This window comes from Pseudophryne corroboree, chromosome 5 (genome assembly GCF_028390025.1).
Source record: "Pseudophryne corroboree isolate aPseCor3 chromosome 5, aPseCor3.hap2, whole genome shotgun sequence".
Classification (NCBI taxonomy): domain Eukaryota; kingdom Metazoa; phylum Chordata; class Amphibia; order Anura; family Myobatrachidae; genus Pseudophryne; species Pseudophryne corroboree.
In genome coordinates, this window is record NC_086448.1 from 138,460,609 (window position 1) to 138,532,697 (window position 72,089).

Below are 72,089 nucleotides of genomic sequence, written 5' to 3' on the forward strand. Positions count from 1 at the left end.
TATCCATCACCTGCCATACACTTATCTAGCCACACCCCGGGTGAGATGTAAGAAGTGGCGTTACCTGTATTTTCGGTAACTGTGTATGGCATATGCGAAGTGGCGTGGCGAGTTATGTTGCCGCACTCGCACAACGTCCCTTGCTGTATGCTCCGATCTTCAAACATGCCCACACCTCAAATCTCTTAATACTATCTCTCTCTAGCTACTGGCCTATTTTTCTCCTTTGCATCCAAACTACTTTAGCAGCTCCTGTACAACAACATAACTCTCTCTCTTGCAATCATGCTTCCACACTTTACACTCAGAGATTAAACTAACTAAAGTGAACAGTGACCAACTAATTGTAGTGTAAATAGGGATTACTTCTCCGTACTCATCCTGATTTCAATAGTTTATAGTCTACTCAACAAATTTCATTCCTGCGTAATACCGAAAGCCATCCCTGTCCAATCCTGTGAGGTATGGTATAGCTATGGAGGATGTTGGTGGTAGTGCAGTAATTGCACATGCTGAGTGTGATAATGTCACATGAGAGAAATGCGATTTCTGGGCGCTGTGCGGTTACTCTGTTCTTAAAGTTTAGAGATTACGGGGCTAATTTATGAATGGGCGAAATGCTCCATTCCTCACTGGGGCTTTAGTATTGGGATTTCTAATTCACAAGTCTATACTTGTTTTGTGATCTCCACCTCATGATAGTGATTAGATTCAAAAGAAAACAAAATAAATGAGTTTGGAATTAAACTGCAAATGTAATTCACAACACGAGTTCACCATGATTTCGGCTCACAGGACCAAACTTGTACCTAATTGAATTCCCTCCAGAGCAGCACAGAAGTCTGTTTGGCAAATGGATCTTCCTATTTTCTCGCCATGCAGGGTCAAACCTTAACGTAGGCAATTTTGAGCAACTACAGGAACTCCAGTCGTAGGCATCGAGTGGGTGTAATGGTGATACCCCATGTACGCTAATATGGGGTACACACTTAAATAATGTAAGTGCAGACCGACCTGACAATTTTCTTAACAATCAAGAACACATAACCATGTACCTCGTACACACACACACACACACACACAATCATTTCTATCCGAACTGTGTGTGCTCAGAGGACTGAGAGCTCCAAACAGTGTGTGTCTACAGTCAGAACATCCATACACGCTACAAATTATTAATGGCCTGTCAGATATATCCCATCAGGTATGTAGCATGGCTGATGCAATATATCACTTCTTAGATGAGTTGGGTGTATATACTTAAAGATGGTCGGTGCAATAGACCATTGATCATCTCTAGATACAATAGAACACTAATGCTGGCTACACACTAGACGATATGAGGGCGTGTAGACAGAAGTGAGAACGATTCAGGATTGAGCATACGCAGAGATCGATCTGATTTCAGAAGGTACTCTTGCAAGAAGCACAGGCCTACTACAAACGCAGACTAATGGCAAGGATGGTTTCTTCCACAAGACCCACATCTGTTTCCGAGCATGTTATGCTACCATGGCTGACTTGTGTGAAACTGAACCAGGGCCAGTGTGGTATCTTTCCTATCTGTGCTGCCAGTGGGAAAACATGCTGCCAAAATAGAATGACTGTACTGCTAAGTTTGTTGGGCAAAAATGAACTTTGGAACAGAGGCAAATGAGGCGGCAAGTGATTGGAAGGAAACATTCATTTGAAACATTTTATAAACCCTTATGTTAGGGTCACATTTTTAATTCCCACAAAGTAAAATTCATTTGTTCACATGTATTACAGTCCCACAGTAAAGGTGCACACACACAGTGCCACGGGGTGTCCCGGGCGACATGGACTATATTGTGCCCGGAGGCATGTAGTCAGTATCGGCCCTGCCTGCACCCACTATATTTTCTTGTGGTGCCGATCCCACGGGACTGCACATCGGCATCGCAGGCTTATACACACAGCGCGATATGCACTATGTTTCCGTGCGATATGGACTTTATAGTCCATATCACACGGAAAATCGCACTGGGTGTATGCACCTTAAGAGACATGAATGGCTATAATGAGTAATAAAGCATAGCAATGTTGTGTTACGTACCAAACATCATTATTACACCATTCGTTCTGCTAACATTGCACAGGTATTTCCAGATAAATAAAGTTTATATGGCATTAACAGTTAAATTGCTGAAATTAAAAAACAAAACCATACAGGTATTTTACCAATTGTAATAGCACAATTCATTTAACAATAATGCAATAGTTGGGCCATCCACGTTGTGCAGATCAGCGCACATCAATGACTGGCAAACCATCGGGGAAATTAATAGTATTAAAACTCCAAATAGACACAAAAAAAAGAAAAGAAAAAATAAATGGCTTTTTATACCAGGGGTTCCAAGCCCCTATCCATGAGACCCCCTAACGGAGCAAGTTTTAAATATATTCACATTCAGATGGCTGTGACAGAGGCCCTAATTAATTCACTTGTATTCCAAGCTAATGCATACTATTAAAACCTGTGCTTTCAAGGGTCTTTACAACTGCAGTTGGAACATACAGACATACATACATGGATGTTCCCAATTTTGCATAAAATATTTTCAGCTCTCCATCATCTCCATTTAAAAAAAGACGTATTTTCTTCTTGGGCAAAAAAAATTATATTTATTTGGCTTGATAACTCAATACTTCTCTCATAAGCTCTTGCCAATAGGTCTACTTATTTCATATAAAATAAAATAAATTGCTTAAAATAGAGAAGTCAACCAAAATGTAATAAAACAATTTTTAAAGTGTTAAGGTGGATACACACTTTAAAATTATCTGCACAATCTTTTGATTGGAATTAAAATCTGGTAATGTATGGGAGCACAGTGACCATCAACCATTTGCTCCCAAAAGCCAGAAAATGGGCAAAAATGGTTGTTCTGATAAATAAATCAAATGGATTTAACCAATTTGTCTGAACTTCCATTTGTGTCTATTTTTCAGTGTTTGGGAGCAAATGGTCAATTGTCATTTGCTCCCACATATAGGGGTATATTCAATTGGTGTCAAAAACTGCCGTCTGTCGAAAAGACGGCAGTTTTCCACTTTAAGGTCGAAACGTGATTCGACCTATTCAATGCTATTTGACTTGTCGAAAAGCACGTGGATCAGCGGAATAGCTGCCGATCCACGTGCTTGTGTCGAAAACGGGGCCAAAACCGACAGGTTTGGCCCCCTTTTTGACCATCTCAGTCTGACATCAAAAGATGTTGCACTGAGATGCGGACCCAGAGGAGGAGAGGGAGGGGGGGCGGAGACGCAGGGAGACAGGCAGCGGGCATACAGGGGAGATCAGCGCTACAGCTAAATGTCACTTAGCACCCCGACCTCACGGCAGCTTCTACCCGGCTCCAGCACGCTTGCTGGAGCCGGGCGGCTGAGTGACATCCTGCTGCAGTGCTACTGTAGCGCTGATCTCCCCTGTATGCGCGCCGGCTGTCCCCCGCTGGTCTCCCCACGGCTCGACCCCCTCCTCCTCTGCGTTCCTCATCTCAATTCGACTTGACATTATGAGATGAGATTGAATAGGGGTTGTCGGATCCATTCCGACAAATACATGTCGGAATGGATCCTACTTTAATTGAATATACCCCATAATCAGATTTTAGCTCCAACCAGAAAGACTGGACATATAGGGGTATATTCAATTTGTGTCGAAAGCTGCCGTCTGTCGAAAAGACGGCAGTTTGACTTTTTAAGGTCGAACCGTGATTCGACCTATTCAATCCCAGCTGTTTTTATTCAACAAGTCGGGGAATTCGACTTGTCGAATAGTACGTGAATCGGCGGTATAGTATAGCTAGCCGCTGCAGTAGTACTGCTCTCCCCCCGTCTGCCCGCGGCTCTCCCCCATCTAACTCCCGCATTTCAATTCATTCGACGTTTTTAAAAGTTGAATTGAGATGAACTTGAAAAGCCCAAGTCAGATCCACTCCGACAAATGAATGTCGGAATGGATCCGACTTCAATTAAGTATACCCCATAATCTTATAGTGTGTATTCAGCTTTAGAACTGATAGCTAGATCATACAAGAGTTAACAATCATGGCTAGTATTAAGAAACAAGAATATATTTTCCCTGATTTGCAGCCATTATGAGAGGATGTTTCATAGACTGGTTAGACCAGAGATTCCCAAACACGGTCCTTAAGGCACCCTTAGGGCTGTAACACACTACCCGGTTTTCCCCGGATGGCAAAAAGCCGGACAAACTTTGTCCTGCTTTTTGCCATCTGGGAGGGTCTTTCACACACAACGGCTTTGAGCCGTGTGTAATGCTGTGCGCATGCGCAGCGGCTAAAAAAACGTTGTGTTAAAGCTCCCCTTCACACACAAAAGTTCACTGCCTCCAAAGACTGTCGGCCCGGCAGCCGGACCTTCCAGTGGATAGTTCCGGCTGCAACCCGGCAGCCGTGCCGGGGCCGTGTGAAAGGACACATTGCTCTGAATGTGTCTCTACAGCACGGCAGCATTAAAAAGCCGAGCGGGATTTTGACAGGCGGCGGAAGCCGGCGCGTGTGAAACAGCACTAACGCTCCAGGTGTTAAATATATCCATGCTTGGCCACAAGTGACCTAATAAGTAGCTCAGTCAATTTGATTAACCATCTGTGCTGAGCATCAGGGTTCCTAGAGGACAGCATTTGGGAACCTCTGGGTTAGACTTCGATAATGCAGTCATAAATTCATAGTTTCTCTAAAATGAACAGTCAGTCCACATACCTCAGACACCAAGAAAACGCATTGTGAACATTACATCACAAAGCCATAATTTATCTTCTCAAATGCCTGTATGCAGTTACCATCTATCCAACACAAGCATTAATAAACACAAGGTTCAAACACTGCCTGTCCCCTGCCCACTGTACAATTAACACATCCAACAGGTGTATCAAAGGCAGAGCAGACAAGGCCAACTGATCTGTAGAGAAGACTTTTTTTCCCCTTTTATAAAAAGTAAGCTGTGGTTATGTTTGATGTTTAACATTTACTTGATAAAATAGATTTTGAAATATGCCATCAATATAATAGATTACTTTTAAAACTTTCTGATAGAAAGCATAAGTCTGAAAAGCTAAAAAAAGAAAAAAAAAAGTTACAATAGAAAAATAAGAAATGTACAAAACTCTGAATAAAGATTTGGACGTTCACTGTTTTCGTTTCTTTTTTACTTTTGGCTCTAAAAACTCTTGGCCATCTCCAGCCAACATATTATTGTCCTTGCTGCAGTCTTCAACCTGGTAACCGCTGTTGTCACTTTCTAGTAATGTGCTATCAATTCGCTTCTTTTTGTGCTTCTTTAACTTTGGAGTCTCCTGTTGTACTACAAAGCTCTCAGACAGAGATTGTTCATTCACAGCATCATCATCATTGGCAGGTTCTAAATCAGGATCTGGAACTGTAGAAGAGCGCCTCTGTTTTTTCTTGTGTTTCTTCTGGGTGGTTTCAAGAAAAGTTTCGGATTCTACTCCTATTTCCTCTAACGTACTATTATCTGCAACACTTGAATCTGTTATTCCATTCTGAAAGTTAATGTCAGGGTCAGAGAGGTGGCTACGCTTCTTTTTCTTGGATTCTTTTGTTTTATTATATTGATTTAAAGGGACCAATGATTCCCCATCAAGTCCAAGCATGCTACGGTCTGATCTTTCAGAAGTATGGTCAGTATTTTGCAGTGAATCCTGATATTTCTTCTTTTTTCCTGCCTTTTTAAAAGATTCATCCACTGACTGGCATGAGCTCTCCAGAATTGTGTCCTCCATGGCAGAATGACCTCCATCGACCTCGGCATAAACATTTTCAGCAGCCACTTCGTTGTGTTTTTGTTTCTTTCGCTTTTTCTTGGGGATTTCCTCCAAACTTACGCTAGCCTTTCCTTGGCTCTCCACTACTTCCGATACATTTTCGGGGGAGAGATCCTTATATTTACGTTTTTTGCTTTTTCTCTTGCCATCCTTGGAAATCTCGGCTGTCTCAAAAGCTGGCTCTTCCTCAGTGTTTTCTTGGGGAGTCTCTGGTCTATTAGCATTTTGCTCCTCAGTCATTTCATTTAGTCTTTCAAGTGCTTCAGCTTCCATTCTGCATTTACAAGAGAACAAAAAACAGAAATCAGTTTCAGCATCAAAAGGGACTTGATAATATTTACAAGACGGTCCATGTTTTCTGCATATGCTTTCTAAACTCTTAAGGACGGATTCAGTTATGCATGATACTGGCAGTACACATCCATACTGTACCTAGGGTAGACACTACATTGGCCATTTTAATACACAACCCCATGGGACTGCAAAGGATAATGCATATGGTGATCTAGGGATGAATGTTTCCACTGCCAGCAACCAACCCCATTTAAATTGCACTGCGCTAGTATCACCCCTAACTGAATTGTCAATCTGTAATTCCAAAATGTAACTGTTTTTGTTACAATACCGGATTGCTTCACATGAACGAGCCATGTCTGTGTATTGTGGTTTAAAAGTACCATGCACAATACAAAACAGATTACGGACATAAATCCAATTATAATCTTTGGTATTTTTAAAGAATGAATGTGTGTGGGTGATACTGTATGTAGAAAGCCAAAGAGCAGTCTGAAAATGTTCTTCCAGAAAGAAACAGATTTGGGGCAGACTGAATACTGTGTAATGTAATCTATTCTATTAAAGCACAACATTATGCATAAACTGAAAAGGTCTGGCTAATCTAATAGGTTAAAATTGTAGTGTGTTATACAGTTTCCATATTTGTTGAACACACTTGACGACGCACAGAATATTGTTAACGATTTTTTCTGGCAAATGATATCATGCATACAACTGAACGATATCGCACAATGTCACCCAGCCACATCCAGGAGAATGCGTTCTTTCACGATATCTTGAGATTTTAAGGAAAGTACAAAAGATATCGGACACAGTCAATGACACGCGGGAGTGCGCATCTTTAACGATATAGGGGTCTATGCAATTATTGTAGGATCCTCTCCGACGGAGAGGATCAGACACTTCCGTATTCAATTTGCGGGCATTTCAGACAGGTTTTTGCCCATTTCGGCAATGCCGATCTGCCTTTTTTTTTTTTTTTAAGTCGGGTCAGCATTGTTGGAAACGCCCGCAAATCCGATAAAAAAACGTGGATCCATGGCTAATCTGCCTTATACACACAGCCTGAAGGTCATTTAATACAATATTTTTAATACATTTGTTTAGTAAACAAAGTTTGTGAACAAACAAAGGTTTCACTATCTCAGTCTCACTCAAAAAATTCTGTATTTCAAAATATTTGGATATGGGATACTTAACCTGTAATAATAAAAATAAACTTAAAAGTTCAGCAGCCTCACAGAATATACAACACAGGAACAATATGGGGAATGAATGAAACACCGAACATACTGTAAAACACAAAGCACAAGTTTATAGTTTTTAGAACACACAACGGACGGAAATGGATAAACGTTCAGCAGCGGAGTAAGGTGGGCACTGTAAGGCTGCTCTGCATGGGACTTAGTAACTACTGAAATACAGTCTGTTTCTCTTTCCTATCCATGGTACTTTGAAGTCCTAATAGAAGCACACTGCTTTGTGAAACAAAGAGGTTATTGATAAAGTGACAGTGAGGTCTCTTTTTAAGAATTAACATGGAACAGACAAAATCCAGACACTTAGGGGAATTACAGTAGAACTACCGACTATTTTAATTGCAGCATAAAAGTTATTAAATTTACTTTTTCTTCAATAACAAAAACCAATTAGTGTTTATCAAGACCGATTGTTGGGAATTTTACATTTATATAGCAACAATTACATCTGTGGGCTACTGGAAATAGCAGCATAGTTATATTAAACACATAATTTGTATTTGAATATCAGGTTTACCAATGTATGAACATAGTTTCCAAGTAACATTTGCAACAAGTTATACCCAGTATTGAAAGATTTTAAATAATTATTCTAAACTATTTGAACTATTTGCCATGGACACTTGTCACAGTGGGAGCAGGCATCACCATGACCACAGTGGTACCACTGGTCCCTAGTGAACTGATAGCCTGCAACCTGTATTTCCTATAATGCAGACACTTTATGCACTCAAACCAATAGGGCAAGTGAGAATTCGTTCAGAGTTTTTTTTTTTTTTCCGTACAGGATAAAACTAAATAAAGTACAGGTGTGGGTTGTAGGTCTTTGCAAACTTTAGGACATTCAGGTCAAACTTGGAGTTCTCTCTTTTTTTACGCTGCTATATACTATCTGTAACTGACAAGGAAAGCGGTAGCGATACCCACTGTCCCTGCAAATTACATACCCAGCGTATCGGAGGAGTCTTACATTCCTGAGAGACTCCTCCTGAGAAGCTGACACTAAAGGGCCCATACACTACGACATGGCGAGGGCGATCACCCCCGGCAGCCTCACGGGGGGCAGGATCGCCCAAGATACCTCGTATGCTGTCATTTTGCATACGATGTATCTTGGGCGATCCTGGCCGATCCCAGCCATGCCTGCGGGGTCGGACCAGATTGAATGTGCAGCACATTCAATCTGGAGGATCCGATCCAATGCTCAGGGGAACGCGCATTGGATCGGAAACGCCTCCAAAATGTCCGATTTCATCCGATATATCGTGCTGAATATCCAAAATCGGGCATTATCGTCCTAGTGTATGGAATCGTAGCCAGTAATTATTAATCTGTACAGCACATCTCGCATTTCATGGTTACAATATATCCCTGTGACCATCATAATTTAGTTCATACTCTGCTTCAAAAACTGCCTAATTACTGGCTACGATTCGTAAATACCTTATTTTATTTATAATTTGTTGTTATCACTTTAGATAAGTTTGCAATTTACTTTATCACTTCAAATAAGTTTGTAATATAGTCACCACATATATTTAATTTTTTCAATTTAGGATATTATCATCAGTGATAGGGGGTGCGATAAAGTGAATGCACAGAATTGGCATGTACATATAGGTACTGCCTCTTGAATTACCCCATTTATTTTATGGAAGTATAATAAAGGTTATGTTTTAACTTATTAAAATCATGTCAAATTCATCTATTTAAAAAAAAAAAATTCTTAAAAGAGTGCTCCATAAAAGCAATCTACTTCGTGTGTTGTTTCTCTGCAACAGATATTTAGTTACTAAGTTGTAAAAGATCCCCAGATAGATTTTAGCCTTTTGTCGGTATGCACCGATTCAAGTATATCTAATAGGACCGTTGTCTCCATTACATTTCAGACTTACATCATTCACTACATACCAATACCTTGCGCAATCGTTACCAGAATAGTGAAACGCTATTTAACTGGATTAGTAATTTTTGAAATATACATTTATACGGATAACTACTTTACGTGGTTTTAATTCTATTTATGTTGTCTATTATTAGATTTTTCATTTTCGGTAATTTCTTTAAAATTCGTAAAAAGTTTTTGCTGTGCCGCATGTTTCATGTTGTGTGTTATCTTTGTAACATATACTTCATAAAAATTACTTTTTAAGGGGGGATCCCTTATAAATGGTGAAGAACCCTACAACAAACATGCGAGTAGTGTCTAACGAAACATTTGCAAAGTAGATGCAGCTGGACTGTAACAGAATAGCTACTTACTTCTTATCCAATCTGCCACGTATGCAAAATACACCCACAGCGTCTGTATCTAATCGCAAAACTTCAAACTCTATTTGGTCACCGATCTTCACTCCTATATGCTGCCACGCCTCAACTTCCATCCTCATGGGCTTCGGTACGGAAGCATTGAAACAGCCATGAACCAAACATCCGATATGACTGGGGGCAACTTTGTTGACTACTCCCTAGAAAGAAAAGGATGAATCTAGATTTCAGTTGACATATGCAGAGTAGATAATATAGAACACGAAAAAGGTGAACAAGAAATAGTTCCCACTAGCATATCATCTGTGAACCCCCAAACCACAGGGGCAGAATAACAGTTTGAGGGGGCAATTATAATAATAATAAAAAAAAAAAAAAAAAACAATGCCCCACCCTGTAGGTAGGTGCACAAAGGGAGGCTGGATCTGCAGAACCCCTTTCAAGAAAGTCAACCTCAGGGAGTACAGCTAATTGTTTCTGGAAGAAAATGGATAAAGCCAAAATCTGGACCTTTATGGATCCCAAACGCAGGCACATATCCATACCTGCTTGCAGGTAGAGGAGAAACCGTCCCAGTTGAAACTCCACCGTAGGAAACTTCTTGGATTCACACTAAGACACATTTTTTCCAAATGCGATGGTAATGTTTAGACGTTACTCCTTTCCTAGTCTGTATCAGGGTAGGAATAACCTTGCTCGGAATACCCTTCTGGGCTAAGATCTGGAGTTCAACTTCCATGCTGACAAACGTAGCCGCGGTAAGTCTTGATAAGCGAACGGCCCCTGTTGCAGAAGATCCTCGCAAAGAGGAAGAGGCCTCGGATCTTCCAGCAGTAGTTCCAGAAGATCCGCGTACCAAGCTCTCCTTGGCCAGTCCGGAGCAATGAGAATTGTCTGAACCCTTGTTCTCTTTATGAGCTTTAGAATTCTTGGAATAAGTGGAAGTGGAGGGAATACATACACAGACTTGAACACCCACGGAGTTAACAGGGCATCCACTGCCACCGCTTGTGGGTCTCTCGACCTGGAACAGTACCTCCGAAGTTTCTTGTTGAGATGTGAGGCCATCATGTCTTATTGAGGCACGCCCCAACGACTGGTCACGTCTGTACACGTCTGAACACCTCCGGATGAAGGCTCCATTCTCCTGGATGGAGAACGTGCCTGCTGAGAAAGTCCGCTTCCCAGTTGTCCACTCCTGGAAGGAATATTTTGCAGACAACGTCACTGTGTGCTTTTCCGCCGAGAGAAGAATTCTTGTTACCTCTGACATAGCAGCTCTGCTCTTTGTTCCTCCCTGTCGGTTTATGTAGGCCACAGTTGTTACATTGTCCGACTGCACCTGAATGGCCTGATTTCGTAGAAGATGCGCCGCTTGGAGAAGACCGTTGTAAACGGCTCGTAGTTCCAGAATGTTTATTGGAAGAATGGATTCCAGACTTGACCACCTTCCTTGGAAGGTTTCCCCTTGAGTGACTACGTCCCAACCCCTGAGGCTTGCATCCGTGGTTAGAAGGATCCAGTTCTGAACCCCGAACCTGCGGTCCTCCAGAAGGTGAGGCATTTGCAACCACCAGAGGAGTGAACTCCTTGCTTTCGGCAACAGACGTATCCTCTGGTGCATGTGTAGGTGAGATCCCAACCAGTTGTCTAGGAGATCCAGTTGGAAGGACCGTGCATGAAATCTTCCGTACTGTAGAGCCTCGTAGGAGGCAACCATCTTCCCCAGAAGGCGAATGCACTGGTGAACCGATACCCGGGCAGGTTTCAAGACATCTCAGACCATTGATTGTATCACTAACGCTTTCTCCACCAGTAGAAACACCCTCTGCACTTCCGTGTCGAGGATCAACCACAGGAAAGAATCTCCTTGTCAGCTCCAAATGTGACTTTGGAAGGTTCAGGATCCAACCTTGTTCCCTGAGCAGATGAGTCGTGAGAGCAATGGACTGCAACAACTTCTCCCTGGACGATGCCTTTATCAGCAGATCATCCACATATGGAATTATATTCACTCCCTGCCGGAGGAGAACCATCATCTCGGTGCCGTGGAGAGACCGAATGGCAGTGCCTGGAACGGATAGTGACTGGCTAACAGTGCGAATCTGAGATAGGCCTGATGAGGCGGCCAAATCGGAATGTGGAGGTACGCATCCTTGATATCTAGGGATACCAGAAACTCTCCCTCCTCCAGACCGGAGATCACCGCTCTCAGGGATTCCATTTTGAATTTGAATTCCCTCAGGAAAGGGTTTAACAATTTCAAGTTCAAAATCGGTCTGACCGAACCATCCGGTTTCGGCACCACGAAAAGGTTTGAATAGTAACCCTTGTTTTGCATATGAGGTGGAACTGGGATAATGACCTCTGACTTTTCCAATTTTTGGATGGCTTCCTGTAGGATAGCCATGTCTGTCAGTAAAGCTGGCAAGCCTGATTTGAAGAATAGGTGAGGCGGGAGTTCTTGAAACTCCAGTCTGTACCCCTGGGACACAATATCCTGTACCCAGGGATCCAGGCCGGACGACACCCAGACGTTGCTGAAACATCGCAGTCTCGCATCCCCCCTGCCTGTTTTCCAGGCTGTGCGGACCACAATCATGCTGAGGTGCAGGTTTCTTGGATTTTGCCCATCCACCTCTAAAGAAGGTGGTAGGTTTGGACTTTGTCTTAGCAGACCGAAAGGACTGCGGTGTGGATGAAGAAAAGGGTTTCTTCGTAGAAGGAGCAGCTGAGGGAAGTAAGGGTGACTTACCCTCGGTTGCCGTGGAAATCCACACATCCAATGCTTCCCCAAATAGAGCCTAAGCTGTGAAGGGTAGGTTCTCCACACTTCTTCTGGATTCCGCGTCTGCAGACCAGTGGTGTAGCCAGAGTCCCCTGCGTGCTGAGACAGCCATGGGAGATATCCTTGCATTCAGAGTACCCAGGTCCTTCATGGGCTCCACCATGAAACCCACAGAATCCTGTATATTACGTAAAAACAGATTCTATTGATAGAAGTGACATTGAATTAATTCCTCTAGTAATTTGCCTGACCACTTTACTATGGCTTTAGAAATCCATGCACAGGCAATAGTGGGCCGTAGCGCCACTCCTGACGCAGTGTACATGGATTTGAGCGTAGTGTCAACTTTACAATCAGCCAGTTCTTTTAACGCGGTAGATCCAGGGACCGGTAAAACCACCTTTGACAGTCTGGAGACAGATGCGTCAACTATGGGTGGGTTTTCCCATTTTTTTTCTATCCTCCTCAGGTAAGGGAAAGGCAACCAGAACCCTTTTTGGGATCTGGTATTTTTTCTCTCGGGTTTTCCCAGGATTTCTTAAATATAGCGTTTAATTCTTTAGACGCAGGGAAGGTTAGCAAGGCTTTCTTATTGTCAGTAAAGTAAGCCTCCTGAACCTGTTCAGGTGGTGTGTCAATAATTTGTAACATATCCCTAATGGCCTCAATCATGAGCTGCACCCCCTTTGCCAGGGATGCCGCCCCCCTCAGCACATCCCCATCACCGTCTGCCGTGTCAGAGTCGGTATCCGTGTTGGCTTGCATAATCTGGGCAAGTGCACGTTTCTTTGGGTATATGCTAGGGGATTTAGAAGGTATAGGAACAGAACCTGACCAAACTGCCATAGAATTCTTTAAAACCTGAGTTTCAGTTTCAGTATGAGCTACCCTAGTAGAGATCTGAGAGATCATTCCCTTAATAGAAGTCAGCCATTCTGGCTCAGTAATAGGAATCTGAGACAAGACATTACATTCCTGGGTACAAGGAATGGATTCCTCTGGAGAAGAAACATCCTCTGCAGCATAAGACACAGAGTACCTGGACATGGCTATGTGAGAAAACATACACCCCTCCCCCCCCCCCCCCCCCCAAGTACCTTCAGAGAGAACACAGAGCTTGGAGCCAGCACACACACAGCGCACAATTAGGTAGGTAAAACCAACCTGCTGCTGACTGTGTACCTTTAATAGACTACACAGTAATACACAGCCCCCTTCTACAACCCCCTGGTACCGCACAGGATAGCTGGAGTCGTGTGGAGGGACAGAACTCCCTGTCAGCGTCTCTGTAGCTGTATCTGCAGGGAGAAAATGGCGCTGAACGCTGCTGGGTCTGCTCTGAGGAGAAGCTCCGCCGTCCCCTGGTCATGACGCGTCTTCCCGCACCTTCAAATTTTTATACTGGCCTGAGGATTTTGCTAGCAGCGTTACAGAGGTCCCTGATAGCCTTGAGTGACCAGTGTAGGTTATTTGCACTGGCTCAGGGCACCCCTCATAGTGCCGCTCCTACCATGTTCCGCCATACACAACGGCTCCCCGCTTGTCGGGTCGCCGGTGACGCACTCGCCACCAGAATCTTCTGGCTCTGTTAGGAGGTGGCGGGAGTGAACAGTCACCTCGGGCGGCTAACAATCATCACCCTCAGGAACTCAGTGTCCTGTCAGCGGAGATAGTGGCTATTAACCTCTCAGGGTTGGACACTACTTCACCCAAAGATCCCAAACGTAATTCCCCATCCAACCCCGACTGGAGAAACCTCAACAATCTAGTAAGGCAGAATACTCTAGGGTTTCAACCCTTAGGCTGGCTCCAGTCCATGTATTTCTTCCAGATTCTATAGTAGTGTGCCACAGTAACTGGCTTCCTAGCTACTAACATAGTAGGAATAGATGATTTTGTGATACCCTTTTTCCCTTAAAATCCTGGTTTCAAGAACCACACCGTCAAACGTAGGCGGTTCAGATCTGGATGTAGAAATGGTCCTTGTGACAGCAGGTCCTACCACTGTGGCAGTCTCCAAGGAACATCTGCCAGAAGACTCTTCAGATCCGAGTACCAACTTCTGCGAGGACAGTCCGGTGCTATCAGAATTACTCACTCTCTTTCCTGTTTCACCTTGTTTAATGCTCTTGGCAATAAGGGAAATGGCGGGAATACGCATACTAGTTTGTAAGTCCAGTGAATTGCTAGCGTGTCCACAGCTTCCGCAGCTGGATCCCGCATTCTGGCCACATATCTTGGAAGCTGATTGTTGTTTCGAGAGGCCATAAGATCTACCTGTGGTAAGCCCCACCGTTGGGTGTAGTATGTTATGCCTCGGCCGGGATACCGGCAGATAGGCGTACGCAAATAAGCCCCTCGCGGGCTCGATGCGCTCGCCGCGCTGCAGGAATGGTGGCGCTATATATTCCAGGGGGAGTTGTGTAACCCCAAGAGGTATGCCAGGTGTCTGGAATCCGGCGCTGGTATTCTGAGCGACGGGATGCCAACAGCCAGCATACTGAATATTACCCCCACTGTTTTACCACTGCTTCAAAAGATCTGGTGTTGTAGACTCCACTATCCTTGGTGCATATCCTGACGGCTGAGGTAATCTGCCTCCCAATTGTCCACACCTGGAATGAAGACTGCCGACAGGAATATGTTGTGTTTTTCAGTCCAAGACAGAATCTTTGTAGCCTCCCTTTAGGCCATGCGGCTCTTCGTTCCTCCTTAACGGTTTATGTATACTGCTGCTGTCACATTGTCTGATTCTCACATTCTGAGTGCATTGTAGATGGCTCGTAGTTTCAGTACATTTATTGGTAAGCTGCTCTCGTAGGGTGACCATCTCCCCTGAAATTAATAGTTGCCTAGTACTGCACCTCATCCACTGAGACTGGCATCTGTCGTCAAAATGATCCAATCCCAGATTACAAATCTTTTCCCTTTGATAGGTTCACAAGAACCTACCACCAAATCAACGAAGTCCTGGCCTGAGGTGACAATCGAATTCTTCGGTAAAGGAGTTGATGCATGCATGTCCCTTGAGCAATCAGATTTAACTGAAAAGGTCTGTAATGTAGTCTGCCATATTGGATTGCATCGAAAGATGCCACCATTTTTCCCAGAAGCCGTATACAAAGATGGAGAGACACCGTCTGATTTTGTAAGACTTGTCGAACTATCTCCATGATGTCTCGAATCTTGTCTTCCGGAAGGAACACTCATTTGTATTGTGTCCAAGATGAGGCCCATGAATTGAATTCTCTGTCGATTGTAAATTGGATTTTTTGAAGTTCACAATCCAATCGTGTTGAATTAGAATCTGATGAGTAATCTGAGTGTCCGAGATCAATAGTTTATGGAATGGAGCTTTGATAAGAAGGTTGTCCAGATACGGTATTATTGTTACCCCTAATGATCTCAATTTCGCTACCATGACTGCAAAGATCTTCGTGAAGATTCTTGGGGCCGATGATAGCCCGAACGGTAGAGCCCTGAATTGGTAAGGATTCTTGTCCACTGCAAGCCTTAAATAATCTTGGTGTGGAGACCAAATTGGGACATGCAGGTACACATCCTTTATGTCCATCGACACCATGAATTCCTGTTGCTCCAGGCTCACAATGACCAACTATCGATTCCATTTTGAATCTGTAAACCGTCAGCAATTGATTGAATACTTTTAAATTGAGAATTGGTCTGACTAAACCATCTGGTATCGGTACTACAAAAAGATTTGAAAAGCCCGTTCCTCTTTGAGGAACCGGAACGGGCATAATTACCTCCGTCAGAAGTAATCTTTGAATAGCCGTGTTTCATGCCCTCGCTCTTTGAGGGCACCGAGGGAGGCCTGTAGTAAAGAACTGAGGTCAGGTTAGACAATCTATTTTGTATCCCTGGCAAATAATATTGTTGATCCAGACTTCTGGTGAGGTTTCGGCCCAGGCCTCCTGAAACCTCATCAACCGTGTGCCCACCTTGGGAGACAGTCATGCCACGGTCGGTCATGTCCATAGGTTTAGAGTCCTGCTTTCATGCTGTGGACTGGGAATGGCCTGTTTCCACGAGGTTGTCCACCAAAACCCCTACCTCTGGCACGAAAGGACCGAGTCCTAAATGAATTGAACACCGAACCAGAGTAGTTTCTTCTTACCGGTGGCGTGGTTCTAGGAAACGTAGCAAGCAGAAGCGTAGATTTTCCCGCCGTGGCTTGTGAAATCCACTTGTCCAATTCTGGACCAAATAACGCTTCCCCCACAAAGGGGTTCGCTTCCACTGCCTTCTTTGAATCCGAATCCACCTGCCAATTTCTGAGCCACAGAATTCGTCTGGCAGATATAGCCAAAGCTGAAATGCGTGATGCTATCCTGCTAGCATCTTTTGTAGCTTGGCAAATGTACGTGGCCGACTAACGGATATGTTCCACAAGTCAAACTATTTCTTCCTGACTATTATCTTCCACCACTACTTGAACTATTTGCCCAGCCCAAGCGACAATAGCCTTATTAACCCAAGTACTAACAATCATAGGTCTCTGATGCTCCTGCTGCCACAAAGATGGATTTAAGAGCTGTATCCAACTTACGATCTGACCCATCCTTTAGTGTAGTCACGTTCGGTATCGGTCTTCTTTGACAATCTAGCCAGAGAAGCATCCACAATCGGTGGTACCTCCCATTTGTACGTGACTCCCTTAGGGGATAATTAACTGAACCTTTTGGGTAATTGGAAGTGTCTATCTGGCTGCTTCCATGCTTCTCCCATTTGATCCTGGAGTGTCTGAGGAATTGGAAATACTGCCGCTTGCGGTGTCTGAGACTCAAAAAGTTCAAAAACTTTAGGCTCCTTAATCTCCTCCTCTTTGCAGTTAAGGACCGGTTTAACAGCTTCAATAAGGGATTCTAACCCTTCGACCTCTGCGTCCTCCTCTTGAGGACTAACATCAATTATCTCCTCAACTGACTCCCTCTCTTCCTCATCCGCCAAGATACCTTCCTCCTCTTCCTGCAGGACAGGCAGAGGTCTCTTTACAGATTTACACAGTCTTTTCTACTTGTGCGGGTGGAGTAAGTCTAATTAGGAATTCCTCTATAGTTTGGAAAAAACCCGCTACCCATTCTAAATGTTGCTTGCAGGATTCCGCCATTTCCTTAGAAATATCTGCCAGGGCATTTTCTTATGACCCAGATGGACCACTACTCCCAGGTTGAGCGTCCATTCCAAAACATGTCACACACACCCCAGGGCTGCCAACATTTGTGCTCTTTTTCTCACATTTTCAACATAAATAACAAGTCTTTGTGGTCTTGGTTGGTGCTTTAGATGCCATGTTAAAACACACACCCCAACCAACAGTGCTTTCACCCTATTGGTATAGATGGAGAAAGACAGATTAGGGAGTCACATAGCTGGAATCGTATATAAAAATTAGTAAAAAAAAATAAAAATTTTTTAATTTAACCAGCCAGATGTTTACAAACCCCACACCACAGACTGTTGATACAGCTTGAGTTGTAACTGGGTTGAGAACTCTGATGCTCCCCTCCGCAGGACCTGTCAGCAGCGTCCCTTGGAAGAGAATTATATTAATCTTAATTACCCTAACAAAATTCAGAGAGATCTTAACAGCAGTGCTCCTATATTTCTTCTCTGTCTGACCCAGAGCCAGTGCAAGTAGGGCTCCCCATATCACTGTACGTGTGTTGTGGGAATACATCAGAACATGGCTGCTGTAATAAAGCATCTAAATGCAGGACAAGGAGCTTCTTGTATTTCTGCCTCCCTCACTGAATATTGTCCTCTCTAACTGCGCACCCAAACTGTAAAAACAAAATGGCCACAACTGAAATTTTTCATTCACCTCGCTGCAGCGAGGAGACTAGAGCCTCTTGATGCCCTTCCATGCCTCTCCCTGCGTGCTCACGGGGCAGCCTGGCCCAAAACAGCCCTATTACCTGCACCTGTAAGTCACGATGTTCCCCCTCGCTAGATGCGCGCCCACCAGACTCACGCTGTCTGACCGCCGCTCCGGAGCTGCCTTCCGCAGGACATGTGCCGCCCCTCCGCAGGACCTGAACCGGCTACTTCCTATCCAAACTGCTGCGCCCAGCAGGGGGAGTATAACACCTGAGCCTGCTAGGGGAATCTAAGAGCCTCGCTTCCCTAGTCCCCCTCTGTCATAGCTACTCACTGTTAGTAGATCTCCTGAGTGAGATGCTGATCCCTTCCACCAGGATCTTTGTCTCACATGTACTTAAAAGTACTTTAGTGATAGCCTGCACCCTCCTTTCAGTAAGGTGGTATCAGCCCACTGAACTATTTAGATAGAAAACCTTTTATGGAGCAAGAGCTCATTTCCTGTGCTTCTACCTCCTAGCACAAATTTTCGAACCGGGGGGATAGGGGGGCGTGAAGGGGGAGGAGCCAGCTGTGCATAATTTTTTTATTATCACATTGTGCTACCTCCGGTCTGCATACTTCACACCCCAGCTGTCTAACTCCAGTGTCCCCTAGTGGATGATAATGAAAGGCATTCAAAACACAAATATTTCTATACAGACATTTTTCCGTATCCCAAAACGCTGGAAACACTTATTAAACAAATTAAACTTTGTTGCTATCATTTGTCCACAATTAATAGAGTGCAGAAATCAGCCACTGGATGCTTTTTAAGAACCCCCAGTGCACTTCTTATGGTCTTGCTATCTCAGTTGCCACTTTTTGGGGGCCAAGCATTTTTTTTACCCACTTTTTCAAGCACTTTCACAGGTCACTTTTTGTAGAAAAAGTCAAGCAATCTCGCATAGGGTCGTGCAAACTGGCATTTCTAATTGATTCTCGCATTTCTTGGGTACGCACATAAACGCGACTGATGCGAGTTTCCACAAAAACTCTGCTAACTAAATAGACCCCATAGAATATGTAGAATTTTAATGGTCACCCAACAAGACATACCATATTGAAAACCTTTCCAAACAGAGGATTTTTTTTTTCCGTACTCATGATGGTGTAGATTTGGCATTAGATACCAACATATCCTGAAATGTAATGCTCAGTTTAGTAAAGAATGTCCCTGTCTGGTGATCAGACAACTACTAAAAAGAAAACTGTTTAAGAGAGAGGACATCGCTCTTTCAAACGAGAGTGTCCAAGTGTAAAGATCCTATACTTGCATACATTTATTGTCTATCCCCCATCTATGGGAAAACGAGATTTATGGTAAGAACTTACCTTTGTTAAATCTCTTTCTGCGAGGTACACTGGGCTCCACAAGGATAGACATTGGGGTGTAGAGTAGGATCTTGATCCGAAGTACCAACAGGCTCAAAAGCTTTGACCTTCTTCCCAAGATGCATAGCGCCGCCTCCTATATCACCCCGCCTCCGTGCACAGGAGCTCAGTTTTGTTAACCAACCCAATGCAGTAGCAAGTAAAAGAGACGACAACTGCAAGTTGCACAAACACCACACTCTCCCGACAGGAGAAAGTATCAGCGGCTATAGCCACACCAACCAAAAAAAGTGCGTCAGGGTGGGCGCCTTGTGGAGCCCAGTGTACCTCGCAGAAAGATTTAACAAGGGTAAGTTCTTACCATAAATCTCGTTTTCTGCTGCGGGGTACACTGGGCTCCACAAGGATAGACATTGGGGATGTCCTAAAGCAGTTCCTTATGGGAGGGGGACGCACTGTAGCGGGCACAAGAACCCCGCGTCCAAAGGAAGCATCCTGGGAAGCGGCAGTATTGAAGGCATAGAACCTTATAAACGTGTTCCGAGGACCACGTTGCCGCCTTGCACAATTGTTCAAGGGTCGCACCATGGCGGGCCGCCCAAGAAGGTCCAACAGACCGAGTAGAATGGGTCGTAATGTGAGCAGGAGCTGACAGACCAGCCTTCACATAAGCATGTGCAATGACCATTCTAATCCATCTGGCCAAAGTCTGCTTGTGAGCAGGCCAGCCACGTTGGTGAAAACCAAACAGAACAAAAAGAGAATCAGAGTTCCCAACAGAAGCAGTTCTCTTCACATAGATACTGAGAGCCCGTACCACGTCTCCCAAAGACCGCTCTTTGGGAGACAAGTCAGGAGAGACAAGTGCCAGTATCACAATCTCCTGATTAAGGTGGAACGAAGAAACCACCTTAGGTAAATATCCGAGACGAGTCCGAAGAACCGCCAGGTCACAGTGAAAAATCAGATATGGGGAACTACAAGACAAAGCACCCAAATCAGACACTCTTCTAGCGGAGGCAATAGCCAGCAAAAACACCACCTTAAGGGAAAGCCACTTAAGGTCATCTGAGCAAAGAGGTTCAAATGGAGACTCTTGTAACGCCTCCAAAACCACCGACAAGTCCCAAGGAGCCACAGGCGGGACCTAGTGAGGTTGGATACGCAACGCACCCTGATTAAAAGGTATGAACATCAGATAAGGTTGCAATTTTTCTCTGAAACCACACCGACAAGGCAGAAATATGAACCTTGAGGGAGGCCAGACGCAGGCCTAAGTCTAGACCCTACTGAAGAAAAGCCAAAAGCTTGGCTGTACTAAACTCGGAAGCGTCATAATTGTTAGATGCGCACCAAACAAAGTAAGAATGCCAGACCCTATAGTAAATCCGAGCAGAAGCCTGTTTCCGGGCCCGCAACATAGTTTGAATGACCGTCTCAGAAAACCCTTTAGCCCTCAAGACGGAAGCTTCAAGAGCCACGCCGTCAAAGACAGCTGGGCCAGGTCCTGGTAGACACAGGGGCCCTGAACGAGGAGGTCTGGGCGTTGTGGAAGTAGAACTGGACGCTCTAACGAGAGGCCTTGGAGGTCTGAGAACCAGTGCCGTCTTTGCCACGCTTGAGCTATGTGAAGCAGGATTCCTCCTTCCTGCTTGAACTTCCAAATTACCCTGGGCAGGAGTGACACCGGAGGGAACACGTACGGCAGCCGAAACCTCCATGGCACCGCAAGCGCATCCGCGAATGCTGCTTGAGGATCCCTTGTTCTTACTCCGAAGACCGGAACCTTGTGATTGTGTCGAGACGTCATCAAATCCACATCTGGAAGGCCCCACCTTTCCACTAGGAGTTGAAACACTTCTGGATGGAGGCCCCACTCTCAGGCATGTACGTCCTGACGACTGAGAAAGTCCGCTTCCCAATTCAGGACTCCCGGAATGAATATTGCCGATATGGCCGGTAGATGGCGTTCCGCCCATTGAAGAATCCGTGAGACTTCCTTCATTGCCGAGCGGCTTCGAGTGCCGCCTCGATGATTTATAGAAGCCACTGTGGTGGCGTTGTCCGACTGTACCTGAACAGGATGGTACTGTATTAAATGCTGGGCCAGGTTCAATGAGTTGAAGACCGCCAGCAATTCCAGAATGTTGATCGGGAGGAGATACTCCTCCTTGGTCCACCGACCCTGAAGGGAGTGTTGCTCCAACACCGCGCCCCAACCCCGTAAACTAGCATCCGTTGTTAACGGGACCCAGTTCGGTATCCAGAAGGGACGACCCCTGCACAATCGTTAGTCCTGGAGTCACCAGCACAGCGACAGACAGACCTCCGGAGTCAAAGAGATCATGCAAGACCTGATCCGGTGAAGCAGGCCGTTTCACTTGGCCAGAATCAGCCTCTGGAGAGGGCGAGAATGGAATTGAGCATACTCCCCCATGTCAAATGCTAACACCATGAGGCCCAGCACCTGCATCGCTGAATGTATCGACACTTGCGGACAAGAGAGGAAGCAACGAATCCTGTCCTGAAGCATCAGGACTTTCTCCTGAGACAAGAACAACCGTTGGTTGTGAGTGTCCAACAGTGCTCCCAGGTGCACCATGCAGGGACCAGGGAGGATTTCTTCTAGTTGATGAGCCACCCGTGGGCTTGCAGAAACCGGACAGTCAGATTTAGGGGACGTAGGAGAATTTCTGGGGAATTTTCCAGGATCAACAAGTCGTCCAGATACGGTAGGATCCTGACCCCTTGACAGCGGAGTACAGCCGTCATTACCGCCATAACCTTGGTGAAGACTCACAGAGCCGTGGTTAAACCAAAAGGTAAAGCCCAAAACTGGTAATGGAGGTTGCCAACCGCAAACCTCAGGTATTGCTGATGCGACACTGCTATAGGGATATGCAGGTAAGCATCCTGTATGTCCAGGGAGACCATATAATCCCCAGGTCCCAAGGCCATCAATGCCTTGAGGTTGAGAATGGGCCTGGAGGACCCATTCGGTTTCGGGACTAGAAACAGCGGAGAATAATACCCCTGGCCCCTCTGAGCAAGAGGCATCTGTACTACCACTCCTGTGTCCAGGAGGGTCTGTACCACCGAATGAAGAGTCTTTGCCTTTGTCTGGTCCGAAGGGACGCCTGTCAGGCAAAATCGATGAGGGGGACGGTTTTTGAAGGTTATGGCGTAACCTCGAATGACGACTTCCCATACCCAGGCATCTGAAGTGGTCTTCAACCATTCCTGGGTATACCCTAGAAGCCGGCCCCCCACCCTGGGGTTCCCAAGGGGGAGGCCCGCCCCATCATGCGGCAGGCTTATCGTCTTGGAGGCTGGCTGATAGGCAGCCCAGGCTCTTTTGGGCTTTGGCTTACCAGGTTTGGAAGTGCGGGCCTGTTTGTGGTACGCCTGACCTTTTGCTTTACCTGAAGGACGAAAGGGAAGAAAGGAAGTACTTTTAGCCTTCATCACAGAAGGAGCAGTACTTGGCAGACAGACTGTTTTGGCAGTAGCCAAATCAGCCACAATCTTATTTAAGTCCTCTCTGAACAGGATATTTCCCTTAAAAGGGAGTACCTCCAGGGTTTTTCTAGAATCCAGATCCACAGACCAGGATCTCAGCCACAATATCTGGCAAACCAGGACTGACGTAGTAGAAGCCTTGGCTGCCAGAACACCGGCATCAGAAGCCGCCTCTTTAATATAGTGAGAAGCTGTGACAATATACGACAAGCCTTGTCTAGCATGGTCAGACTAGATTTCAGCTTCCAACTCCTGTGCCCACGCTTCAATAGCTTCTGCAGCCCATGTTGCTGCAATAGTGGGCCTATGCGCAGCACCCGTGAGGGTGTAAATCGCTTTCAGACAACCCTCCACACGTTTATCCGTATGCTCTTTCAGAGACGTGATGGTAGTGACAGGCAGAGCTGAGGAAACCACCATCCTTGCCATATGCGAGTCCACTGGAGGAGGTGTCTCCAAATTTTTAGACAGCTCTGGCGCGAGGGGATAGCGAGCAAGCAGTTTCTTGTGAGGCACAAACTTCTTACCTGGATTTTTCCCAGGATTCCTGACGTATATCAACCAGGTGATCAGAGTGAGGTAAAACTTGTTTAACCACCTTCTGATGCTTGAATCTATCTGGTTTCTTAGGAGGAACGGATGGCTTGGGATCAACCGTAATCTGTAGAATCAACTTAATAGCCTCCAATATATCAGGAACATCCACTTGTGAATTACTATCCCCATCAGTATTATCAGTGTCAGAATCTGTGGGGTCAGTGTAAATGCCATCCTCATCAGACAAGGTGTCAGTGACAGCAGTGGATTGTGAGGAAGTAATGGTCCGCTTAGAGGACTCCTTGGTCTTAGGTGGGCGAGGGTTAGACTTTTTAGTAGTCAGGGACTGGTTCATAACTGAGTGAACAATCTGCCGCAGGAACCATATACGGTTTGACCGGCATAGGAGGTCCCATAGGGGGCGTTAGTTTAGTAACTAGCATGTTCAGTAGCATAGAGACGGTAGCCCACGGTGGGTCATTCTGGACCCCCGTTGCTATAGTCCCACTTGGGGGCAAGGAACCCCCAGAACCAGAGCCCTCAGCTGCTGTAATTTCCTCAAAGTTATCTGTGGCCTCAGCACCACTACCAGTGTGTTCAGCCCCAGAACCGTTACCCTCATAAGCAGACATGTTATAACTTGCAAAACTATTTTTTTGGTATGGGGCACCTTTCCTTTTGCGCTCAAAATTTCAAGGAAAGTAGAAAAAGAGGTCAACTTAACTTAAAAGGATGAGTCCTCTATTTCTGTGTATACATCTCCACAACTGGATACCTTGCATGTGTTATACGTACAGAACATCCAAAGTACATAAATAAGGGAGAGAAAAAAGAAGAACCATCTAGTGCAATATGTTTGTCAGTGTACGTCATATGCATGAAAACGGTTTCTCACCCAAATGAGATTCAATGAATATATTAAAAACAAATGGCATTTAATAACAAAATTTAAAATAAGAATGTTCCATTATTTCCACAAATGGATAATCGACATTCAATGATGTTACAATCCAGGATTTTATGAAGGTGGCTTCCTACCAGAAATCAGACAATAGAAGTGCTCTTAAAGAAAGCTGTATAGATGTTCCAAATCCCCGGGGAAGAATCTGCTCCTATAATGGGCACCCCATCTTTGTCCACGTCTGGTCAGTCTGCCGTTGTTGTTTCCTTCTTTAACCAACGCGTTTCAATCAGTTTACTGATCTTTGTCAAGGCATACACAGAAATAGAGGACTCATCCTTTTAAGTTAAGTTGACCTCTTTTTCTACTTTCCTTGAAATTTTGAGCGCAAAAGGAAAGGTGCCCCATACCAAAAAATAGTTTTCCTGAGTTTGAGGGTGAGGGAACACCCTTTTTGGGACACCATTCCATTTTTTGCGGCTTAAGTGCGCAATTTGAGATAAGTGCAAAAAATTCTTCCCATGTTATAACTTGCAGTATAAGGTAACATAGTACAAATTGTCAGCAGCACAATACCTGACCCAAACCCCTGTATAGTGTTGTCAGCACAAACAGGGATTTTATCGTGACTAAAATCACATAGAAAAATACAATTTAAGTATATCTTGTGAATATCCTATATCCTGTATTACAAACCTGACGCACCTAGCCCCCTCCCTCAGGTTATAGAATATTGGGATAGCAAGCTGAGTGAGAGACACGAAATGGAGGTCACACAGCAAGCTAATGCACACACATGTAGTCACAGTTGTACAATGCAGAGGTTATTACAAACAATAATACTGCACTGGACTAGCTATATATAGCTATGTAATCAATAGATATAACACTGAACAGTAAAGACTGGATGTATATCACAGGGTACTTGTACCAGATAGCCCTGACTAAATGCACTTTTTTCTTAACTAACACTGTCTAAACGACATGTAGAATACTTAAGTGTCTTGTAAAGGCACAGCGCTATCAGGCGGCTTTACAAAGGAGGATTTGCCCAAGCAGTCCCAGGAACAGTGTAGCTGGGGAAATGGCGCCCAAACACTGACAGGGAGTGAGGGAGAGACAGATATGCAGCTCCAGGGTGGGAACATTTACTGTAAATGGCGCCCTGGGGCTGGGGGAGGGGCTCCAGGTCTAAGCCTTATCCCCTCTGCTGGCAAAACCACCTGGTACTGCGGGCTACTTGTAAAAAGGTTTAGACAGAAATCCTGACCTGCACCCATGCCCTGGTGATCTAGTGGGATCGCCTGTATGCCACAGTGTCCACCACCAGCGCGCACGGCCCGCCTCCCACTGGCCGTGCCAGATCGCGATAAAGTGTGGGTCCCGTTCCCGAAGTGCGGCCACGCGATTCCGGAGAGCCCCAGCCGTGTGTGACTGACTTGGAAGAAAACCGGAGCCTCCTGCTGTAGGTACTTGGCAACCAGGGCGCGGGAGTGTACAGCGCCGCTGGGGGAGAGATGGAGCTGCAGCAGGTGATGTCTACTGACATCTAACACAATGTGTGCCTCTGCTGCAGCCCCTGTAGTCTTTTTTTCCTCAGAAAAAGCTTTTCTAGCGCTGCTGTCAGCAGCCCTTCCTGTTACATGCTTGCATTGCAAGCGCCAACTACAAACTGAGCTCCTGTGCACGGAGGCGGGGCGATATAGGAGACGTCGCTATGCATCTTGGGAAGAAGGTCAAAGCTTTTGAGCCTGTTGGTGCTTCGGATCAAGATCCCATTCTACACCCCCTATGTCTATCCTTGTGGAGCCCAGTGTACCCCACAGCAGAAAGTAAGGTTTTCCGTAGACCAGTGTGATATAATCTGCTAATCAGACAATTTATGAGGCACAGTTTCCCTACTTTCATACAAGAGTGCCCATGTTCCTAGGTGACAATTTTTTTTTTCTGTAGTGCATGGCATCATTGAAGCCTGGCAATGACGACATCAATGACCTGCAGCTCAAAGTAAGGTTTGTATTGCTACAAGACTACAAAAAATATGAGTGAGGTACTTTATAAGGCAGATGCCATTTTTGCCAGAGTACCCTTGGACACCTCCAAGACGTCTGGCTGAGCAAGTTACAGTCTATTACATTAGGTAATATTCCTGTACAACTCATTGGGGTGTGAAGGCAAAGCAGTGAAGAGGGATGACCACATTGTGCCATCTGTGACCAGACAAGAACTACTAAGTGGCCACATGATTTGAAAGTGGAGACTACTAGTGTTCGTGTACAGATATGTATAGGTGTGTGGAATTGGAAGACACAGAAATATGTAAGAAAAGGCTAGAATTGTGGAAGAAGCCTCTCACATTATCAGACTTCTATATACACCCCAAAAAAAAAAAAAAAAAAAGCCTATGTAAAGACCTGCATTAGAAAATGGCTAATAAACAAAGGTGTAAAAAAAAAAAAAAAACACATAATATATTGTGTATGAAATATCTACAGTTCCACCAGGAGAAATGGCATAACCTTTTTATATTGGATACATTTAGATTTTATTGACTAATAAAGTTTGGCTAGATTAAACAGTACGGTTCCCATCACAATACATACAGGTCGTTGTTTCTAATGCTCTAGTTGCTGTTGACAAATAGCAAACACATATGTTTTGTAAGAATCAACATTTAAGGTATTTTTGAAAACAGTCAAAGCACAATTCACTTCCAAAATAACAGTCATATTGGGTTACTGTACCAGACATACTTACAAATATGGTTCAATAATAGTCTAACCCCACTTTCAAACTTAATCTATAATATAGCACTGTGCATACTATGGCAATAATCGTCATGGTAATCACAACACTTACATAACTGCAGGGGTGGTCTTCTGTATGCCGATTGTCGGGATCCCGGCGCACAGTATACCGGCGCCGGAATCCCGACAACTATTCTCCCTCGTGGGGGTCCACGACCCCCCTGGAGGGAGAATAAAAAAGTTTGGCACGCGTAGCGCGCCACCGTGCCCACGTGGCGAGCGCAGCGATCCCGCAAGGGGCTCCTTTGCGCCCGCCACGCTGTCGGTATGCCGGCGGTCGGGCTCCCGGCGCCGGTATGCTGGTCGCCGGGAGCCCGAGCGCCGGCATACCATACTACACCCAACTGCAGAGTTACCTCCTTACTGTAGTAGTCTGTAAATAATGGCATTAATGTTGATTTCTTATAATGAAAGGTTAAATACAGTAAATATATTATTGCTTACCACAAGTTTCTGTCCGCACTTAGGCTGGAATACAACAAAGTCCGCTTGAATATTTATATGTATGTATCCAAGATCATCATAAATATCACCCAATTCACCAATCAGTTTTATGTTATCATAAGCAACTGGAACTCCTTCCAACCTTTGAGAGATTAAAAGGAGAAAAAAAAAGCATTTTGAGAACAGACACTAAAGAGTAACATTTAATAAAATCATTTTTATTTATTCCCAAGGAGTAAAAATACTGTCCCACAACTGGAAACATCACAGAGAAATAGAAAGACCCCAATATTATGAAATGTTCAACTCTCCAATGCCTGAGCAATTACATCCTCAGAAATCCATCCTCCTGTCATTTATTAGGTATTTTTGGCTTTCACGCAATTCACACTGCACACCACAGCCTGGATGGGTGTGGAACATTAGGTCGACAATGTTTAGGTCGACAGTCACAAGGTCGACAGGGTTTCTAGGTCGACATGAGTTTGTTTTGGGGGGGGGGGGGTTGGTGTAATTTTCTACGTAGAGTGACCGGGGACCCCAATTAGTGCACCATGTCCCCTCGCTTCGCGCGGCACAGATTACCATTCCATTCGTAGTCCACGTGGATCGTTAAGTATCAAAAAGTTCAAAAAAAAAATAAGAAAAACTCATGTCAACCTAGAAACCCTGTCGACCTTCCAACCCTGTCAACCTAGTGACTGTTGAGCTATCGTGGTCGACCTAAACATTGTTGACATAGACAGTGTCGATCTTCAGACCGGATCCTGCCTGGATAACTCAGGTCAGGTAACTGAAGAAAACAGTGAGATTCAATGGGAGGGTGACACAGCGCCTGATATTTTCCTCATTTGAGCAATTATCAGCGATCTGAGCGTGCATCTAATAGGCCCTACACACATGCCAATATCACTGCACGATATGAACGATCTCGTTCATTAATGAACGAGATAACGTTCATATCGTGCAGTGTGGAGTCACCAGCGATGAACACTGCGCGGCCCCACGCTCGTTCATCGCTGGTGACATGTCGGCTTGTGCATGCAGGCCAATATGGACCACCTTTTGTCGACATGCATTAGGTCCACAGGGTTTCTAGGTCAACATGACAAAAGGTCGACATGAGTTTTTCACAATCTTTTTCATTTTTTCATACTTTACGATCTACGTGGACTACAATTGGGAACTCTAACCTGTGCCGAGCGCAGCGGTAGTGGAGCGAGGCACCTTGCCTGAAGCTTGCGAGCAATGCGAGGGGACGCGGTGCACTAATTGGGATTCCCCAGCACTTTACGAAGAAAACGACACTACATTTTTTTTTTTTTTTTTTTAAACCTCACGTCGACCTATTTTGGGTGTCAGCGTAGTAACTGTCGACCAATAGTGGTCAACCCCATGAACCACACCCATGTAATTTATGAGTGTCCCAGATTAAAGGGATATTATGACAAGCCTATTTACAATGCAACGGCTGACAGTATACAGGTGGCACTGTACACACAGGATATAAATATACAAGAACACAAAACAGAAGGTAAATATGGGCTTGCCCAAACACAAAACAATCTAAGAGATTAGCGGAACATTTCAGGTACTGGAATAACAATGTTAACTAAGGGGAAAGCGTTTGTGGCTACTGTAACGCAGAAGCATTATCAACCCTCAATAATAAAGCAGTTATTGGCGACAGGAAGGGTTAAATAAATGTAGTGGATCTGTCATGGTAACAATTTTGAGCTTAGATGCACAACAACAACTTATAGAATAGATCCCAAACTGTAGGTTAACTTATTTAAATAAAATACTTTGCTCACCCACACCAGCTGGCAAGCCTTTCCAGGTAACAGGGCAATAGTCAGCAGTGGATATCCCACTAGGCACGTGCCTAGGGGCGCCACAACATGCTCCCTTGCATGAGGACCCTGCTAGGTCGCTGGCCAGATGAGGCTTGTAATTGATTTTTTATTTTTTTGTAATTTCAATTTGGACAATACATTGTCGTTCAGGGGGTGGTGGGGTTGAGCTTGGGCTGCTTTGGCAGTCTGGAGGATTAGAGACAGTCTCAGACGTGAAAGGGCCAGTTATGTGTTTGGGGCAACCGATAATGTTGTGACTAGGGGCCCTGGCTCTAGGTTTATGCAAATGAGGGATAGGCAGTAGTCTAGCAGTGGTTCCTAAACACAATGTCAAGGCACCTCGCAGTACAGGTTTTAAGAATGTAAAGGGGGGTACTCACGGAGCGATATTCTAAGCAATCTGACTAGACTGCTTAGAATTTAAGCATTATCGCTCCGTGTGTACCCCCTACAGCGATAGCGATGCGCAGCCCCGCGCATTGCTATCGCTGGTGCTAGATTGGCCAGCCGTGCAGGCCAATCTAGCAGGTCGCTCACTTCACCCGCTGGGTGAAATGAGTGCCCCCCCCCCCCCCGTCTCCCCCCCGCACGCTCAGCATAGATCGCGATGTGCTGAGCGGTTCGCTCAGCACACATCTCTCCTGCATCGGCCCGTCTATATGGGCCTTAAGTGTTTGAACATAGACAACTAAATTGAAAAATGAATGCAGTACTAATTAAGTCACCATTGTTTAAGCATGGTTGTCTTTATAACCTGGACTGGGAGGGTGCCTTGAGGCCAGAGTTTGGGAACCACTGGTCTAGGAGATAATACTGCAGATGGGCACAGAGAAATATCTAAACGGTAGCATCTAGTTTACCTTCGTAGAGAGGACCTTTCCCATAACCCCCTGGGTCCATGTCACAATCTATTTGGAATAGTAGAGTGTGGCGAGCGAAGCGAGACACCGAGCCCGCGAGCGTCCAATGCGGCATAGAAAAAAAAAAATTCCCCCAAACGAACGGAGAAAATAGAAAACATTTAGGTGCTGTAAGGGCGGAAGTTCTCTCCTGCCCTCTCGTTTTATCACGGCCAGGTCAAGGTAACAGACACATCCATATCGGTTGGTTCTATATCGGAGGGGCTGAAGGGACCTTGTGACGTATTAAGGGGAGGAGCTACGTCACCAGGGGGAGGAGCTACGGGCGACCAGGGTACCCGAAAAGTACCCTCACGGGCTCGCTTCGCTCGCCACGCTTCGGGCACGGTGGCTCGCTCCGCTTCGCTCACCACCTAATTACTAAAGGTAATAGTAGTTGGTGACGTGGATAGTAGAGGAACTATCCCGCTGGCCTAGCTCCTCCCCCTTGCGTCGTAACTCCTCCCCCTTACGGAAAAGGTCCCTTAGCCCACTTGATTCTAGCATCTACCCATCCATATCTAAACCACCATGAACATACCGCTGCTTTCTAAATTATTTCACATTCTCATATGTGATTTTCTGTACAAAGGAGTAAATATTACATTACCCCACTACCCAAACTAATATTTAGGTTCAAGTTCGGAACATGGGACCCCTTGGATACGCAGGACTCAGCTGCTTCAGAACATCATTAATATGATAGCCCAGGGGTCCCATGTTTTGAACTGGAGCCAGTTATTTAAATGGAATGGGGGCAACGTGTCCTCCTGCAACCGGCGAGTAACCACAACTCAAAGTGCCAGCGTGCCCTGTGCCAGGCCGTGACGGACATGCTCAGCAGCTGCAGCATACACACCCCTTCCAAGCTGCGGCTCTGACTTACCCCTGGCTGTAGCGCTGGAGCTCGGCATCCAGCTGCTCCTTGATCCCGCTCCGCTTCCTTTGCAGAAACCGGGGAGACAGCGCCAGGTGCCGGCTGTGTGTACGGACCTTCAGGCAGGAATAGCGGCTGCTCACTAGACCACAGGCGTCCAAGAAGGACGGCCGCTCCAAACAGGGCAGAGCCCCGGGCTTCTGTCCGGCCTCTGTGGCTGCGGGGTCAGCTGGGGTGTCCGGCTCAGCCATGCTGCACACTATGGCACATGGCTCACATACAGAGTCGGCGGCTGCTACTGACGTACAGTACTCTGACCTACACACAGGAACACTAGAGGGAAAACTGTAATATTCATTGTTACCAGTACAGACACGTGTTGTAGGAGGCGGCGGCCATTTTTCAGGAGACCACGCTATCTTCCCCACTTGTTTTTCTTGTTATAAAATGCGATTATGTTGTGGCTGGCTACTGTACTGTAACTTGTGACTGTATTTATTTAACCCTGGCACTTATATAATTTCCTGGATATTTTCAGACAATGAAATAGTAGTAGTAATTTTTTTCCTTTCAACATACCTCCCAACATGACCCTCTCCAGGAGGGACAGAATGCTCTGCTCCTGCACTTCTCCCTTAATGTATGATTGCCATCACCTGTGCTGAAACACCTTTCTTATCCATTAACCTGTTCAAAACAGGTGCCGGCAATCATACATTAAGAGAAAAATCCAGAAGCAGAACATTGTGTCCCTCCTGGAGAGGGTCATGTTGGGAGGTATGCTTTCAATAGATTTGCTTTTTTCGCATTAGACATTTTCATAACGAATATATACGTATTCATATTAAGTAAATGAGATTTATAAATTATGTAAGCTGAGTATCAGGGGTCTACTTGTAAAGCAGTTAAAAGAGTGGGCCAGATGAGGTTACCTATGGCAACCAATCAACTGCTCAGCACGCCGGGTGTTTCATCATCTGATGATATTATACTGTTATATGTTCTCTCTTTTTTCCCCCTCCCACGATTCATCACAAGGAATATTGAGAGACATTCATTGGATTTGAAATTTGGACTGTAACGTCTACCCATAGCGCATGTAAGACTGTTCCATTTTGTACATTTTGTATTTGTTGTATTGGTTGGTGACCTAGTTTTCAGTCTTCTGCTGCTTTTGGGTGCAGCACCCCAGTATTGACAAATTCCCGTTTTTTCAATGAAAGGCTCTGTATAATTTTATAGTATGCAACTTATAAATGTTACCGCAATGCTGATTGGATGCCATGGGCAACAACAACTTCTTCTTCTCCTTCTCCTTCTTCTTCTTCTTCTTCCCCCCATATGGGATCTGCAGAGCCCAATTACAGAGTAAACAAATAAGCAAAACATGAAGACAGTGACTTACAGTTCAATACAATACAGGACAAATACAGGGTATATAAACATAGCTGCGTCAGTAAACAGCACTGAAATAAGTATCAGGGTGGCAGAAACCGAAGGATTTGGTGCCATCAAAGGGAGTATTGAAAAGAAGATAGGTTACGTAAGAGACGTAAAAGCAAATGAGGGAAGAGGCCCCTGCTCGTGAGAGCTTACATTCTAAAGGGGAGGGGCATACAGACAGGGGTGACACAGATGGGGTAGAAAGTGAGCGTGGACCACAGAGTGCTTAGGCTGAGAGCACGGCTGGGTTTGGTGAAGAAGTGTGTCCTGAGAGGGGACTCATTGCTGGTATATGGGTAGGTGACAGTCAGCATCCCGTCTGCCGGTATATCATACTGCACCCATAGCAGGCAGTCCCTTGCACAAATGCATCTACATGTCTTCTATGAATAGTTATAAAGTAAAAAAAAAAATTTTTTTTAGCGTGATTAGAATCATACAAGCAGCAACTGATCAAAAAAAGGTCTTGAAAATAAAACAAAGAATTTTAATAAACTGACAACCACTAGGCTTCCGTCAAGGGGTCTAAACTGCAGAAATACTCAAAGCAAAATGTGTTTACAGCGTCTTCCCCTGCCACTATGCAATGACATAATCTCCTATACATACTATGCAGCTCCCCAGACTGTAGGAGTCTGGGGAGCTGCATAGTATGTATAGGAAACCAGGAGACAACATAGGGGGTCATTCCGAGTTGATCGCTAGTGAAAAATGTTTGCAGCGATTAAGTGAAAAAGCGGCAATTCTGCGCATGCGTATGCGGCGCAGTGCGAACGCGCAATGTACTTTCACAACGCCCGATGTATTTTTACACAAGGTCTAGCGACGCTTTTCAGTCGCAATGCCAGCCGCAGAGTGATTGACAGGAAAGGGGCGTTTCTGGGTGTCAACTGACCGTTTTCAGGAAGTGTTTGAAAAAACTCAGGCGTGCCAGGAAAAACGCAGGCGTGGCTGGCCTAACACAGGGCGTGTTTGTGACGTCAAATCTGGAACTGAACAGTCTAAAGTGATCGCAAGCTAGGAGTAGGTCTGGAGCTACTCTGAAACAGCACTTTTTTTTTTTTGTAGCCACTCTGCGATCCTTTTGTTCGCACTTCTGCTAAGCTAAAATACACTCCCAGAGGGCGGCGGCTTAGCGTTTGCACGGCTGCTAGCGAGCCAACAACTCAGAATGACCCCCAAAATCAGCTGTTACCACACATCACATAGTCCTAGGAAAGTTAAGTGGAAGGGAACCTGTGGCTGCATGCTGGGACATGTCATTCTCCACCAGCCAGTCTCAGCCTAGTAACAAGAGGTCAAGCTGAGCTACCCTCCAGTCAGTACTAAGTGACCAGAGACTGTGACCAGAGATGACACAACTTATCTAGCACAGCAGTTCTTTCCCAGCTGGGTTACAATCCCATTACCTGGGCGCCTGTACTAATAGCACTGCAACCCTCCACCCAACTCCGAGGACCAGCAGCATCACACACAGCCACCAACACACACAGCCACCCACACACACCTTCCGTGGACCTTTGCCTCACATACTGTACATTTCCTGCTGTAGCCCACATACAAAAGACATTCCTCTTCCTTCTCCTACAGTACTTTCTTTCTCTTACGTCCTAGAGGATATTGTGGTCCACATTAGTACTATAGGGTATAGACGGGTCCACTAGGAGCCACTGGCACTTTAAGAGTTTGAAAGTGTGGGCTGGCTCCGCCCACTATGCCCCTCCTACCAGACTCAGTTTAGAAAATGTGCCCAGAGGAGCCGGTTACAGCTAGGGGAGCTCTCCAGAGTTTCTCTAGTAAAAGTTTTCTAAGAGCTTATTATTTTACAGGGAGGCTGCTGGCAACAGCCTCCCTGCTTCGTGGGACTAAGGGGGGGGATTAGTGTCCGCCCTGTGGGTATGAGCCACTATCTCCGCTGACAGGACACTGAGCTCCTGAGGGTGCTGATCGTTAGCCGCTCCAAGCGACCGCTCACTCCCATAGCATGCCTCCACCCCCTTACAGAGCCAGAAGACTTCGGTGGCGAGTGAGTCACCTCCCCCCCCCCCCCCTTGCAAGCGGAAAGCCGGTGTGAAGATGGCGGCAACAGGGTAGGGAGCACAGTACTAATTGCGCTCCGGGGCTCAGCGGTACATAGTGCGGCGCTGTGAGGGGCGCCCTGAGCCAGCGCCTATACCCTACACTGGTCAGCAAGCATGTCAGGGTCCCGGATCACTGCCAGCAGAATTCCTCAGGCCAGTATAGTATAATGAAGAGCGGGAAGCAGCGCCATGTATGGGGGGTGGAGCTTCTCCTCAGAGCGGACCCAGCAGCGTTCAGCGCCATTTTCGTGCCTGCAGTTCCTGTACAACAGACGCTGACAGGGAGAGCTGTCCCTCCAAGCAACTCCAGCTATCCTGTGCGGTACCAGGAGGTTGTAGTGTAGGGGGGGGGGGGAGCTGTGTAAAGTCTTTGTAGTCTCTTAAGGTACACAGACAGCACTGGTAGTTTTATTACTTCTACCTCAAAAAGCGCTGTGTATGGGTTGGCTCCAATCTCTGTGTCTCTCTGTGGCATGCTTGGGGGGAAACTGTGTCTGACATTTCCGTGTGTGTGTGTGTGTGTGTGTGTGTGTGTGTGTGTGTGTGTGTATGTGGGGGGATGTTTAATATCTCACATAGCCATGTCTAAGGGCTCTGTATCATATGCTGCAGAAGAGGTTTCCTCTCAGGAAGGATCCATTCCATGTACACAGGATTGTAATGCTTTGTCTCAGATCCTTATTGTCGAGCCTGAGTCTATCAAAGGAATGATCTCTCAGATCTCTTCTAGGGTAGCTAATACTGAGACTGAAACTCAGGTGTTGAAGAAGTCTATGGCAGTTTGGTCACGCTCTGTCCCTATTCCTGCAAAATTCCCTAGCATGTTCCCACAGAAACGTGCACTTGCCCAAATTACTGTATGCAAGATGACATGGATACCGATTCTGATACTGCAGACGGTGATGAGGATGTGCTCAGAGGGGCTGCATCCCTTGCTAAGGGGGTGCAGCTCATGATTGAGGCCTTTAGAGATGTGTTAAACATAAATGACACAACACCTGAGCAGGTTGAGGAGGCTTACTTTACTGACAATAAGAAAGCCTCGCTAACCTTCCCTGCGTCTAAAGAATTAAACGCTATATTTGAGAAATACTGGGAAAACCCGGAGAAAAAATTCCAGATCCCAAAAAGGGTTCTGGTTGCTTTTCCCTTCCCTGAGGAAGATAGGAAAAAATGGGAAAACCCACTCATAGTTGACGCATCTGTCTCCAGGCTGTCTAAAAAGGTGGTTTAACCTGTCCCTGGATCTACTGCGTTAAAAGAACTGGCTGATCGTAAGATTGACACTATGCTCAAACCCATTTACACTGCTTCAGGAGTGGCGTTAAGGCCCACTATTGCCTGTGCATGGATTTCTACAGCCATAGTAAAGTGGTCAGGCACATTACTAGAGGATTTGGATACAATGGATAGAAGTGACACTGAATTGTTTAAACGTAACATACAGGATTCTGCGGGGTTCATGGTGGAATCCATGAAGGACCTGGGTACGCTGACTGCACGGATATCTTCCATGTCTGTCTCAGCTCGCAGGGGACTCTGGCTATGCCAATGGTCTGCAGACGCGGAATCCAGGAGAAGTGTGGAGAACCAACCCTACACAGGTCAGGCTCTATTTGGGGAAGCGTTGGATGCGTGGATTTCCATGGCAACCGCGGGTAAGTCACTTTCCTTTCCTCTGCTACACCTTCTACGAAGAAACCATTTTCTTCAGCTGTGCCGCAGTCCTTTCGGACCGCTAAGGCAAAAAAGTCCAAGCCTCCTACCACTTTCTTTAGAGGTTGTCGAGCAAAATCCCAAAATCCTGCACCCGCAGGCTCCCAGGACCAGAGACATGCTTCTGGTTCCTCAAAATCCTCAGCATGATGGTGGACCACAAAGCCTGAGGACAGGCTGGTGGGTGCGAGACTCAGACGTTTCAGATACGTCTGGATGTCGTCCAGCCTGGATCCCTGGGTACAGGATATTATGTCCCAGGGGTACAGACTGGAGTTTCAAGAACTCCTGCCTCACCGATTCTTTAAATCAGGCTTGCCAGCTTTGCTGACAGACAGGGCTATCCTACAGGAAGCCATCCTAAAATTGGAAAAGTCACAGGTCATTGTCCCAGTTCTACCTCACATGCAGAACAAGGGTTATTATTCAAACCTTTTCGTGGTACCAAAACCGGATGGTTCGGTCAGACCAATTTTGAACTTGAAATCATTGAACCCTTACCTGAGGGTGTTCAAATTCAAAATGGAGTCTCTCAGAGCAGTGATTTCAGGTCTGGAGGAGGGAGAGTTCCTGGTATCCCTGGATATCAAGTATGCGTACCTCCACATTCCAATTTGGCTGCCACACCAGGCTTATCTCAGATTTGCACTGTTAGACAGTCACTATCAATTTCAGGCACCGAGGGTGTTCACCAAGGTGATGGCAGAGATGATGGTTCTCCTCCGCAGACAGGGGGTGAACATAATCCCATAGCTGGATGATCTGGTGATTAAGGCATCATCCAGGGAGACGTTGTTGCAGTCCATTGTTCTCATGACTCGTCTGCTCAGGGAACATGGTTGGATCCTGAACATGCCAAAATCACATTTGGAGCCAACTAGGAGGTTGTCTTTTCTGGGAATGATCCTCGACACGGAAGTGCAGAGGGTGTTTCTCCCAGAGGAGAAAGCTTTGGTGATACAAATAATGGTCCGGGATGTCCTGAAGTCAGCCCGGGTTTCGGTTCATCAGTGCATTCACCTTCTGGGGAAGATTGTGTCCTCTTATGAGGCTCTACAGTACGGAATGTTTTATGCTCGGTCCTTCCAACTGGATCTCCTGGACAAGGGGTCAGGATCTCATCTACACATGCACCAGAGAATACGTCTGTCGCCGAAGGCTAGGATTTCACTCCTCTGGTGGCAGCAACTACCTCACCTTGTGGAGGGCCGCAGGTTCGGGATTCAGGACTGGATCCTTCTGACCACGGATGCAAGTCTCCGGGGCTGGGGCGCAGTCACTCAGGGGGTAACCTTGCAAGGACAGTGGTCAAGCCTGCAATCCAGCCTTCCAATAAACATTCTGGAACTAAGAGCCATCTACAACGGTCTTCTCCAAGCGGCCCATCTTCTGCAAGATTGAGCCAAGTGCAGTCGGACAATGTAACGATGGTGGCTTATATAAACCGACAGGGCGGAACGAAGAGGAGATTGCGGTAGCTGCGGGAGTCAATGTCGGGAATGCAACATTGGGCTGGCTGCAGACAGCAATGGAGGGCAGGCTGCTGGTGGAAATGGAGGGATCGCAGCAGGTATCTCTGATAGGAGGATACCTAGTATTTCGGGGACATTGCCGCAAATACTTTATGATAAATGGGCCCCTTAGAGGCATCCTGGGTGAGAAAGGGTCTGATCTTGAAAATATTTTTGGATGAAAATGACAGGTTTGTGCTGAATGTGTGGTTTGAAGGAGAGGGAGGAGTCAAGGATTACTCCAAGACAGCGCACTTGGAGACTAGAGGAGATAGTACCATCTATAAATAATGAGATTGTGGGAGGTGAGGTTGTGCGGGAGGGTGGGAAGATGATCAGCTCAGTCTTAGACATGTTATGTTTAAGAAAGCGCTGGGACACCCAAGAAGAGATAGCAGAGAGGCAGTTGGATACACGAGTGAGGAGAGCAGGTGAGAGGTTAGGGGAAGAAAGGCAAATTTGAGTATTATCAGCATAGAGATTTATTGTAAGTCAAAAAGAGCTAATGAGTTCACCTAAAGAGGATGTATAGAGAGAGAAAAGGAGAGGACCAAGAACAAAACCTTGGAGGACACCTACAGTTAGTGGAAGTGTGGGGGGGGGGGGGTGGAGTCATGAGAGGAGACAGAGAAGGAACGGTCAGATACGTAGGAGGATAGCTAGGAGAGGGCAGTATCACGCAGACCAAGGGAGTGAAGGATTTGCAGAAGGAGAGGGTGGTCCACAATGTCAAAAGCAGCAGAGAGGTCAAGGAGAATAAGCAAAGAGTAGTGACCCTTGGATTTAGCAGAAAGGAGATCATTGCAGACTTTTATGAGGGCAGTTTCAGTGGAGTGGAGAGGATGGAAGCCAGACTGGAATGGGTCAAACACTGAGTGGGAGGAAAGAAAGGCATTCAGGCGGTTATAGACAATACGCTCAAGGAGTTTGGAGGCAAAAGGAAAGAAAGAGATGGATCGATAGTTGGAGAGAGTATGTGAAGGGTAGGGTTTTTTAAATAATAGGGGAGACAAGTGCATGCTTGAAGGCAGAGGGGGCAATGCCTGATGAGAGGGAGAGATTGAAGAGGTGGGCAAGATGGGAGCAGGCAGAGTGAGAGAGAGGTAGTGCAGGAGGCAGGAGGGGATATGGTCAAGTGGAGGGGTGCGAGGTTCGGATGAGGGCCATGACTTCCTCACCAGATACATGGAAGAAAGATGTCAGAGTTGGTAAAAGGGAAGGGGAGGGGTGGCAAGGGAAAGGAGGTGGCTGGTTGCTGACTCTTTGGTGGAATGTGATGTCCTGACGTATGAAGTCAATTTTGGATGTGAAATAAGTGGCAAAGTCAAGAGTAGAGAGTGAGGAGGGGAGTTGAGGTGGGGGTGAGCAGAGGAGTGAGTTAAGAGTGGCAAAAAGGCGCTGGGGGTTGGAAGACTGGGAGGATATGAGGTTCTAGAAGTATAACTGTTTAGCGAGGGAAAGGGCAGCACTGAATGAAGAGAGCATAAGTTTGAAATGGAGGAAGTTTGCCTTAGAGCGTGATTTACTCCACTGTCGCTCAGCAGTACGTGAGCATTTTTGCAAATATCTGGTGCATTTGGTGTGCCAGGGTTGAGGTGTTGATCTGTGAGGCTGAATAGTGGTTGGTGGAGCAACCGAGTCAAGAGCAGAAGTAAGGGAAGCATTGCACTTCTCCACTGCTTCATGAATAGACCGCTAAATCTGTATTACGCTCGATCCTCCCTAATTTTTTTATTATTTTCTGTTATGTGCCATTTTATTTTATTTTGTAATTTATTTTTGGTAATTTTTTTTTGTTTGCTTGTTTCTCTCAGGAAATTATGTCCAAACCTGGATATATTATTTTATTTATATTTATTTTTTATAAACCTCTGAGCAGGGGAGGATTGGGACGCCGGACCAGTCCCTGTTTGGCCGGGCAACTCCAGCTCAGATCAGGCAGTGTAGGGAGACAGCTTCTGATGGGACTCAGATGTCTCTCACTGCGAAGGTGCGGCCCCATCCCCCTTACCGCTGGCCGCATCCAGCCATCCCCCCCACTGCCTCTTGCTGCGGAGGTGCGGCACTGTCCCCCTTACTGCAGGCTGCTTCCACCCACTGTCTCTCGCTGCGGAGGTGCGGCCCTGTCCCCCTTACCACAGGCTGTGTCCATTCCCTTGTACAAACCCCTTTGGACCATGCAGGGAAGAGATGGATGCGCTGCTGGAGAAAAGGGACCTATCATTTACACACAGTCCTTTCTGTGTGAGCCTGCTATTGAGTGATGGTGGCCGGGACCAGTGAGCTGCAAAGAGGAGGAGGTGAGATCCTTGTTCCTTATTCTGACTTATTCTCGTTGAATACTCCCAACCTAACCACTTCTTCCCACCACTACTCCAAACCTGCCCCCCTGCTCTCCACCACTACTACCCCAGTCTGCCCCCCCCCCATTCTGCACTACTACTACTCTGATCCTGCTCCCTCTGCTCCCCCTTCTATTACTCCCAGCCTGCCCCCTGCTATTCACCACTACACTATTTCCAGTCTGCTTCCCCTACTCTGCACTACTATTACTCCCATCCTGCCCCTAACTGTAGCGGCATTACCCTGAAGTCGCAGATGCAACTGTTACAAAAGAAGCAAGGAGGCCCATAACTGCGTCTAACTCCGAATCAGCGATGTAAGGAGGGATCCCGCCCCCAACAGACCCCACCCCTCAACAAAACCCACCCCCATTAGGGCTGCTTCCATAAGTTTCCCGGGCTGCTTTTCCATCCCAATCCGCCCCTGCCTTTGAGTACATTCACGTTATTTAAATCAATATATCAAAATATAGATATTACACTAAATATTAAAATAACTGCCACTTAAATTAGATCTTAAAATATCTAAACATATTTTTAGATTTCAATTTTCTTTCTGAATCCTTATTGGACTCATGTGACCCAAATATAACAACTATATATGAACAGGACACAGATAAGTTTCGCCGCCCCGAACCCGCCCCTATTTCCAACGCTGTCCCTCGAACACCTCTGTCTGTCAATTCAATCAGGCAGAGGCATTCGCATAAGTGAGATCACTGTTTGCGCATGTGCAGTGTGGATCCTGTGCATGCGCACTGTGCACGGAGTAGTCAGTATGCAACGCATACTGAATTAGGCCCTATGGGGGTCACTCCAACCTGATCGCTCGTTGCAGTTTATCGCAGCGATCGGGTCGGATCTACGCTGGCGCCGCAGTGCACCAGCGCATGCTGGACGTCCGAAGGCCGTTGTACCGTAGCGATCGCCTCTGCCTGATTGACAGGCAGAGGCAGTCGCTGGGTGGGAGGGGGCAGGATGGCGGCGTTACCCCGCCATTTAGGGGGAGCGGTCCTGCCAACGCAGGCATGGCCGGACCGTTGGGGGGGTGGCCCGCGGCGGCTGCGTGACATCACACGCAGCCGCTGCCACCCAGGCAGCGAAGAAGTTCTCCCGGCCAGCCGCAGGAGCTGCGCTGGCTGGGAGTTACTCCTGAAATGCATAAGCATCGCCGCTGTGCGATGCTTTTGCATTTCTGCAGGGGGGGCCGGCACTGACATGCGGGGCGGACTTGCCCTGTGCTGGGCATCCCCCCTCATGTCTGAGTGCCTGATCGTAGCTGTACTAAATTCAGCATAGCTACGATCAACTCGAAATGACCCCCTATATCAAGTAACCCTTCGTGTTCAGAGACTAATATACTCATATAAAAATTTACATACATATAACATCATATAGATGATGAAATATATGTAAAGAACAGTGAAATCAATGCATGTGATCATAATATAACTGTTATGGCTGTGGATTTATTATGATCTCTAAGGTAATCATAATCATATATTTATTAATATAGTACATATGCTATATACACATATATTATATACAGCATATAAATAATGAACCTGTGACTCAACCTACCCTGCAGCTACATTCCTGCTGCTGGGCCGCCTGTCTGTGAAGTTTGGAGTCTTTTGACATAGCCGCCGGTGGTCGGCCACGTTGTTTTGTGTGCGGGGGTGGCGGGCGATGTGTTTGTGACATCACATATTGTGCAGAGGAGGCGCAGAGTCTATGTGCATAAGCAACGCAGGAATGGCTAGGGAAGCCTTTCACTGCGCCGTCATCTGTAAACCATCCATGCTGGCGACGGTATTTACTTTGATCCAACGGCGCTGCGGGCGGGGGAAGGTAGTTGGGGGCCTGGGAGGTGGTAGTTGCGGCCAACAGGTGGGGCCTCGGTTGGCAGGCTGCTGTAGAAGGGGGGGGGGGAAACGGTCTACAGCAGCATAGCACCGTACATAGGGGGTAATTCCAAGTTGATTGCAGCAGGAATTTTGTTAGCAGTTGGGCAAAACCATGTGCACTGCAGGGGAGGCAGATTTAACATGTGCAGAGAGAGTTAGATTTGGGTGTGGTGTGTTCAATCTGCAATCTAATTTGCAGTGTAAAAATAAAGCAGCCAGTATTTACCCTGCACAGAAACAAAATAACCCACCCAAATCTAACTCTTCTGCACATGTTATATCTGCCTCCCCTGCAGTGCACATGGTTTTGCCCAAATGCTAATAAAATTCCTGCTGCGATCAACTTGGAATTACCCCCGTAGGGTGTATGCTTATTTTGATTGTGGGCCTGGAGCTGCAGCTCCATCAGCCACATTGTTAATCCAGCCCTGGGTAGTATAAATGGAACAGGGTAAACTTTAAAAAGGAGTTGGGGAAATCTGATCATCATTTTAGGATTTTCCATAAGTGAGTAGTGGCACTGGAGAAGTATTGTAGGCAGGAGTGAGAGATACCAGAAGTGACGCGCAGACTAGAGGTAGACAAAAAAGCAGAGCAATTTCAAAGCAGATGTAAGGTGTATGAAGAGGTTGTGTTCTAGAGGGCTCTGTAGGTAAGAATAAATAATTTGAGATACTAGGGAATACGGAGAGCCAGGGTAGGATTTGCAAAGTGGTGCTCCAGACATGGAGTGGCAAGCGAGGAACATCAGTCTTGCTTTAGTATTTAAGATGAATAGAAGTGGGGATAGATTGGCGAGGGGAATGCCAGATAGGGGAAGGTTGCAGTAATCAAGGTGGGAGATGATGAGAGATTGGATGACAGATTTGCTAGCATCTTGGCTAAAAAGGTCTTATTCTGGTAATACGTCTAATGTGGAAACAATAGGATTCCAGAAACTAGTTGTGTGGAATAAAGCAGAGGGATAATGACGTGACACCAAGGCAGACTGTGGAAATTGTGGTGTTGATGCTGAAGGATATTAAGGGGAGCTGGTGACTCTAGAAGGAGAGGAGGTGTTCTGTTTTGCCTTGTGAGTTTTGAGTAGGGACTTCCATGTGGAGACAACAGAGAGACAGTTGGTTACACAAGAGTACAAATGGGAAGAGGTAGATTTGGGTGTTGTCAGCTTTGCGCTTATACTAGAGTCTGAATAAAATAAGAGATTAGAGACCAGATGCTTGTGGGATCCCAACAGAGAGTGTGACTGAAAGGGATAATGTGCCAGGGGCGGAGACACTAAGGGGTCTATTCACGAAGCAGTGAAAAGAGTGGAGAAGTGAGTCTGTGGAGAAGTTGCCCATGCTAGTGCATGCATGATAATGTACCAGATGTCACAACTGAGGGCCTGAGCTGATGGGAGGCAGCCTCAGTTGTAGGGGCTGAGATGTAACGGAACCTGGGAGGTTGTATCAGACCCCTAGACATGTAAGTAACATGTAGAATAACTGCCCGAAGGCGTGACCACGACAACCAGGATAAAAGTCAATGATGTTTATTATGACAAACTCCGTAACACAGCAGCAGTAAAGGAAACATAAAAGTCAACAGAGGATAAATACAATTCCTGGGTACTACAGGGTGGCAAGGGCCACAGGCACTGGTAGTGTGAGACAGTTCTTATAATCTTCTAGTTGGAAAGTCCTTACCAGGCCTGACTGTAGCAATGGAGAGAACCCAGGATCGTACCAGCTGGTGTTCCAGGAAAGGCTGGGCTGCTGAAGATAAAACGGCTGCTGTGGATACTGGCTGGAACCAGACTGTTGTTGGTACGGAGTGGGTACTGGCTGGAACCAGTGAAATAATAAACGAACTTGAGAGCGATGAAATAATAATGAAGTTTGGAGTTTGAGAGCGGTGAAATAATAATACCGGTGGAGAGTGGTAAACTGCAGAAAGGACACCGGCCCTTTAAGAGAAGCTGTACACTGCTGGAAGCTGGGCTGGAAGCAGGTGATTGATAATGAAGTTTGGAGTTTGAGAGCGGTGAAATAATAATACCGGTGGAGAGTGGTAAACTGCAGAAAGGACACCGGCCCTTTAAGAGAAGCTGTACACTGCTGGAAGCTGGGCTGGAAGCAGGTGATTGTTGTAACTGGAAACAGAATGGATCGGAGAGTCAGGCTACACCGCAGATGGAATGCTGGTGCGGGTCTCTATAGCAGAAGTCTGGAGACAGGAGCTGGAACCTGGAAGACAACCACAGGAGAGAGACAAACTGGAACTAGGTTAGACAACCAAAGCACTGACGCCTTCCTTGCTCAGGCACAGCTTACTTATACCTGCAGCAAGGAAGGGGTTGGCTAGGCAATTATGCAAATCAACAATACAGACAGCAGATTGGTGGAAATGATCAGATGACAAAATCCAAGATGGCTGCGCCCATGCAGACACTTGGAGGGAAGTTTGGTTTGTAATCCATGTGAGAATTGAAACAGTAATGGCGACGCCGGCCACAGGAGACAGGAGACGCCAGACTGACAAGCGCACATTTAACCACGCGGGCACAGCGGAGGCCACGGCTGATGAAATCACCACTCTGACATTCTGCATGTGGAAACTCAGGAACAGCGGGATCCGGTCCTGGAACGCTGAGCCAGCCTTAGGAGGCATCTGAAGGGTAAGTAATGGCGTCCAGATACCCGGATTGTGACAGCACCCCCCCCTTTAGGAGTGGCCCCAGGACACTTCTTAGGCTTTAAAGGAAACTTTGCGTGGAAATTTCGGACCAAGGCAGGAGCATGGACGTCTGAGGCATTGGTCCAAGAGCGTTCTTCAGGACCATAGCCCTTCCAGTCAATGAGGTATTGTAACTGACCGTAACGGAAACGTGAGTCCAAAATCTTGGCCACCTCGTACTCGACTCCCCGTTGAGTCTGAACTTTGGGAGCTGGAGGAAGTGCGGAATGAAACCGATTCAGGATCAGCGGTTTCAACAAAGAAACATGAAATGTCCTGGGTATTTTCAAGAAGGATGGTAACTGTAACCTGTAGGCAACAGGATTGATGACTTGTTCAATCTTGAAGGGTCCGATGTAGCGAGGTGCAAATTTCATGCTGGGAACTCTCAACCTCAAATTCTTCGTGGACAGCCACACACGATCACCCACCTTGAGAGCAGGAACCGCTCTACGCTTCCTATCGGCAAACTTCTTATACCTGAATGAGGCTTTAAGCAGGGCTGCGCGGACGTTCCTCCAGTTATTTGAAAACTGACGCAAGGTGACATCCACTGCTGGAACAGAAGTTGCGGGAAGCGGTTGGAATTCTGGGACTTTAGGGTGGAATCCATAATTAATGAAGAATGGTGTAGAAGAAGATGAGGAATGGTATTAATTGTTGTGGCTGAACTCGGCCCAAGGAAGGAGTTGAACCCAGTCATCTTGAGAGGAAGACACATATATACGGAGGAAGGCCTCCAAGTCCTGATTCACCCTCTCGGTTTGACCATTGGTCTGAGGATGGTAAGCCGTGGAAAACTTTAACTTGACTTGGAGAGCTTGACACAAACTTCGCCAAAATTTGGCTACAAATTGTACTCCACGATCCGAGATGATCTCTTCAGGAAGACCGTGAAGTCGGAAGATCTCTTGTATAAACACTTGAGCCAACTTGGAAGCTGACGGAAGACCGGTGAGAGGGATGAAATGTGCCATCTTGGTGAACCGGTCAACTACCACCCAGATGGTATTAAACTTGTTGCAGATAGGTAGATCGGAAAGTCCATCGACAAATGGGTCCAAGGTCGACGGGGAACAGATAATGGAACCAGTTGCCCCGCAGGCGACTGGCGGGAGACTTTGTGTTGGGCACACTTTGGGCAGGAGGCAATAAATTCCATAACGTCCTTCTTCAGAGTTGGCCACCAGTAGGACCTAGAAATAAATTCAAGGGTTTTCTGAATGCCTGTATGTCCAGCAAAACGGGAAGCATGGGCCCAATGCATGAGCTTCTTCCTTAGAACTGGCTTAACAAAACTTTTCCCTGGTGGAGGCGTAGAGTCCATCCCTACCGTGGAGAATGCCAACGGATTAATAATAGGATGCTTGTCTGCAGACTCGGACTCATTTTCTTGCTCCCATGAGCGGGAAAGGGCATCGGCCTTACGATTCTGAGAACCCGGACAGAACTGGAGTTTAAAGTCAAACCTAGAGAAGAAAAGTGCCCATCTGGCCTGACGAGGATTCAGACATTGTGCGCCTTTGAGATATAAAAGATTTTTGTGGTCGGTAAGTATGGTGATTGAGTGGGAAGCTCCCTCCAACAGGTATCTCCATTCCTCCAGAGCGAGCTTGATGGCTAGCAACTCCTGATCGCCAATGGCATAGTTGCGCTCAGCTGGGGAGAACTTCCGGGAGAAGAAACTGCAAGGATGTAGATGTCCATCTTTGGCCCTCTGGGATAACACTGCTCCTACTCCAACGGAGGAGGCATCTACCTCTAAGATAAAAGGAGAGTCGGTGTCGGGCTGTTTCAGAACTGGTGCAGAGATGAACCGTTGCTTCAGAAGGTGAAAGGCCTGTGTAGCTTCCTCGGACCACTTGGACGGATTAGCACCTTTCTTGGTTAATGCAGTGATAGGCGCCACAATGGTGGAAAAGTCTCGTATAAATTTTCTATAATAATTGGCGAACCCTAAGAACCTCTGGACCCCTTTGAGGCTTAAGGGTATAGGCCAATTCTGGATTGCTTGGAGTTTCTCAGGATCCATCTCTAGTCCGGAACCGGACACAATGTAACCTAGAAACGGAATGGTTTTAACTTCAAACACACACTTCTCCAATTTACAATAGAGGTGATTGACACGGAGACGGGAAAGAACCTCTTTTACCCAGAAACGATGATCTTCGAGATTATTAGCAAAGATGAGGATGTCGTCTAGATAAACCACGACATGGCGGTACAAGATGTCCCTGAAAATCTCATTCACGAAGTGCTGGAAGACTGCTGGAGCGTTGCTCAATCCGAAGGGCATGACGAGGTACTCATAATGTCCGTCACGGGTGTTAAAGGCGGTCTTCCACTCGTCACCCTCACGGATTCGGATGAGATTGTAGGCACCCCTCAAGTCCAGCTTTGTGAAAATGGTTGCACCACTAACTCTATCAAAGAGCTCGGTAATCAGGGGTAAAGGGTATCGGTTCTTGACGGTAATGTCGTTCAGACCTCTGTAGTCGATGCACGGACGCAGACCACCGTCTTTCTTCTTAACGAAGAAGAAGCCTGCGCCGGCTGGAGAAGAAGATGGTCGGATGAAACCCTTCGCCAGGTTCTCTTTGATGTACTCTTCCATGGAGTGTGTCTCAGGCAGAGACAACGGATAAGTTCGGCCTCGCGGTGGAACCTTCCCTGGAATGAGGTCGATTGGGCAGTCCCATTCTCTATGAGGAGGAAGGATATCAGCAGAGGCTTTACTGAACACGTCCGTGAAGTCTTGATATGGAGGAGGCGGAACATCAGATGACCTGGGGAAGGAAGAACAAACAGGAAGAACTTTGGCTAAACAAGTCTCAGCACAGGAGGGACCCCATGCCAGTATCTGCGTAGTCGTCCAGTCAATTGATGGGTTGTGGAGACGGAGCCATGGAAGGCCTAAAACCACTGGATGTGTGGCTCTTGGAATCACTAAAAAAGAAATATACTCAGAATGAAGAACTCCCACTCTCAGACGAACTGGAAGAGTCCTTAAGGAAATGACTGCGTCAAAAATCTTGCTGCCATCCACGGCAGTCAAAGAGATGGACGAGGACAGTCTCTCGGTGGGTAGGGACCACCGTTTAACATAAGCTTCGGTTATGAAATTCCCAGCTGCTCCGGAATCAAGGAGGGCAATGACGTTCCTGTAACGTTGAGCAATTTGGAGCGACACTGGGAGGTTACAGTCATGAGGAGATGGAGAGGAGATCATTACTCCTAGCCGGCCCTCTCCTTGGCGAGCTAGGATCTGGAGTTTCCCGGACGTTTGGGACAGGCATTGATAGTGTGCGACGGAGCTGCACAGTAGAGACAGAGAGACTCAGAGAGACGTCTTCGGCGCTCAGCGGGAGATAGACGGGAACGACTAATTTGCATAGGCTCATCCTTGGATGGAGATGGTTGACGAGGAGGAGGAGCAGAAGATTTAGGAGTAGATGATCTTCCTCGCTCGGTTGCTCTCTCTCTGAAACGTAGATCAACCTTCGTGCAAAGAGAAATTAGCTCATCCAACTTAGAGGGCAAGTCTCTGGTAGCTAACTCATCCTTGATGCGTTCTGATAAGCCATGCCAGAATGCAGCATACAGGGCCTCGTCGTTCCATGCCAGTTCGGATGCCAGGATTTTAAACTGTATAAGATACTGGAAGAAAAAACAAAGAAAAAGCGCCCTACTGAGCCTAGGGTGAAAATGCTGCCTGCTGCTCTCAAGGGAAAAGGGTATTAGCACACCCTAAACAATTGGAAGAAAAAAAGAAGAAGAGAGAGCGCAAGCAGACTACATGTACATTTGAACAAATTTATTCATAAAATAAGTTAAATCACAATCAGTTAAAAAGTGACATTAGTTAGAACTAATAATATATTCAATTCAACAAAGAATCCACACTCGGCATATGATATATAATAGTCCCACAGTACTAGTGCACTAGTAAATGATGCAATATTCGGTATACGTTCTTTGTTAGAACCAATGATCCATCAGTCTGGTGTGATTAATGGTGGCTGATAATTTGATATGCAAATTTTTAAAAAAATATATAGCACTTTAGAAACAGTTCCAAAATGAATGTTTTCCTTTATTCTATATAGTAGTGATATTCTTGCTATTGGATAAACCGGTTTGGTAAAGATATCATACTGGAATTAGGTGAAGTAAAGTGCATGAGCTCCGTCTGTCACTCTCTCACTGTGACTAGTATCCGGAGCTGAATTGCTTACCGCTTCCACAGATGTCCCAGCGGTACTGACCATGAACCGGGCGCCGCTCTTTCTAGCGGCTCGACCTCCCGTTCTCCTGCCGGACCAGTATGGCAGGATATCTCTTTCACTGCCGCCTCCAAAACGGATCGCTGGTGCTCCAGATGATTTGAGCACTGTAGAATGAATCAAATGAAAGCCACGGTCCCCGTATAGCAAGCGGGACCAATGCAGGTGGCTACGGAGCTGGTCAATCAATTCTGGCAGAGATTGAGGGTATAGAATAAATAAACTCGTAGGACTGACGAGTGCCTGGATCCTTTGAGCCCTGACGCGTTTCTCGACCGACAACACTGGTCGTTTCCTCAGAGGGTTGAAGTAATTGTGCTCTCCTAGGTCTCCAAGCACGACTCCCTCTGATTTTAAACTGTATAAGATACTGTCCCACAGTACGTGTTCCCTGGCGTAAACGGAGAATCTCAGATGAAGCAGATGTTATCCGGCCTGGCTCGTCGAAGATGCGCCTGAATGTAGCTACAAAGTCAGTATAGGAGGATAGCAGGGGATCAGACTTCTCCCATAAAGGTGATGCCCAGTCAAGGGCTGAGCCACTGAGAAGGGAGATGATATAGGCAATTTTGGTACGGTCACTGAAGAAATTGCCAGGTAGAAGCTCAAAGTGGATTTCACATTGATTGAGAAATCCCCTGCAGAACCTTGGAGATCCATCAAATTTTGCTGGCGTTGGAAGATGAAGATGTGGACTGGAAATGGGTAAGGTGGGTGGGGTTACAGCTGGTGTCACTGTTGTGGATGCACCGGACGTGCCAGGTCCACGGAGGGTCGTTTGAATCCCATCCAGCCGTGTAGAGAGATCCTGGAGACAGCGGATGATGTGGCCCTGTGCAGCCTCCTGATGTTCAAGTCGGGCTGCCAGTTCTTGCATCGGCCTGGTCGCTTGATCCTGGTCTCCGGCTGGATTCATTAGGTCAGTGCTTACTGTCACAACTGAGGGCCTGAGCTGACGGGAGGCAGCCTCAGTTGTAGGGGCTGAGATGTAACGGAACCTGGGAGGTTGTATCAGACCCCTAGACATGTAAGTAACATGTAGAATAACTGCCCGAAGGCGTGACCACGACAACCAGGATAAAAGTCAATGATGTTTATTATGACAAACTCCGTAACACAGCAGCAGTAAAGGAAACATAAAAGTCAACAGAGGATAAATACAATTCCTGGGTACTACAGGGTGGCAAGGGCCACAGGCACTGGTAGTGTGAGACAGTTCTTATAATCTTCTAGTTGGAAAGTCCTTACCAGGCCTGACTGCAGCAATGGAGAGAACCCAGGATCGTACCAGCTGGTGTTCCAGGAAAGGCTGGGCTGCTGAAGATAAAACGGCTGCTGTGGATACTGGCTGGAACCAGACTGTTGTTGGTACGGAGTGGGTACTGGCTGGAACCAGTTAAATAATAAACGAACTTGAGAGCGATGAAATAATAATGAAGTTTGGAGTTTGAGAGCGGTGAAATAATAATACCGGTGGAGAGTGGTAAACTGCAGAAAGGACACCGGCCCTTTAAGAGAAGCAGTACACTGCTGGAAGCTGGGCTTGAAGCAGGTGATTGATAATGAAGTTTGGAGTTTGAGAGCGGTGAAATAATAATACCGGTGGAGAGTGGTAAACTGCAGAAAGGACACCGGCCCTTTAAGAGAAGCTGTACACTGCTGGAAGCTGGGCTGGAAGCAGGTGATTGTTGTAACTGGAAACAGGTGAGTCCAGAATGGATCGGAGAGTCAGGCTACACCGCAGATGGAATGCTGGTGCGGGTCTCTATAGCAGAAGTCTGGAGACAGGAGCTGGAACCTGGAAGACAACCACAGGAGAGAGACAAACTGGAACTAGGTTAGACAACCAAAGCACTGACGCCTTCCTTGCTCAGGCACAGCTTACTTATACCTGCAGCAAGGAAGGGGTTGGCTAGGCAATTATGCAAATCAACAATACAGACAGCAGATTGGTGGAAATGATCAGATGACAAAATCCAAGATGGCTGCGCCCATGCAGACACTTGGAGGGAAGTTTGGTTTGTAATCCATGTGAGAATTGAAACAGTAATGGCGACGCCGGCCACAGGAGACAGGAGACGCCAGACTGACAAGCGCACATTTAACCACGCGGGCACAGCGGAGGCCGCGGCTGATGAAATCACCACTCTGACATTCTGCATGTGGAAACTCAGGAACAGCGGGATCCGGTCCTGGAACGCTGAGCCAGCCTTAGGAGGCATCTGAAGGGTAAGTAATGGCGTCCAGATACCCGGATCGTGACACCAGATTAATAACAGAAAATACACCATAGTCCTGTGCAGTATAAGGTAATATATGCATACTTGCCAATATGCTGGCTTCCCCATGAGGGAGGGGGAAGACAGGTTGGCACAGGGAGGGGCGTGGTGCGGCTTCAGGGGGGTGGCGGGGGTGAATGACGCAGCATAGGTGCGGAACTGGGGACATGGCCACGTGATCGTTTTATAATGGCCCCACCCCATGCAACACAATGCCAATTCCATGCGAATCGCGTCATCTGACTGCCTCTGAACAGCTCACTTCGGACATCGGAGTGGGGGGTGGGGGGGTTTGTTGGGCAATCCGGGAGGGGGGATGAGGGTCAACAACACCCGGCCGGGAGGCTTGACCACTCTTCCATGAGGCCATGAGTGCCACCCGATTTTCGGGAGCCTCCCGGCCATTCCGGGAGAATAGCCAAGTATAAATACATGTATAATTTATAATTAAAGTGTACAGTCTGAAACCTGATCTCTAGAGGAGAAGTTGGGCCCCCAGGCAGTGGGGCCACCGGGAGTTTCTCCTGTTCCCCTGTGGGCCAGTCCAACCATGGTTATGTTTATATACTGTTGATGTAAATTGGGAAAGTTTAGACTAGATTTAGATCATTTTTAATAGGGATTTTATTTTCTATGCAGTACGTTTTCCAAACACATGTAAATAGATAACAAAACAGCTATTCAAATTTCCAGTTCGAGATTTATGTTTTCTCTTGAAAGTGACTGAGTAAAAATAAAGTACAGTATGTTATGTAAAATACAGTATGTTATCAAGTTTGAACTGCAGGTGGCGCAACAGGGTAATAGCATGTACATTTTGCAGAAGGAAAACTACATAAAAAGAAAGATTTAACCAAAGCTAAGGTTCCCACGATCCAATCCCTAGCCAACGGATGTGGACAATTTTTCAATCTGTATGTGGTTCTTCTGGTTTTTCTGACGTTTGTATATGATTTTGAAGAGTTGTTAATTTTCGTGTCTTGTTTTTGTTGACTCTGCAACAAACACTTTCTTATTGCCAAAGCATTTATAAGTGCATAGTCCAGTGTTACAGCCCCTATTGGTACTTTACATTTGGATTCAGTTCTAAAAATGTTTTGTTCATCTGAGGATAAAGCGCAGATTAATCAAATAGTCAGGAGTTTTCTATTTGTTGTGTTTTTATAGGAGTTTATAATAGTTTGTGGTTAGATTACATATACATTCTTTCCTAAATCCATGTATTTTTGTATACATAAAAATTTTTAGTGGTTTAAAGTTATGTACTTTTTATATTATTATTTTATTTTAGATTAGTTCTGGCACAGAGAACAGCAAATATGTGACCTTAAATATACACAAGTTACATTATATAAATGTAAGATTTTTTTCTTTATTTCATATGCAGTACATAAAAATTATGGGTAAAGCTTTAGGAATGTTTTCAATCTGTCTGTGCTGATTGTATTCATAGGGGATCAGTATGATTTACCTACAAAATCCCGACGGTCAAAATCCTGACAACAATTAACCGATGGTCAAAATACGGACAAAGTAAAAATATCAACATGGTCAAAATACCGACATTTAAAATATCGACATGGTCAAAATACCGATATTTTAAATGTCGACGGGCCAAAAAGCCAACACAAGTTTTCACAGTTTTCACATAGGTCGACACGGACACCGTATAGGTGTACTGTGTCCCCTCGCATGGCTTGCTGCGCTCGACATGCTTCTCTCGGCACACTATTATATTCCCCCTCCATATTCACTGGGATGGTAAAGTAGGAACAAGTCGGTTTCAATGAAAAAAAAAAGAAATATTCATGTCGATTTTTTTGACCTGTCGACATTTTAAACGTTGGTATTTTGACCGTTTCAACATTTTTAATGTCGGGATTTTGACCATGTTGGGATTCTGACCTTGTCAGTATTTTGACCATCAGTCAATGGTTGGCGGTGTTTTGACCGTCGGGATTTTGATTGTAGGTAAATTGACTGCATCCCATTCATAGGAGCCCATAGTAAGGATTGCAAATTCTGTTTTTTAGCAGAATTTGCAATCCTTTTGATCGCATGCTGGGGGCCGCCTATCACAGGGCAAGGCCGTCCAGCATGCTACCCGCCTCTTCCCCCCTGTGACCATGCGTTTCCATGATGCCGCAATGCTCTGTCTCCGCCTAGGAAAAGGAGCATTGCTTCCCCCCTCCCATACCGCAAACGCCTCTGCCTGATTGACAAGCAGAGACATTTGCATTTACTGCGCCCGCATCATCTTAGTAATTTTTGCAGTTGGATCGCTAGTTGTGATCCAACCTGAATGAGATCCATAGTGTATTGTTGACTATAGAGCAGTCACAGCAATCATAGATCCAGAGGTCATTGTCTCTCCTTAATTCATATACTGTACTAGCAAGCACTACGGTTCACTCTCCCAGAACATAGCACATAACATTTTACGTGTTCTCATGTCTTGTTATGCTTGCAGCTATTTGTCATGTAACATAACTGTTTAAGTAATAAGGGCTGCTAAAATTGTAAACGAAAAGCAAATCGCTATAAAGAGTAAAACCAATCCTAAAAAGTCTTATAAATACATAAACAGTAAAAGGTTAAAGAAGGAGAATGTAGGCCCATTAAAAGATGAAATAAGAGCTTTAATAAATGATTATAAAATAAAAGTTGAAATACTGAACAATTTTTCCCCCCTCAGTGTTCACCAGGGAGGATCAGACGGTGAGAGTAGTGCATAACGATAGTGAAGGTTATAACTCTTGGCTTGATGCTTGTTTAAGTGAGGAAGTAGTCCTGGAGAGACTAAGCAACATAAAGATGAATAAATCACCAGGCCCAGATGGTTTTCATCCAAGAGTTATTATGGAGCTTAGGTCGCAGCTATCAAAACCCCTATACTTGATTTTCCATAGTTCAATTACATCAGGCATGGTACCAAAGGATTGGCGCATAGCTGAGTTATCGCCTTTATTTAAAAAGGGAACTAAAAATAATCCTATAGACCAGTTAGTTTAACCTCTATAGTGGGTAAAATATTGGAAGGTATTTTGAGGGATATCATAGAGGATTATCTGCAGGTTAATAAGATTATTAGCAAAAGTCAGCATGGGTTTGTAAGGGACAGATCACGTCAAACTAACTTAATTGGCTTCTACGAGGAAGTGAGCAAGAATCTTGACCAGGGAAAAGCGCTGGATGTGGTGTATTTAGATTTTGCAAAAGCCTTTAATACAGTGCCTCACAGGAGACTGATCATCAAATTAAGGGAATTTGGCCTAGGATATACTATTTGTACATGGATAGGTAATTGGCTGGATAAGAGAGTACAACGAGTAGTGGTCAACGGGATGTTCTCCATCTGGGCACCAGCAGTCAGCAGAATACCACAAGGGTCCGTACTTGGCCCGCTACTGTTCAATATATTTATCAATGATCTAGGAATAGGCCTGGAAAGCACAGTGTCAATCTTTGCAGATGATACTAAACTGTGTAAGGTATTTAATTCAGAAAGCGATGTGGCGTCTCTACAGAATTACTTATTTAAACTTGAAACCTGGGCGTCTAAATGGGGAATGAGGTTCAATATACAAAAAATGCAAAGTTATGCATTTTGGAACAAAAAACACACATGCATCCTACACCCTAAATGGGGAAAATATAGGGGTAACTGTGGTGGAAAAAGATTTGGGGGTGCTCATAGATAATAGGCTTAATAACAGTACACAATGTCAAAATGCAGCAAAAAAGGCAAGTAAAGTGCTTGGGTGTATAAAACGGGGCATTGAAGCAACGGACAAGGATGTAATCCTACCACTGTACAAATCATTGGTACGTCGGCACCTGGAATATTGTGTTCAATTTTGGGCACCATAATATAAAAAAGATATCGGGGAACTAGAAAGAGTTCAAAGGCTATATACTAAATTTATTAAAGGGTCAGAGACACTGGAGTACGAGGAAAGGCTTACTAGGTTAAATATGTATACACTAGAAAAGAGGCTTCTAAGAGGAGACATTATTAATATCTTCAAATATATAAAGGGTCATTAGAAGGAGTTAGCAGGGAATTTGTTTATTAAAAGAACTCTGTATAGGACACGTGGCCACTCGCTGAAGCTAGAGGAGAGAAAATTCTGTACACAACGTAGGAAAGGGTAATAAGGGCAATAAAGATTTGGAACTCCCTGCCGGAGAAGGTAATAATAATGGCAGACTCTGTAAATGCATTTAAAAACGGATTGGACAAATTTATAACTGTAAAAAGTATCCAGGGCTATAGCATTTAACATAGTGACATTAATATCTGGGGGTGGTAAGAATCATAGTTGTCAATTGGTACTAAACCATTACTTCTGCAGGTGCATTATAATATGAACAGCTTAACACAGAATACAGGTTGAACCCAATGGGCATTTTGCCTCTTTTAACCTCACTAACTATGTAACCCTTTTATATGTAAGCAATCATTATCACTGCACATTCGGGGTAATTCCAAGTTGATCGCAGCAGGAATTTTGGTAGCAGTTGGGCAAAACCATGTGCACTGCAGGGGAGGCAGATTTAACATGTGCAGAGAGAGTTAGATCTGGGTGTGGTGTGTTCAATCTGCAATCTAATTTGCAGTTGTAAAAATAAAGCAGCCAGTATTTACCCTGCACAGAAACAAAATAACCCACCCAAATCTAACTCTCTCTGCAAATGTTATATCTGCCCCCCCTGCAGTGCACATGGTTTTGCCCAACTGCTAAAAATTTTCCTCCTGCGATCAACTTGGAATTACCCCCATTAATTGAAAGATAAAGTTAATGCATTAGATGTATGTGAACGCCATATGGGAGGCACAAAGATGGTGAATGGAACAGAATGCATATAGTGACAGTAACTCACATGTGACAGTAAGCCAGAGCTGCATACCCAGGGGGCATGTAAATAAGGTAAGACATAATCCCTGCTTAGGGCTAACCAGCACATGACAGTTAAGCAGAGACTTTTTTTTTTAATCAAGGACTGGTAAACGGAATGAAAACACAAAATACTGTATGGGACTGATTTTAAATGAAGTGGTCAGATATGAGGTTAGATTATAAATGAGGGGGTGGATGTGGCAGATCTGCTGTCTGATTATAAACGAAAAGAGCACTACAAAAAGTATAGGTTTGATTCCGCACTAGTATCCGATTATAAAGAATTGATTATATATACCAGTATACCTTTGATATCTCGTCAGAATGCCACTGTGAATCAAACTGGTAGTGCACCCTAAAGTCAGTAATTGCTTACTGTAGACCAGTTACCCAAGAAAAAGAAAGAAGACTTCTTTGTGGGTACACTCTTTTAGTCATGATTTACAATGATTTAAATGGTGAAGTTAAAACTTAACTTTTACTTAGGACTCTTAAAAGATTGCTCTCCTACAAAAAATAGACATAACGTAAAACAAAACAATTAGATAAAAAGCAGTTGGCAGTACTGTAGGACTTAAATTGTCAGATAAATCTATTCCCTAAAAATTGGGAGATCTCCGGCGGTGAGAAGCTCCATCTATAATGATAATATTGTGGGGATCAGGTGTTAATTATGTGGTTTCAACACTGAAAATGAATAGTCCCTCTGTATTTTTGTGATAAAGCAGTTTTATCAGGCATAAATGCCTCAACTTAATGCCTAATATTTTCAGTCCTAAGGACTAGCTTAAAGGGATGACCGCAAGAATCTGCACAAAATAATGTGTTGTACCGTATGCCGTATGTTGTTGCATAATATGGACCTTCGAGTACTTGAACCAGGGGCCTCCTGGCCTCCTAGCAATATAAGGAGTAGGGGGTTTACCAGCAGTGCAGATCATCCTCCCACTTTGTTCTTCAAGGCATGCTTCTGTTGCAGCTCAAAGTGGGGAGTGTGACTATGTCGGTACACCTATAAAACTGTAATGTAGGTATCCTAAGACTAGCTCGGGGGGACAGAAACCTCCCATGGAGCAGAAGGACAAAAGTTGCCAAGGGGTGAGGCCACAGTTACCGTGCTTCTGTTTTTTTAAGCAAGAAAACTTGACATTAGGAAAAATCAGAGGAACCAGTGCAGCTTTACTACTAGCCCATTCACCCACACCATATTTCCTCCCCTGTGGTCAGGGGACAGGCCAGTCAATGCTGGAGTACAAGAAATTTTTTAATATCTCCTCACCAAACGCACTACGTCCACCTCTCCTCTCTTACAAGACCTTCACTGGCTCCCCTTCCCTTTCAGAATCCATTTCAAGCTTCTCACACTCACTTACAAAGCCCTCACCCACTCCTCTCCCATCTACATCTCTGACCTTATCTCCCTTTACAGTTCCACCCGTCCTTTTCGCTCTGCTAATGCACGCCGACTCTCCTGCCTACTGATTACTTCCTCCCACTCCTACCTCTAAGATTTTTCAGGTGCTGCTCCATTTCTCTGGAATTCCCTACCTCTCCCCCTCAGACTCTCCACATCTCTACAAAACTTCAAACGGGCTCTCAAGACACACTTCTTCATCAAACCCAGCCAAATCTCATCCTAACCCTCTGTTCCACGCTCTCTATGTACCCCATCTGTGTCACCCCTGTCTGTCTACCCCTCCCCTTTAGAATGTAAGCTATCACGAGCAGGGCCATCTTCCCTCATGTGCTTATCCTTTTTCTTACTTTAATAATCTTCAACTGCACCAAATCCAGCAGTCTTCTGCCACCTTATACTTACTCCAGTGTCATCTGCTGATGTAACTATTTATTTACCCTGTACTTGTCCTATGCTGTCATCAACTGTAAGTTGCTATTTTCCTGTTTTGATTATTTGTTTATGTACTCTGTAATTGGGCGCTGTGGAACCCTTGTGGCTCCATATAAATGAAGGATAATAATAATATGAAACTAGTCTCATTGTGACTTTTGTAGGGGCACGGAGAGGGGCTAGGGTGGGAACTCATTATCCATGCCTGGGCTTGTCTAAAGGGACCAGCGGAAGACCAAACTAGCCATTGAGGTAGAACATTACCCCCCTATAACGTGCACTGATGCTCCATGGTGTTATTACAGTCACTGAATAGTGGCTAATAACAGCTGTATTTTGATTGCGATAAAAATATAAAAACCTTTGTATGTAATAAGAAATTGATGATGTTATAGACAATCCCTATTTTATTTGTTTTTTATACAATTAACTATTGTACATATCATTTACAGTAGTTGCCCACAGAGATTTTGTTACACATTAAATTCTGGTAAAGAGGCAACCAGTTCGATTACATTTATTTCATTTAGAGCAAAGGAAATTGTTACACATCAATGAAGAACATTTAATTAATGAAGTCCCTATCAAGGATATACAGAGAGAATCATCCAAATACAAAAGTTTGAAAATGACACTCCCTATATATACAAATGTACACAAATTTTATATGAAATTAATAAAACATTCCTATAACCCATACACACTTATAGATACATATTCTAAATAAATATTTAATTTCTGGTACACCGTTGTTTAGATATTATACGTTTTATTCACTTTTCTGTTTTTTATATCACAATTCTTTATTTTAAATATTTTCACTGGCAAAAAAAAACATTTATTCAAAACTAATGAAAGTAATATTTTAATTATTTTATATACCGCACTAGAGACAGCTAACATTTTCTGTCCTTGCATGTATAAAATTAATCTTTACGGTCTAGAGCAGTGTCATTGGGGCACCTGCGGTATCACTGGTCTGAACCTGCAAATGTTTTTTCATACATTGTGTTGACAAAGGAATTTAATAATAGTATCATGGCCAGAGTTAGGGCCACATGGGTTTTGGGACTGAAAATTGATCAGAAGTCTATTTTGACAAGTGGAGGAGCTTTGACCGGCGCTGTGTGGGTGTGTCCACTGCCATGTGAGTATGTGCACCCCCCTGCACCATCAGCACCAATATCCCTAAATACACAAAAGTAAAATAATTGCATTATTTTAAAAGATAAATGGACATACATTTTTAACATGTCTAATGTATGGCCATCTGTGTGGCCAGCGGAGCACCCTTGTTTTCATTAGAGATGTGCACTTGAAATTTTTCGGGTATTGTGTTTTGGTTTTGGGTTCGGTTCCGTGGCCGTGTTTTGGGTTCGACCGCGTTTTGGCAAAACCTCACCGAATTTTTTTTGTCGGATTCGGGTGTGTTTTGGATTCGGGTGTTTTTTTCAAAAAACACTAAAAAACAGCTTAAATCATAGAATTTGGGGGTCATTTTGATCCCAAAGTATTATTAACCTCAAAAACCATAATTTCCACTCATTTTCAGTCTATTCTGAATACCTCACACCTCACAATATTATTTTTAGTCCTAAAATTTGCACCGAGGTCGCTGGATGACTAAGCTAAGCGACCCTAGTGGCCGACACAAACACCTGGCCCATCTAGGAGTGGCACTGCAGTGTCACGCAGGATGGCCCTTCCAAAAAACACTCCCCAAACAGCACATGACGCAAAGAAAAAAAGAGGCGCAATGAGGTAGCTGTGTGAGTAAGATAAGCGACCCTAGTGGCCGACACAAACACCTGGCCCATCTAGGAGTGGCACTGCAGTGTCACGCAGGATGGCCCTTCCAAAAAACACTCCCCAAACAGCACATGACGCAAAGAAGAAAAAAAGAGGCGCAATGAGGTAGCTGTGTGAGTAAGATAAGCGACCCTAGTGGCCGACACAAACACCTGGCCCATCTAGGAGTGGCACTGCAGTGTCACGCAGGATGGCCCTTCCAAAAAACACTCCCCAAACAGCACATGACGCAAAGAAAAAAAGAGGCGCAATGAGGTAGCTGTGTGAGTAAGATAAGCGACCCTAGTGGCCGACACAAACACCTGGCCCATCTAGGAGTGGCACTGCAGTGTCACGCAGGATGGCCCTTCCAAAAAACACTCCCCAAACAGCACATGACGCAAAGAAGAAAAAAAGAGGCGCAATGAGGTAGCTGTGTGAGTAAGATAAGCGACCCTAGTGGCCGACACAAACACCTGGCCCATCTAGGAGTGGCACTGCAGTGTCACGCAGGATGGCCCTTCCAAAAAACACTCCCCAAACAGCACATGACGCAAAGAAAAAAAGAGGCGCAATGAGGTAGCTGTGTGAGTAAGATAAGCGACCCTAGTGGCCGACACAAACACCTGGCCCATCTAGGAGTGGCACTGCAGTGTCACGCAGGATGGCCCTTCCAAAAAACACTCCCCAAACAGCACATGACGCAAAGAAAAAAAGAGGCGCAATGAGGTAGCTGTGTGAGTAAGATAAGCGACCCTAGTGGCCGACACAAACACCTGGCCCATCTAGGAGTGGCACTGCAGTGTCACGCAGGATGGCCCTTCCAAAAAACACTCCCCAAACAGCACATGACGCAAAGAAAAAAAGAGGCGCAATGAGGTAGCTGTGTGAGTAAGATAAGCGACCCTAGTGGCCGACACAAACACCTGGCCCATCTAGGAGTGGCACTGCAGTGTCACGCAGGATGGCCCTTCCAAAAAACACTCCCCAAACAGCACATGACGCAAAGAAGAAAAAAAGAGGCGCAATGAGGTAGCTGTGTGAGTAAGATAAGCGACCCTAGTGGCCGACACAAACACCTGGCCCATCTAGGAGTGGCACTGCAGTGTCACGCAGGATGGCCCTTCCAAAAAACACTCCCCAAACAGCACATGACGCAAAGAAAAAAAGAGGCGCAATGAGGTAGCTGTGTGAGTAAGATAAGCGACCCTAGTGGCCGACACAAACACCTGGCCCATCTAGGAGTGGCACTGCAGTGTCACGCAGGATGGCCCTTCCAAAAAACACTCCCCAAACAGCACATGACGCAAAGAAAAAAAGAGGCGCAATGAGGTAGCTGTGTGAGTAAGATAAGCGACCCTAGTGGCCGACACAAACACCTGGCCCATCTAGGAGTGGCACTGCAGTGTCACGCAGGATGGCCCTTCCAAAAAACACTCCCCAAACAGCACATGACGCAAAGAAAAAAAGAGGCGCAATGAGGTAGCTGTGTGAGTAAGATAAGCGACCCTAGTGGCCGACACAAACACCTGGCCCATCTAGGAGTGGCACTGCAGTGTCACGCAGGATTGCCCTTCCAAAAAACACTCCCCAAACAGCACATGACGCAAAGAAAAAAAGAGGCGCAATGAGGTAGCTGTGTGAGTAAGATAAGCGACCCTAGTGGCCGACACAAACACCTGGCCCATCTAGGAGTGGCACTGCAGTGTCACGCAGGATGGCCCTTCCAAAAAACACTCCCCAAACAGCACATGACGCAAAGAAAAAAAGAGGCGCAATGAGGTAGCTGTGTGAGTAAGATAAGCGACCCTAGTGGCCGACACAAACACCTGGCCCATCTAGGAGTGGCACTGCAGTGTCACGCAGGATGGCCCTTCCAAAAAACACTCCTCAAACAGCACATGACGCAAAGAAAAAAAGAGGCGCAATGAGGTAGCTGTGTGAGTAAGATAAGCGACCCTAGTGGCCGACACAAACACCTGGCCCATCTAGGAGTGGCACTGCAGTGTCACGCAGGATGGCCCTTCCAAAAAACACTCCCCAAACAGCACATGACGCAAAGAAAAAAAGAGGCGCAATGAGGTAGCTGTGTGAGTAAGATAAGCGACCCTAGTGGCCGACACAAACACCTGGCCCATCTAGGAGTGGCACTGCAGTGTCACGCAGGATGGCCCTTCCAAAAAACACTCCCCAAACAGCACATGACGCAAAGAAAAAAAGAGGCGCAATGAGGTAGCTGTGTGAGTAAGATAAGCGACCCTAGTGGCCGACACAAACACCTGGCCCATCTAGGAGTGGCACTGCAGTGTCACGCAGGATAGCCCTTCCAAAAAACACTCCCCAAACAGCACATGACGCAAAGAAAAAAAGAGGCGCAATGAGGTAGCTGTGTGAGTAAGATAAGCGACCCTAGTGGCCGACACAAACACCTGGCCCATCTAGGAGTGGCACTGCAGTGTCACGCAGGATGGCCCTTCCAAAAAACACTCCCCAAACAGCACATGACGCAAAGAAAAAAAGAGGCGCAATGAGGTAGCTGTGTGAGTAAGATAAGCGACCCTAGTGGCCGACACAAACACCTGGCCCATCTAGGAGTGGCACTGCAGTGTCACGCAGGATGGCCCTTCCAAAAAACACTCCCCAAACAGCACATGACGCAAAGAAGAAAAAAAGAGGCGCAATGAGGTAGCTGTGTGAGTAAGATAAGCGACCCTAGTGGCCGACACAAACACCTGGCCCATCTAGGAGTGGCACTGCAGTGTCACGCAGGATGGCCCTTCCAAAAAACACTCCCCAAACAGCACATGACGCAAAGAAAAAAAGAGGCGCAATGAGGTAGCTGTGTGAGTAAGATAAGCGACCCTAGTGGCCGACACAAACACCTGGCCCATCTAGGAGTGGCACTGCAGTGTCACGCAGGATGGCCCTTCCAAAAAACACTCCCCAAACAGCACATGACGCAAAGAAGAAAAAAAGAGGCGCAATGAGGTAGCTGTGTGAATAAGATAAGCGACCCTAGTGGCCGACACAAACACCTGGCCCATCTAGGAGTGGCACTGCAGTGTCACGCAGGATGGCCCTTCCAAAAAACACTCCCCAAACAGCACATGACGCAAAGAAAAAAAGAGGCGCAATGAGGTAGCTGTGTGAGTAAGATAAGCGACCCTAGTGGCCGACACAAACACCTGGCCCATCTAGGAGTGGCACTGCAGTGTCACGCAGGATGGCCCTTCCAAAAAACACTCCCCAAACAGCACATGACGCAAAGAAAAAAAGAGGCGCAATGAGGTAGCTGTGTGAGTAAGATAAGCGACCCTAGTGGCCGACACAAACACCTGGCCCATCTAGGAGTGGCACTGCAGTGTCACGCAGGATGGCCCTTCCAAAAAACACTCCCCAAACAGCACATGACGCAAAGAAGAAAAAAAGAGGCGCAATGAGGTAGCTGTGTGAGTAAGATAAGCGACCCTAGTGGCCGACACAAACACCTGGCCCATCTAGGAGTGGCACTGCAGTGTCACGCAGGATGGCCCTTCCAAAAAACACTCCCCAAACAGCACATGACGCAAAGAAAAAAAGAGGCGCAATGAGGTAGCTGTGTGAGTAAGATAAGCGACCCTAGTGGCCGACACAAACACCTGGCCCATCTAGGAGTGGCACTGCAGTGTCACGCAGGATTGCCCTTCCAAAAAACACTCCCCAAACAGCACATGACGCAAAGAAAAAAAGAGGCGCAATGAGGTAGCTGTGTGAGTAAGATAAGCGACCCTAGTGGCCGACACAAACACCTGGCCCATCTAGGAGTGGCACTGCAGTGTCACGCAGGATGGCCCTTCCAAAAAACACTCCCCAAACAGCACATGACGCAAAGAAAAAAAGAGGCGCAATGAGGTAGCTGTGTGAGTAAGATAAGCGACCCTAGTGGCCGACACAAACACCTGGCCCATCTAGGAGTGGCACTGCAGTGTCACGCAGGATGGCCCTTCCAAAAAACACTCCTCAAACAGCACATGACGCAAAGAAAAAAAGAGGCGCAATGAGGTAGCTGTGTGAGTAAGATAAGCGACCCTAGTGGCCGACACAAACACCTGGCCCATCTAGGAGTGTCACTGCAGTGTCACGCAGGATGGCCCTTCCAAAAAACACTCCCCAAACAGCACATGACGCAAAGAAAAAAAGAGGCGCAATGAGGTAGCTGTGTGAGTAAGATAAGCGACCCTAGTGGCCGACACAAACACCTGGCCCATCTAGGAGTGGCACTGCAGTGTCACGCAGGATGGCCCTTCCAAAAAACACTCCCCAAACAGCACATGACGCAAAGAAAAAAAGAGGCGCAATGAGGTAGCTGTGTGAGTAAGATAAGCGACCCTAGTGGCCGACACAAACACCTGGCCCATCTAGGAGTGGCACTGCAGTGTCACGCAGGATGGCCCTTCCAAAAAACACTCCCCAAACAGCACATGACGCAAAGAAAAAAAGAGGCGCAATGAGGTAGCTGTGTGAGTAAGATAAGCGACCCTAGTGGCCGACACAAACACCTGGCCCATCTAGGAGTGGCACTGCAGTGTCACGCAGGATGGCCCTTCCAAAAAACACTCCCCAAACAGCACATGACGCAAAGAAGAAACAAAGAGGCGCAATGAGGTAGCTGTGTGAGTAAGATAAGCGACCCTAGTGGCCGACACAAACACCTGGCCCATCTAGGAGTGGCACTGCAGTGTCACGCAGGATGGCCCTTCCAAAAAACACTCCCCAAACAGCACATGACGCAAAGAAAAAAAGAGGCGCAATGAGGTAGCTGTGTGAGTAAGATAAGCGACCCTAGTGGCCGACACAAACACCTGGCCCATCTAGGAGTGGCACTGCAGTGTCACGCAGGATGGCCCTTCCAAAAAACACTCCCCAAACAGCACATGACGCAAAGAAGAAACAAAGAGGCGCAATGAGGTAGCTGTGTGAGTAAGATAAGCGACCCTAGTGGCCGACACAAACACCTGGCCCATCTAGGAGTGGCACTGCAGTGTCACGCAGGATGGCCCTTCCAAAAAACACTCCCCAAACAGCACATGACGCAAAGAAAAAAAGAGGCGCAATGAGGTAGCTGTGTGAGTAAGATAAGCGACCCTAGTGGCCGACACAAACACCTGGCCCATCTAGGAGTGGCACTGCAGTGTCACGCAGGATGGCCCTTCCAAAAAACACTCCCCAAACAGCACATGACGCAAAGAAGAAAAAAAGAGGCGCAATGAGGTAGCTGTGTGAATAAGATAAGCGACCCTAGTGGCCGACACAAACACCTGGCCCATCTAGGAGTGGCACTGCAGTGTCACGCAGGATGGCCCTTCCAAAAAACACTCCCCAAACAGCACATGACGCAAAGAAAAAAAGAGGCGCAATGAGGTAGCTGTGTGAGTAAGATAAGCGACCCTAGTGGCCGACACAAACACCTGGCCCATCTAGGAGTGGCACTGCAGTGTCACGCAGGATGGCCCTTCCAAAAAACACTCCCCAAACAGCACATGACGCAAAGAAAAAAAGAGGCGCAATGAGGTAGCTGTGTGAGTAAGATAAGCGACCCTAGTGGCCGACACAAACACCTGGCCCATCTAGGAGTGGCACTGCAGTGTCACGCAGGATGGCCCTTCCAAAAAACACTCCCCAAACAGCACATGACGCAAAGAAAAAAAGAGGCGCAATGAGGTAGCTGTGTGAGTAAGATAAGCGACCCTAGTGGCCGACACAAACACCTGGCCCATCTAGGAGTGGCACTGCAGTGTCACGCAGGATGGCCCTTCCAAAAAACACTCCCCAAACAGCACATGACGCAAAGAAGAAAAAAAGAGGCGCAATGAGGTAGCTGTGTGAGTAAGATAAGCGACCCTAGTGGCCGACACAAACACCTGGCCCATCTAGGAGTGGCACTGCAGTGTCACGCAGGATGGCCCTTCCAAAAAACACTCCCCAAACAGCACATGACGCAAAGAAAAAAAGAGGCGCAATGAGGTAGCTGTGTGAGTAAGATAAGCGACCATAGTGGCCGACACAAACACCTGGCCCATCTAGGAGTGGCACTGCAGTGTCACGCAGGATGGCCCTTCCAAAAAACACTCCCCAAACAGCACATGACGCAAAGAAAAAAAGAGGCGCAATGAGGTAGCTGTGTGAGTAAGATAAGCGACCCTAGTGGCCGACACAAACACCTGGCCCATCTAGGAGTGGCACTGCAGTGTCACGCAGGATGGCCCTTCCAAAAAACACTCCCCAAACAGCACATGACGCAAAGAAAAAAAGAGGCGCAATGAGGTAGCTGTGTGAGTAAGATAAGCGACCATAGTGGCCGACACAAACACCTGGCCCATCTAGGAGTGGCACTGCAGTGTCACGCAGGATGGCCCTTCCAAAAAACACTCCCCAAACAGCACATGACGCAAAGAAAAAAAGAGGCGCAATGAGGTAGCTGTGTGAGTAAGATAAGCGACCCTAGTGGCCGACACAAACACCTGGCCCATCTAGGAGTGGCACTGCAGTGTCACGCAGGATGGCCCTTCCAAAAAACACTCCCCAAACAGCACATGACGCAAAGAAAAAAAGAGGCGCAATGAGGTAGCTGTGTGAGTAAGATAAGCGACCATAGTGGCCGACACAAACACCTGGCCCATCTAGGAGTGGCACTGCAGTGTCACGCAGGATGGCCCTTCAAAAAAACACTCCTCAAACAGCACATGACGCAAAGAAAAAAAGAGGCGCAATGAGGTAGCTGTGTGAGTAAGATAAGCGACCCTAGTGGCCGACACAAACACCTGGCCCATCTAGGAGTGGCACTGCAGTGTCACGCAGGATGGCCCTTCCAAAAAACACTCCCCAAACAGCACATGACGCAAAGAAAAAAAGAGGCGCAATGAGGTAGCTGTGTGAGTAAGATAAGCGACCCTAGTGGCCGACACAAACACCTGGCCCATCTAGGAGTGGCACTGCAGTGTCACGCAGGATGGCCCTTCCAAAAAAACACTCCCCAAACAGCACATGACGCAAAGAAAAAAAGAGGCGCAATGAGGTAGCTGTGTGAGTAAGATAAGCGACCCTAGTGGCCGACACAAACACCTGGCCCATCTAGGAGTGGCACTGCAGTGTCACGCAGGATGGCCCTTCCAAAAAACACTCCCCAAACAGCACATGACGCAAAGAAAAAAAGAGGCGCAATGAGGTAGCTGTGTGAGTAAGATAAGCGACCCTAGTGGCCGACACAAACACCTGGCCCATCTAGGAGTGGCACTGCAGTGTCACGCAGGATGGCCCTTCCAAAAAACACTCCCCAAACAGCACATGACGCAAAGAAAAAAAGAGGCGCAATGAGGTAGCTGTGTGAGTAAGATAAGCGACCCTAGTGGCCGACACAAACACCTGGCCCATCTAGGAGTGGCACTGCAGTGTCACGCAGGATGGCCCTTCCAAAAAACACTCCCCAAACAGCACATGACGCAAAGAAAAAAAGAGGCGCAATGAGGTAGCTGTGTGAGTAAGATAAGCGACCCTAGTGGCCGACACAAACACCTGGCCCATCTAGGAGTGGCACTGCAGTGTCACGCAGGATGGCCCTTCCAAAAAACACTCCCCAAACAGCACATGACGCAAAGAAAAAAAGAGGCGCAATGAGGTAGCTGTGTGAGTAAGATAAGCGACCCTAGTGGCCGACACAAACACCTGGCCCATCTAGGAGTGGCACTGCAGTGTCACGCAGGATGGCCCTTCCAAAAAACACTCCCCAAACAGCACATGACGCAAAGAAAAAAAGAGGCGCAATGAGGTAGCTGTGTGAGTAAGATAAGCGACCCTAGTGGCCGACACAAACACCTGGCCCATCTAGGAGTGGCACTGCAGTGTCACGCAGGATGGCCCTTCCAAAAAACACTCCCCAAACAGCACATGACGCAAAGAAGAAAAAAAGAAAAAAGAGGTGCAAGATGGAATTGTCCTTGGGCCCTCCCACCCACCCTTATGTTGTATAAACAGGACATGCACACTTTAACCAACCCATCATTTCAGTGACAGGGTCTGCCACACGACTGTGACTGAAATGACGGGTTGGTTTGGACCCCCACCAAAAAAGAAGCAATTAATCTCTCCTTGCACAAACTGGCTCTACAGAGGCAAGATGTCCACCTCATCATCATCCTCCGATATATCACCGTGTACATCCCCCTCCTCACAGATTATCAATTCGTCCCCACTGGAATCCACCATCTCAGCTCCCTGTGTACTTTGTGGAGGCAATTGCTGCTTTGCTGCTGGTCATGTCTCCACGGAGGAATTGATTATAATTCATTTTAATGAACATCATCTTCTCCACATTTTCTGGAAGTAACCTCGTACGCCGATTGCTGACAAGGTGAGCGGCGGCACTAAACACTCTTTCGGAGTACACACTTGTGGGAGGGCAACTTAGGTAGAATAAAGCCAGTTTGTGCAAGGGCCTCCAAATTGCCTCTTTTTCCTGCCAGTATAAGTACGGACTGTGTGACGTGCCTACTTGGATGCGGTCACTCATATAATCCTCCACCATTCTATCAAGAAGAAAAAAAGAAAAAAAAAACCACGGGTAGGTGGTATACAATTATGGATGGACGAGCGACTGCCGACACAGAGGTAGCTACAGCCGTGGACTACTGTACTGTGTCTGCTGCTAATATAGACTGGATGATAATGAGATGAAATTAATATATATATATATATATATATATATATAATATCACTAGTACTGCAGCCGGACAGGTATATATATTTATTATGTAATGACTGGTGACGGACCTGCTGGACACTGTCAGCTCAGCAGCACCGCAGACTGCTACAGTAAGCTACTATAGTAGTATGTATCAAGAAGAAAGAAAAAAAAAAAACACGGGTAGGTGGTATACAATTATATATATATTATATACAATTATATATATATATATATATATATATATTAAACTGGTGGTGATTAATTAAACTGGTGGTCAGGTCACTGGTCACACTATCAGCAACTTGCAAGTAGTACTCCTAAGCAGACAATCACAATATATACTGGTGGTCAGTGTGGTCACAATGGCAGTGTGGCACTCTGGCAGCAAAAGTGTGCACTGTACGTTAAAATATGTACTCCTGCTCTCAGACTCTAACTGCTCCCCACTGTCTCCCCCACAAGTCAGATATACAGTCACACTATCACTTCAGCAAGTAGTAGTACTCCTCCTAATGCTCCCCAAAATTACTAAAGTAAATACTGTGTCTCTCTCTACTCTAGTCTCACTCTCTTCTCTATAAACGGAGAGGACGCCAGCCACGTCCTCTCCCTATGAATCTCAATTCACGTGTGAAAATGGCGGCGACGCGCGGCTCCTTATATAGAATCCGAGTCTCGCGATAGAATCCGAGCCTCGCGAGAATCCGACAGCGGGATGATGACGTTCGGGCGCGCTCGGGTTAACCGAGCAAGGCGGGAAGATCCGAGTCGCTCGGCCCCGTGTAAAAAAAACTGAAGTTCGGGCGGGTTCAGATTCTGAGGAACCGAACCCGCTCATCTCTAGTTTTCATCTGATCACAGTGCTGCTGTTCCCACAGTGTTTGCCCCCCTTTTACCACCCGGGGCAGATGCTCCATCCCAGAACACCCAACACTTCAAGCTGCATCACTGAAGCCTACCCACTTTGGAGCTAAGTCACCATAAGCAGATGCCTAGGTAGTCAATGCCCAGGGCTTGCCCTGGCACCAGGTGTATCTTATGGATTGGCCAGGCACCACTCCAGGTAGCATGGTAATCTTCCAAGAACAGCACAAATGGAGACAGGTGCCACTAGGGCAGTGATGGTTCTGCCTCCTCAACATTTTGTCCTGGCATCGGTCACACATACCTCATTATGGACATGGTGATTCTCTTATAACTTGAATAGTATATTTTGATGTCATTGTATTGATTAAGAAAAGCATAGGTCTCCAAATGGTCTAAATCTGACCTGTTCGCACTGATAAGAGTAAATGCAGACAGCGTTGGAACTACCACTCTTTCATAGAGTCCAGTAGCTGTGGGCAACTGCTCAACTGTAGACCCAGACGCTGCTGCTGTGGAGGTAGCCCCATAGATGGCTTGAGCAGTCATACACTTTCCTGAATGGCTGAGGACTGCTTACATGTTTGCCAGTAGAGGTAATTTCTAATCAGACCAAAAATGCATTCTTAATATGTTTTTTTTTTTTTGTTGAATTTTATTTATTTATTTTTTTGTGGGGGGAGGGGGGGGGCTCCCTGATGTGTCACTTCCAAATTTCTTTTTTTATTACAGTTTTTTTGTGGTGTGTAAAGCATGTGATTTCCAGCTTCTCTGTGCGGCTGGCAAACTTCACAAACGAGGCTTATACAAGTTGCCAAACATGCAAAATATTTTAGTCTCAATCCAAATAATAAGAAGCAGGCATTTCCCATACACTTTGTTTCAAAAATGTCTTTAACAAAAGTATTTTTCCATTCTTAAGAATAAAGTGATGAAAATACAAACTCAGTACAGTGGGGTATATCAGATTTTACACTTTTAGTCATGAAAAGATCTGAGCAGGAATACATTATGCTACAGATAAGGCTTCTGGGCCTGATTTTTACTTGTAGATATCCGCAACCATTTTTCCTTTTGTCTACGGCAGGTACTTACTTCCTTCCTTGTGCTAATGCGAGAACCCCTTAAAAAACAAAGTTTGAAACTAGCGCTATAAGGAAACTAATGATCTATAAGAAACTGATGCAAAGTGGAAAGAATCGAGTCACACTGCGATGGAGGAGTGGATTCAATTATCCTCATTAGCTGCAAAACACTGCGTTCTTTTCTTATTGAAATGGAACTTACATTGCGTTCCTTCCACGAATGCACATAAAGGTATCTTTCACTCTGTGAGAATCTTCTATACTTGTGATACAACAGGGAGATATAATGGATAGATGACACATATCATTTCTGTCACGAATGCACGTAAAGGTATCTTTGGTTCTAGTCACAGAAACGTTGATCCTCATAAGGATTTTTTCAAACAAATTTAATGACAAAAAACAGGGTTCCACATGAAATTACAAATGGAGGAGCAGAGAATATCAGTGTGTGCCAGATCCCTTGGGGCGTGTTAGATCTATAATGGACTCACACATACGTCCCGGCTGTAGATTCGGATTCGTAGTGATGATGATATGCTACAAGGGCGCAAGGCTTTTTCCATTGTTTTGTGTTATAATGCGAGTACCCCATGGATACAGGAAATCTATTCATCTGCATGTGGAAGCCTGTCCTGTGTCAACCATCATGGGTATCTGGACTTGCACGTACCCCATGCTAGGTGCAATAGATCCCACTGCAAGATGTTTCCAATTTATAGCCACATGCTACAAAAGAGCAAGGAAACCTAAAGACTTGCCTATGACACTCCCATGAGACGGAACATGTCAGTGCGTTCATATGGTCGCCACCCGGTATAATTTTACGTATAGTGTGCTCCGCCAATAGATACATCAATCCGTACTCACTAATGAACCTTGTCTGATCTGGCACATGCTCAGACACACCTTTCTTTCTTTAGCGCATGCGCTGTATGCATGTATCCGCACAGGGATCTATTCATGTGACCGGCGGTCAGGAGACTGATGGTCACACAACCTCTCCCTACATCCCGCTCTCACAATCCCGACGGTTGGCATGCCGACCAACAGGGACTATTCCCACTCATTGGTGTCCACGACACCCATAGAGTGGTACTTGA

General features: G+C 46.0%; 1 protein-coding gene across 1 annotated transcript; it reads right to left on the minus strand.

The window, feature by feature from the left end:
* Positions 1-1,682: 1,682 nt before the first annotated feature.
* Positions 1,683-31,853, minus strand: POLR1F (RNA polymerase I subunit F). The gene is made up of 4 exons (XM_063921750.1): positions 31,510-31,853; positions 27,869-28,010; positions 9,652-9,857; positions 1,683-6,107 (listed from the first exon to the last, which is right to left on the minus strand). The coding sequence occupies exons 1-4, from the start codon at positions 31,749-31,751 to the stop codon at positions 5,177-5,179; spliced, it is 1,521 nt and encodes a 506-aa protein (XP_063777820.1). The 5' UTR covers positions 31,752-31,853; the 3' UTR covers positions 1,683-5,176.
* Positions 31,854-72,089: the final 40,236 nt, after the last annotated feature.

Bases quoted from the DNA above. Each gene is read 5' to 3' on its own strand.
- POLR1F (XM_063921750.1), bottom strand. From the start codon at position 31,751: ATGGCTGAGCCGGACACCCCAGCTGACCCCGCAGCCACAGAGGCCGGA. The intron at 9,858-27,868 runs GTAAGCAATAAT...TTTTCTTTCTAG, and splicing joins AGTGCGGACAGAAACTTGTG to GGAGTAGTCAACAAAGTTGC. The intron at 6,108-9,651 runs GTAAGTAGCTAT...TTGTAAATGCAG, and splicing joins CGTGGCAGATTGGATAAGAA to AATGGAAGCTGAAGCACTTG.